The sequence below is a fragment of the Pleuronectes platessa genome, chromosome 17, assembly GCF_947347685.1.
Source record: "Pleuronectes platessa chromosome 17, fPlePla1.1, whole genome shotgun sequence".
NCBI lineage: Eukaryota > Metazoa > Chordata > Actinopteri > Pleuronectiformes > Pleuronectidae > Pleuronectes > Pleuronectes platessa.
Window position 1 is genome coordinate 13,132,526 of NC_070642.1, and position 71,832 is coordinate 13,204,357.

At 41.8% G+C, this 71,832-nt stretch overlaps 3 protein-coding genes and 1 long non-coding RNA gene across 11 annotated transcripts in view; 3 read left to right on the top strand and 1 right to left on the bottom strand.

Annotated features, from left to right (window-relative positions):
• Nucleotides 1-229: 229 nt before the first annotated feature.
• LOC128460170 (cAMP-specific 3',5'-cyclic phosphodiesterase 7B) lies at nt 230-22,536 on the top strand. 4 transcript variants are annotated; one of them, XM_053445234.1, is made up of 15 exons: nt 230-377; nt 3,900-3,960; nt 5,356-5,439; nt 9,212-9,543; nt 14,171-14,260; nt 15,510-15,673; nt 15,795-15,858; nt 15,967-16,062; nt 16,227-16,327; nt 16,691-16,822; nt 16,966-17,057; nt 17,713-17,857; nt 18,067-18,163; nt 18,710-18,790; nt 18,937-22,536. In XM_053445234.1, exons 4-15 carry the CDS (start codon nt 9,213-9,215, stop codon nt 19,140-19,142), a joined length of 1,599 nt encoding a protein of 532 aa, XP_053301209.1. In that variant the 5' UTR covers nt 230-377; nt 3,900-3,960; nt 5,356-5,439; nt 9,212; the 3' UTR covers nt 19,143-22,536. The 4 variants fall into 4 exon arrangements, with proteins under 4 accessions (XP_053301209.1, XP_053301212.1, XP_053301211.1 ...); XM_053445233.1 differs by having other exon boundaries at nt 232-377; nt 8,582-9,543; XM_053445237.1 differs by lacking the exon at nt 9,212-9,543 and having other exon boundaries at nt 231-377.
• An 8,587-nt stretch (nt 22,537-31,123) lies between these two features.
• Nucleotides 31,124-41,353, top strand: LOC128460551 (uncharacterized). 3 transcript variants are annotated; one of them, XR_008342224.1, is made up of 3 exons: nt 31,124-34,275; nt 37,208-39,944; nt 40,262-41,353. It is a non-coding gene; the product is annotated as an uncharacterized LOC128460551 (long non-coding RNA). The 3 variants fall into 3 exon arrangements; XR_008342225.1 differs by having other exon boundaries at nt 31,124-33,654; nt 34,123-39,944; XR_008342223.1 differs by having other exon boundaries at nt 31,124-39,944.
• Nucleotides 41,354-50,586: 9,233 nt separating this feature from the next.
• Nucleotides 50,587-59,276, bottom strand: myb (v-myb avian myeloblastosis viral oncogene homolog). 2 transcript variants are annotated; one of them, XM_053444960.1, is made up of 15 exons: nt 59,123-59,276; nt 57,042-57,159; nt 56,742-56,813; nt 56,387-56,479; nt 55,227-55,447; nt 54,695-54,923; nt 54,527-54,595; nt 54,315-54,419; nt 53,659-53,925; nt 52,922-53,028; nt 52,715-52,829; nt 52,529-52,624; nt 52,285-52,383; nt 52,015-52,098; nt 50,587-51,916 (listed from the first exon to the last, which is right to left on the bottom strand). In XM_053444960.1, the coding sequence occupies exons 1-15, from the start codon at nt 59,230-59,232 to the stop codon at nt 51,806-51,808; spliced, it is 1,896 nt and encodes a 631-aa protein (XP_053300935.1). In that variant the 5' UTR covers nt 59,233-59,276; the 3' UTR covers nt 50,587-51,805. The 2 variants fall into 2 exon arrangements, with proteins under 2 accessions (XP_053300935.1, XP_053300934.1); XM_053444959.1 differs by having other exon boundaries at nt 50,587-51,919.
• A 5,598-nt stretch (nt 59,277-64,874) lies between these two features.
• The window catches only part of hbs1l (HBS1-like translational GTPase), a 21,042-nt gene continuing 14,084 nt past the window's right edge, over nt 64,875-71,832 (top strand). The window contains exons 1-5 of one of the 2 annotated variants that reach the window (XM_053444717.1): nt 64,875-65,039; nt 65,665-65,733; nt 66,206-66,331; nt 66,478-66,717; nt 67,061-69,628. In XM_053444717.1, the coding sequence (XP_053300692.1) occupies nt 64,997-65,039; nt 65,665-65,733; nt 66,206-66,331; nt 66,478-66,717; nt 67,061-68,598 (2,016 nt within the window). In that variant the 5' untranslated portion in view covers nt 64,875-64,996 and the 3' untranslated portion in view covers nt 68,599-69,628. Of the gene's footprint in view, nt 65,040-65,664; nt 65,734-66,205; nt 66,332-66,477; nt 66,718-67,060; nt 69,629-71,832 lie in introns of those variants that run through there. The other variant, XM_053444716.1, reaches the window with a different exon arrangement.

The following is a 71,832-nucleotide window of genomic DNA, read 5'->3' on the forward strand; positions in this document are numbered from 1 at the left end:
CTTAAAAACACATTTAATTATAAAAGTAATTTGTATACAGCGCTGATTGGTCCAGCCCGCTGCAGGTCCCGCCCCTGTGATGGTACAATCAGCCCCTCCCCTCTCCTCTCGCTGCGGCTCACACAGCAGCGCAAGCGCACACACACACGCGCGCGCACACAGGACAGGTAAGGTCAGACACAACCGGAGCAGGAAACAGTTTTATTTCTTTTTTAATAATATTAATACTCATTTTCAAATAAACAGGTGTCAGACACGGTCACCTTTACATCCCGCTCCACGAGCTCCGGTCCCGCGTCACCGTGACGTGACAGCACGCCGCACGCGCCTCCTTCCGCCGCAGCCACGATGGTTAAATGTCCTGTTTGACGGTCGAGGTATGTAAACAGACACAAACACACACGCATACACACACACACACACAAACACACACACACACACACTCACACACACACACACACACACACACACACACACACACACACACACACACACACACACACACACACTCTCTCCTCTTGAAATATTACATTCCCTAACCTTAACCATCCAAACTAAATGCCTAACCCTAGTTTTAACCCTAAAACCAAGTCTTAACTCTCAAATAGCCCATTGGAAAAGTGAGGACCGGTAAAAATGTCCTCACTTACCAAAAATGTCCCAACTCTGTTGGGTCTGTGCTTTAAGTGGTCCTCACAAAGATATAAGTACAGTAACACACACACACATTAATTAAGAGTACATTACATTTCCATGAGACCTTAACCTACTTCCCTAAACCTAACCTCGACCTAAACCTAAACCCTAATTCTAACCCAACGTTAATGTAACCCTTAAACCTGAACCTCAGCCTGACCTTAACCTTAAGACATGTCTGCATCACCTCAGAATTGAAAGATTTATGTAATGGGGACTTGTCTTTTGTCCCCATAAGGAAGACAAGTCCACATAATGTGACTGAATACAGATTTAGGTCCCCACAACATGAGTAATCCAGACTTCACACACACATTTCATTAAACTCCAATGATAATCCTGGATTGTCTTTAGTATATAAGAGTTTATTGTGTATATCAAAGAATATAGAAATATATGTCGTCCTCCCATAAGGGTTAAATGTTTTGATTCTGGGTCGTGATTCATTGTGACCTTGGGGTCAAATGGTTACGATCTAGTTTTTGTGTGTACTTGTTCATACAATGTTTTCCACAAGCAGCTGTGTTAGGCACAGTATAGGCCTTGCTATTGTGTGCATTATTGCAACGTGTCATGTCAGGGTATTGTCGGATTTAGAGCAGTAGACCTATAGCCTGGACACTGTAGACCTAAAAAAACTAAGGTCAGGTGTGTGTGTGCGTGCGTGCGTGCGTGCATGTGAGTATGTGGTAGTGTGTTATGGTGTGTGTGTGTGTGTGTGTGTATGTTGAGTTAGCTATGGTTTAAAAGTACAGTAGCAGTCCTACATAGAGACTGATGAGCATATTGGAGCATGACAGTCCAAGTCCTGAGTTTAGAAGTAGTAGTCTGTAAAAAAAAGAGTTTATTCCTCCACTTGGAAACAGTTTGACCAAAACAATCAACCAACTAACATTTTCCGGAGCTTTCTAAGACGCCTCATGGACTTCAGCGGATAGAGTTTTTTGGTTGTCATGGAGATCATACAATTGTCATCGCTTATATATTGATATATAATATGCAGTTTTTGCTATTTTTTACAATTTATATTTATACATTTTAAATAAGGACCTATTATGTAATTGTATACAACTGTTTATCACTCACTTTTTATGTTCCATAGATGTTTATGAGGCTGGAACCAACAGATCAAATGTTTGCTTGAAAAACAACTTAATTGATTAAAGGATCATGAAAAAAGCTGCTGATTGATTTTCTGAAGATCAACTTAAAGATTCTCTGCCAAATTCTTTCTCCTCTGAATAGAAATGTTAAAGACTCTATTTGTGACTCCTGGCTGATCAGGACTTCTGCAGCCTCACCCCGACCCCCCGCACAGTAACATGAGCGGTGACAGACAGATATTTTCCATCGACAGCTTCTTCTGAGTCAGCAGCAGTAATACCTCGCCCATCTCCGTCTGATGACTTCAAACTGATAGAGCTGCCTCTGTGCCCTGATCTGAGCTCAGTTCTGAAGCCAATTACGATCCACAGCGGCACTGCGCAGTTCAGGCAGACTCAGCTCGCTACATTTTCCAATTGGGGTCATCTATTTATAATGGCTAGTAATGGCTATAATAGTTATGATGGCTCACTGTCTGTGTGCGGAGAGGACAACGGTAGGGGTTGACTGAGTGCACCAGGCAGTGTTGGTTTAAGGGAACATGAGACACACACGTACACATTTGACAGAAGGCAGGTACCTCAGCTGACCTGATGTTATCTGGTTTTACAAAGTATTCATCGTTTCCTCTCTGGAGGAACATGGTCCTTAACATGCACCTTGAGTAGGAGGATTTCCATCTGAATTGGCTCAGTGCTGTTTACTGGCGGGCAGGAAACAGGCGGATGGAGACAAACCAGAGGCCAGGATGACTGATCGCTCATCCAGCCCACATGGATCTCGCATGTTTACAGGACGCCCTCGGCATTTTGTCTTTCCATGATCCGCAGCTCCGAGCTTGCATCGTTATTCTCCTCATCTGTTTACTTCTGGCTAACTGCTGTTAACACTGTTTAGATTGAGCAGGTCTATTCACCCTCTCCAGGAGGTTCAGTAGAGATGGGGACACTATGTTTACTTTTTACCTGAACTGATTTAAAAAGGTTTAACTGTGCTCTTAGCAACACAGAACATGTCCCCATGGTTGGACTAATAAAGGATTATGTGATCTTATCTTAAAGACAGACACATAAAAAAAAAAAAAAATAATAATAATAATAATAAGAAGCTTTGTTCGGACACTAATATGCTTAAATGTTACAAGTGCACACACATCCTTTTCAAAGCAACGTCTCAAGAACATATGAGCGATGTGTGTCTCTCCAGCCAGTAAAGACTGGTCATTGAGAGCATTGGCTGTGTGCAGTTACACCGGCCAATCATTTCATTAGGTCAAAATGAAATAATTGGTTGTGTTTATTATCGTCCTGCGTTGGCAACAGAGTTTATTTAACATTATCTACTGATGGTTTGTGAAGAGGGTATCAACTGATAAGATTAAACATGTTTGAGAAATAACTTGTCAAACCTACCTTTAAGTTTCATAGGATCAGGTTATTATGTTTTGAACAATTCTGAGAATGTGTCTCTTTTATTGACAAAAACACCAAACAGATTTCAACGTGACACAAACACCTTCGATAGAAAATGATGACAAAAAAGGCCACTGACCATGAGGACCAGCCATGTGTAATAACGTGCAAATTGTCGCTATTTTGTGCCAGTTTTGCTGCCTGACCCACTTTTTCAGTGTTGTTGTCAGCCAACGCACAAACAAGGCGCTGAATCCACCTACTCGCTAATTCACTAGGACGAAGAACAGTCTTGAAACAGATTTCTGTCATACTGTTCCAAATCCATGATTCAGTTTGGGATATTGGTATTAATTACACCCAGTGAGTATGTGACACAATAAATTACACTCACCCAGTCTCAGTATTCATGTCTTTATTAGCTTTATACCCACAATCAATAATCTGAATGAATATCTCATATTTTAAATGTTAACTTAAAGTCTGAGGGCATGTTGGAAAACGGTGCAGGCTGTCACATCGGTGCAAAGAGTTCACGAAGAGGGTCACTATGACTTTTGGCACAGTTTCCATTTATTGGCCAGGTTCATTAATGCTCTTTCATAGCTGTGTGTGCCTGTGGGTGTATTTTTGGGCGTCGTAATATTAATCTCTTTCTCTCTCTCTCCCTCTTTCTCGCTGCCACAGAGGTGTGAAGCTGTCACTTTTAAAAGGTCGGAGGAGAATGCCATTCAAGTTCGCATGCTGGGTAAGAAGAACACTTACTGACCTGAATAGCTCGCTGCAGAGGGTTGTTCATATATGAAGTCAGCTTGTGGAGAAGCTTTCCAAAAATTCGGTAACTCAGCTTCGAGCTTTCTCTGACCTTTGACCGGGAATACGTATTCTGGCCGTCTCTACACACTGTCCAGTTGAATGACTTAAGATTTACAAAAGTGCAACTGGTTGAGAAGCCTGGAAGAGTCGCTTTTGTTCCCAGTCATGTTTTTGGAAGCAGTGTTTGGACTGTCAGTAAAATGTAACGGTTTATCATAGCTACAGTTTCAGAGCTTCATGGTTCAGACCTTGAAATGTAGCGAAAGCCAGGGACGCTGGAAGTCAGTCAGAGCTGGAGGTGAGACACTCGTTATCGATGTCACATTTGTGCATCAGGAAAATACACTGAATGTTAGGGCTGGAGCCTGGTCTAAAAAACGATATATAAGAATACTCCCTCCCAGCACATGTCACATGTAGGATGAACACTTGTCATTGCTCTGCTTGTTTGTTTTGCCTCGTCGGCTGCCTTGCTCTGAGGGAAAGCTTACATGTGAGCCCACAGATTGAATGGTACAAAGATAACAAGCAGCCTAATGAGGGTTACTTTGCTGCCTACAAGGGGCAGAACCCAAAGGACTTCCACGAAGAGCTTCTCAGATGCTTTGTTGTCGTGGTTGTCTCCTGAGGACGGCTTTGCTTGCTAGCTTCCTCCCTTTTCGTGGCAAAAACAGTATAATTCCAGTGTAATAGGTCAAGCTGACAGTGAACTTCCTCTGCTGCATCATGAGGTCTAATGTGCATTACAATCCATATTTTGAAATCAAACAGGTCAATCCAGGTCAAATATGAATTCTTCAAATTTCGGATAAAAAACAATGTCCCTACTGAATATTTATAAATTAAATCAATCATTTAAACTTCCAAATCCAAAAAATAGAACTACTGCTATGTTGCTCTCAAAATATAAATTCTTGAAAACATTTTTTTTTCATTTATTGATAATAATAACTTTATTTGTACTAATTAAACAAGGTAACAAAGGGCTTCACAAAAATCCATGGCAAAAAATGACCTAAATTAGGTATTCAATTAAATTTTTAGCACCAAATCACAACATAATGATGTCAAGACCTAAAAATGTATAGAGAAACCCAACAGTTCCCACCATATGATTTGTTAAGTCCTTGGCCGAACCCGTTTTTCTTTTCTCATTTTAAGGCCAAACTTGGTTTGAAATGTGAGGCGTATAAATCATCAGTGTGGAAAAAGGAAATTAAGAATAATTCTACAGGCGTGTTCACATCCTGCACAAACACAAACGAGCAGAAATGTGGACACTAACTCAAACAACACAAACACTTGCCAATTTTCTTTCTTTGGACAGACCGCTTCATTCAGTGGCTGACCCACTTCTCCACTGCAACCTGCCAGAAAACGTGACCAGTGGCATCGATAATGAGAATCAGAAGTAAGAGTGTCTCCACTCACACACACTTAGACGCACACGCACGCAACACAAAGCAGACAAAGCAGACAAAATTCACACCTGCCTGCCAATTTGGGGACACTGCTGGTGTCGCAAGTTGAAGGAAAAGCTGATTTATAAGTGCTTGCGGTTGACAAAAGTGTTTGTTAATTCTACATTTGATTGAGCTCTGAATATTAAGGTCTCTTCTTTTTTTAGCTTTTCATTGTTCTCATTGAGCGTCTAAGGATTGGTTGGGTGGCGTTTACATTCAATGTGGTTGCTACAATCCTCAGTCCCAAAAAAGAACCACGCAAATCATCACATGTATTATTGTGATGATTTAAATCATAAACTAGTAAAACAAATGTGTAAAAACAATGGAAACAAATGTGGAGCCAGAAATCTACTGGCTGACCTCCAAGTGCACTTGTCAAGAGGCCCACTGACCTCATGGACTCTCGAATTTCTTTCTTTCTCTTTCTCTTTCTCTTTCTCTCTCTCTCTCTCTCTCTCTCTCTCTCTCTCTCTCTCTCTCTCTCTCTCTCTCTCTCTCTCTCTCTCTTTCATTCTGGGACATAATCACGGTTTCCACGGGTCTCATGCTTCCTTTTCACTTCCTTGTTTTCTGCTCTTAGTCTCTTTGCAGCTTCATTCCCATGTTCTCGTTAAATAAAGTCACTATTTCAGTCCTGGGAGAACTCAATCACCCCCAATCCCCACTGACTTAATCAGTTATTATTAGGCGCCAACAATTCCCAATTATACAGTCATACTTATTGATTGGGCTGAAAAAAGGAATTCAAAAAACATTATTGTTGGGCTGATTAGAATCAGGATTTAGCACCAGGACTGAATATATGAAGTAACAGTCCAGGAGATACAAATCATAGAATTTTGGGAGGGATGGGGCTCTCCCATGCTCCAAGGGTAGTGTGGGCCCCCCCCGCTGATGGAGGCTTGAGTCCTCCTGCAGTGGCCCCAGGTTTGGTTCCAACCTGGCTATTTCCATTTTCCATTCTTGTGAAAATAGCGAGGGAATTTCTACAAATTTGGTAAAAACCTTCAAACTTGGTCTAATTGAATACCTGATTGGATTTGTGTGGTTTTAGGTGATTTTGGCCTTTTAATCAGTTTTCAGTTGGAGTCAAAGATTACTGTTCTCTACTGAGTGCAAAGCGCATTAATCAGCAATAGAAATGTTTTTTAATGTCCTGTATATAATGTGAATGAACATATATCTGTGTATGTTGGTGAACGTCATCATAAGACTCTTACAACTGTCTCTGGTCAGCAAGTCTGAAATCACCATGTTCTTGCTGTTGATTTATCAAGAGTTGTTTGTGTCTTATGATTTCGACACGACACCCGACAGGAAAATATCATATTTTACACTAAATACCAGCTGCTGATCACAGCCACAACAAAGCAGCTGTACATTTCCCCACTGTCTGCCTCCCACAGTTTCCCACAGCTTCTATCTTTTATCTAAACGCTCTTTGTCTTGTGATTCCTCACCGTCGTCTTCTTGTGTCTGATATGTGACATTCAAGGCTATGTGTGAGTGTGATTGTGTTTGTGTGTGTGTGTGTGTGTGTGTGTACATGAAAACTGCATTATGTGTGTGTGGGTACTTTTGTCAGCATGTGACTGTTCCTCTGGGGAAATAAGTTGATGGTTACATCCTCTTTGATTACACACAGATCTGCTTCTCCCTGCTGAATTGTATTACAATAATTAATGTCTGGTTTTCAGCAGCCACAGGAAAGCCTTTGAGTCCCCGGCATTTTGAGGACGAAAGAAAAAGTGGTTTCACTCCCAAAAGAATGTTGAGTCCTGTGTGTCTCCGGATGGAGGTTATTTCATTTCCAGATAACCTTCCCGATACCGATCCCATTAATTTATTTGCCGATATCGAGTATCGATCCGATATAACTTGTATAATGTATTTTAACAGCTGCATACGAACCCTGTGTAGAAGTGATTTCTACCATTGTTGTACGGCTTTGCTCTGGTTAAACCCTTTGAAAAACAAATGCATAATGAATTTCATAGAATGAATGTCACAGAGCTAAATGTCCAGCATAGGGCACATGTCACTGTTTTACTTGTGGGACTTTCCAGTGTGATAAGTTGCAGAACTGCTTTGAAAACAGTACTTGCCAGCGGCAGTTCAATGCAATTACTGTTTTGGCTTGGCAAAGCAGAAGGGTTGTTTCTGAATGGATGCAACAGCGGCACTTTCCATGTTGTGAGCCGCGCAGGCAGCTTGGTGAGCTCACGACGGGCCACGATGTGCACTGTGAAGACCACTAATGTGACCAGTAGAAATTAAGCTGCCAGCCAGACACAAAATGAGCAATGGAGCAAAAGCACATGTTGTGTGAGTCTGGATCCCCCGAGAAATATTTAATAGGTAATAGTACAATTAGTTCCTACAAAATGTTGTGCTGAACCGTCAAACGTAGCACACATCGTGTTCCATGTGAAACAGCCTGAAGAAGTGATATCTGAGAAAAGAAAATTCCAGCTCTTATCTTGGTGAAACCTATTTCTTTTAAAGACGTGGCATCAGATTGGTAATTAGATTTGTGTACTCGTCGTTAACCTGACCTGGCGTTTTCAGCAACATAAAAGACTGTACCTGGTACGGGAACACCTCTACAGAAAACCACACACATCTTTACTTGATTTCAACACTCTTGGTGTTTTCTTTGATATTTCTTCTTCAAATCCCTTTGTTCTGCTTGTATCCTCGGAAATACGCATCGTGTTTAAGCCCAAGGCTGCTTAGTTAGTCACCTGAACAAATACATCAAAACAATCTGCTTCTATTCCAGTGAGGCTTTAATGAAGACTGACTCAAACAGAGCACCTCGTTTTACCTTCAAGCACAACAACATCATTATTGTGTTCTCTCAGATTCGGCTTGTTTTTATCATAGGTCAAATAAACAATGCACGTGAATAATACAATTGGCATTTATGGTTTAAAAGACAAATTACGTCATATGACGACCTCAACTTGGACTATGTTTCATTCTGATTGACATCTTTCTCTATTTTGAACAGAAATTCATGGTGTGTGTGTGTGTGTGTGTGTGTGTGTGTGTGTGTGTGTGTGTGCGTGTGTTCACCTCACACAGCCCCGTTCCCGCTGACCTGACCGTGAGACAGAGGATGCGTCTGTGAACCCAAAGCCCCGTAAACACTTGCTCAAATGCTCTCGGTCTGTTGTTGGTTGGGGTAGCAAGCGACACATTAAAAGAGAGAGAGAGAGAGTGTGAGTTGGTGAGCTCAGAGCGGGGATGGGGGGAGGAGGGGCTCTCAGACTCCACAACAACGAGAGAGAGACTGGTGAGGGGAGAGAGAATGCGGCAGAAGGAGCGAGCAGACTGTCAGTGTACAACTCTGGGAGACGAGGATACAGACGGATTCACTCCTCTTCTTTTCTGGCTCTTCCCCTCTCCGTGTGTTTGGTTCCATCGCTTCTATCACTCTGAACACCTTTGCTCTCGATCTCTCTCTGCCTCTCTCCCTCCAGCTGCTGATCCCCTCTCTCCCTGCAGTCTTCATTCCTCTGTCCTACATCCAGACTTGCTGCTCTCTCCTCTCCCTCCTCTTTCTAACCTCTGACTGCCTGACAGTGAGCTTCCACCTCTGTCCTCTCTCTTCCTCTTCCTGTTTACATTTCCCTCCATTCTCCTTTTTTCTCTCTTTTATTTTTCAATTCATTTGCACTTGTCCGTGATCCATCTGACTTTGTGTGCTGTGAGGATGCCAGTGTTAGAGGGGCTCTGGGGCCCGGATCTCAGGATGCGCGACTCCGGTCTCGGCGTTGGGGTCGATGTCGGGGTCTGTCCGGACGAAGATTCCGGCTCGCCAGTGTGGGGTCCTCTCAGGACTCCTCCGGTCACCTGCGGGGGCCTGTCGCTGGCCCTGGAACTTCCCGCTCTCATACGGCAGCTCAGGGCGGCCTGGAGGGCACGCAGGGGAGGCCCCCGGGGGTCAGAGAGAAGCGAGGCCAGCTCTTGGGTGGAGGCAGATAAGGAGGAGGAGACCGAGGAGTTGAAGCAGGATGTAGAAGACAGGAGCGCAAATCTGAAAGGTAACTGACACATCATTCATGTTGAGTACACAAACATGTAGAGTGAACCTTATGAGAGTAATTTAATTCAATGTGTCGTGTCGTTTGATGTTTATTTCACTTTGACTTAACAGCTTTGTTTTCTGCATGAAAACCCATTTATGGCAGGAAGCAGAGCGAGTGTGTGTTTGTGTGTGTATGCGTGCGCAGTTTTACGCTGTGTTTTTGGGAACATTTTGTGCCGAATTTGTTGTTCAGTTGTCTCTTGAAAGATTGGGAAAAGTGTGTCTGACCTTGCTTTGCTGTGTTCTCGTTCCTTGTCGTGTTCTTTGATTTTGCCTTTGAATATGTGACCTTTTTTCAGGAGTCAGAAATGACAAACTTGTGTGTTTGTGACAGATTATCTTTGACCAGTGCACCTCCGGTCGTACGCGCAGGTGTTTGTTTTAAGCGATGGGGGTCGAGACGACACAGCCCTGAGGAGATCAGACGGCTGGGTCAGGGTAGATGGTGAGATGAGGGATTTGGGCCTTGAAGCCAGAGAGTGTCCATTAAAATAAAGCTGTGTAACCATCTGCTGAGCCGCAGCTGCACTCTTGACACTGACGGGACGCCATCAGTCGACCCCCTGTCCGTCTGTGGACTAGGGATGCTTTGTCTCATATCATTATCACTGTTAATATCAGAATGACTGACTGTCAACCGGTTTAGGATCATCTCATTTAGTGATTTGAGTATTGACTTTCATAAACAGGTAACCAGCTGATCCCCTCCCACAAAAAAAGTGAAACAAGGTACAAGGAAATTCTTTGATGTTCCGTTGAAGAGATGATTCTTACTGTCGGGGATTACCTTTGTGCATGTACTGAGTCATCAGGTGGAAAATGGACATCGTATGCTGATGTCACTGCCTGTGACCTTCTCCTTGAATCATGATGATCTCATTCCTTTGACGACTCTTCACAGAAGGTGAAAGTCTGTCTGCTTCACCCTTAAGATCAGAGAGACACTTTGTCTGTGGTGATAGTGACTCATTCTGACATGTTACAAAGACTGAAAAGATCTAAATTATTATCATATATTTTTTTATACAAAAGGGGGGTTTATCGATCATAACAAAGCAATGGAGTAGGGCTCTTTAGGGCCGGCAATTAATTTGTTACTATTTTCTGGTAATTTTATCAACCAAACTAGAAGGATACTCAGGAGCGTGTAGAGCTACTACCTAGCCCCAAGGCCGAACAGTACCCTAATGAAATAATATTTTTGTTTATTTTACATTATTATATTTTCCCCTTAACAGATCCAAAACGTGGACTTTTAGAAAGTCTGTGAACAAAGTATTGAAGACCAGACCAACATACATGGAGGCCGATGTTTTCAGGCATCTGACCGTCCATCACTCGGATAACAGCGGATTTTAATGCAAACACACGGAGAGTGAGTTAACTGTGTCTGGAGGCTCCTGACAGCTGGATGCACTGTATGTTTTCATATATCCAGATAAATCAGCAGCTGCAGGCAGCAGAAAAAATGGAGTGTTAGAGCTACATATGGCGGCGGCGTGTCCGACCGTCTCTTTCTGAGAAGGAAAACTGCTGCAAAGCCCGATTTGTGCCGTAAACACCCAAAGATTCAGTGAAGCTGTGTGTGTGTGTGTGGTGGTGGGGGGGCTGTGTGCCAAGTGTGCGATCGTGTTTGCGCATTTGGAATCAGGGATTATGGCTCATTTGCAAGTGTCTGTGTGGGTGTGTGTCTGTGTGTGAGTGCAAGTACACGGAGTGGTGTGTGTGCATCCCCGCTTCTTTAAACACCCTTTAACTGATTCATGTCTTCATCCTAAACGACCCAGTTCTGCTCAGCGTGGAGACAATGACCTATTTACCGCACCGAGAGTTAAAAGCAGAGGAAGGGAAAGAGGAGGAGAAGAGAGGGAGAGGAGGGGAAGAGGAGGAGAAGAGAGGGAGAGGAGGGGAAGAGGAAAAGATGGATCAGATGGGGAGAGGGATTGTTGTTGTTGAACAGGAAGGAACAAAGGATGAAGGGGGATCGTAAGAGAGAGAGAGAGAGAGCGCGGAGGATGTAGAGACAGGATCCAGTTCGGGAGGAATGAGGGATGGAGTGACACATAAAAGAGAAATATGGAGAGATAGCTGGAGTGAGGGAAGTGAACCAGAGGGTGGAGAGGGAGATAGAGAGATGTGTGTTACTGCAGTGTTTTTTCCAGATGATGTATTTCCTCCTCTCCTTCCTCGCCAGCTCACGGGATAAATTAAAAAAAAAAGTAACAAGGCCTTTTCTCCTTGTTATTTGCTCGAACTAGGCCGGCAGGGGTGTTCTGCTGCCTCGCTCCCACAGCCTGAGTCACTCGCCCCGAACGCTTTATATTTGTTTGTCAGACTATGAAATGCATAAATAGGGAATGATGCCACTTCTCCACCGTATCTTTTATGTATAGCCTCGGTGTCCCAACACAGCACACGGGCACATGCATTAACCAGAACCACGGCACCTGCCTGTAAAACCCACACTTGTACAGCAAGGTCTGGCAACCCCTGGTGGAGTTACTGCCGCGACTCCAGCCCCATTAACAGGTAGTTTAGCCGGGCTTGTTCCCGGCAGTCCTGATGTGATGTGGCAACCTCCGGGACATAATATGCTCCAGTTCCTCACATCTGATCTGTAAATTATTTAGTATTCCCATAGTTTTTATTTTATTCAAGCGTAAAATGTAATGCTGTTTGCTGTGACTTGGGGGGGCCTACACTGTAAAAACAAAAGTTACTTAAAGTGACTTGTTAAATTTGTCTAAATCAATTTAAAAATACAGTAAAAACATCTTATTAAATATATAAAATGAAAATGATAGATTTACAGGGTTATTTAACTGCTCAAAGATCGTGATTGTTAAATTTCATTGAATTCTATGTAAAAATACGAAAAGTCACACTTCTCATTGCTGTATACATGTGTTTGTATATGTATCTGTGTTTAAGAAAAAGCTGTAGAATAATATTTTTGGGTTGTAATTTGTCTGTAAGCATAAACGTCTCTCACAAGGAGAATATTTTTAGTCCAGATTTGTTATAAAAATATATACCACCTCACGTTGTGTCAATCACGTTTAAGCACTTATTTCGAAACTTTCCCCAGTGACATTAAAGATTTTGGAACAGGTTAGGTTGGTTATGTTTTTTCGCAGGAGTCAAAGGCGCTCCTGTGAGTTGTTTGAGCCTGTGTGTGTCTGTCCTTACCTTAGACACACTGCTAGCTGCTGTTCAGGATCAATTGGTTCACAGAAATGTGTTTTCCCAGTGTTGCCAGTAGCCCCACAAACTGGAACACTTCCATCCTGAAATAGACTTGGGAGTGATCGGGATAATATTCCCAGATCCTTGATCAGACGAAAAAATTCTCCTCGTTCCTGATAGCTTCTCGGGATTGGATGTACCCAATGTTTTCTTTCTCTTTTTTCAAAAAGTGAAAGGGCCGCAAAGTTATCCTCACTGCTCGACTTTATCCTCCACAGTGAATTTACCGAACAAATAGAATAAGAAAACACTTCTGACTCAGTCCCTAAGGTTTCTGTGCATGAAGATGACGGATAAAAAAAAAAAAAAAAAAAATAGGGACTTGGTGTACTTTTCTTTACAGTGTAGATTTTGTTTTGTCTCGCTGCTGGCTGGCCTCACGGTGTGTGGAGGGTGCATTTTGAATAGAGGCTCAAGGATCTGTTGTTTCTGTTGTGCTCCCCCTTTCCATCTGATCGCTGCTCACAAAGCGAGGATTAGAACCCACAAGGTCACCTCAGGGACTCGAGACGTTTCCCGTGGAAAGAATTCGTGTACTAGACACAAATACTTAATATCCTTTTAGGAGAAAATGCGTTGTCAGCATGTCAGGACTACAGAACATTGGCATCACGAGCGTGTGTACGAGTGACACACATTTCCTCTTATATTCTTAGAAAACATTCGTCAGCGGTTTAAATTGTGGATTTCACGTCGTACAATCAAACTCTTTAAACAGGAAAAGCCTTGTTTTGTTGCAGAAAACTACTTTTAGAGGGCACACAGATAATCTTTGTTTGACATGAAGCAAATCCAACGATCACGCTGCTGTGTGACACCGCAGCTAGAAACAAGAATAATCACAGCAGGAACAGAACGTACGCAGGACATCGCCGCAGCGATTCGATAAATAATAAAATGTCCAGACACGCAGCACAACAGCTGCAGCGTGGCGTGAAATCTATTCTCCCTGGTCAAACTCGCACCAGATGCGTGAATCTCCGGGTGATTCCGAGAAGTCAAAGATCCTCTTGTTTCGCAGCAGCTGATTTAGAAGACGACCCTCAGTCAAGCTTTATGAGTGTGATGATGCTGAAAATCAGGGAACACTCTGCTCTGTTTTCCTCGGGTCACCCCGCAGGCCGCAGCCATCACCCCCTTCCTTTGCACTTTTCCCCCTCCTTTTCTTCCGCTCTGGTCAGTGCCTTCACTCACCTCCTCTAAAGTCACTCCCCCTTGATTGTTTGATTAATGGATCGCGGTGGCATCTCTGCCAAAAATGGGCAAAACAAAAACATCCCAAAAAACATCAAATATTGATATTTCTTGCCCCATCTTTGTCTCTTTCCTCTCTTTAGCTGATGGCAGACTGAGCACTGGTCATGCTGGTGTGTTGCTGGCTGAGAGACGAGGCTCCTACCCTCTGATCGACTTTCGCTGCCTGAAAAGTAAGCCCCCCCCCCCCCCCCCCCCCCCCCCCACACACACACACAGACTATCAAATAAAAAAAAGCTCTGCAAAAATTTGTTGACCATATCAGTGCTGGTCAGTCCACTCACACAAAACGTGGTTAAAGTAGACTGTTTAATTTTCTAGTATTTCCAAAGTGTTTATAGAAATGTTTATTTGTATCTGCTTATACAGGGACACAAAAAGCTAAATTATTTATCGTGAAAGCAAATAACACTATAATATGTGCTTGTGTAAATGTGATACCTGCATGTAAGTACAGACAGTGTGAAACACCTTGTAACATGGATTTTAAAAAGTTCTGCAGAAATAAAGATTTTTCCTCTTCTTATCATTATCATTTATCTCATTATTTCTTCTCTTTATTTATCCTCTTATGCTTTTTATTTTCTTAATATTTATTTCCTCAATCCCCTTATTATTTTTCTTCTGATTTATCTTCTTTTCCTTATCATTTATCTTATTATTATTCTTTTTTGTAATTTATCTTACTCTGTTTTTTATTTATTTTCTTTATCTTCCCATTATTTTTATTTTCCTTCTTGTTATTGTTTCTAATAAATGAATACTCCTTTCCTTCTTTGTTCACTCTCCATTCGTCAGACAGGACTGTGACGCACGTGTGGAAAATGTGACGTCAAACACTCAGATTGTGAATGTGGAGGATTTTCAGAGAACACGGGCAAACACGTAGTTAATGAGGTCACACAAACAGGAGGATATGAGTCGCACCAGCTCTGATGCTTTCTCACATAAACAACAAAAGTTTAAAGAGACTCGAAAAGATATTCAGTGTTATCATTGTCAAAATAAAAGCATAAAACTTAAATAATAAGATACAGTCTTTATTTCTACAACAGATATACTTACAATATTTATTTATGACACATTTATCCAGCTCTTGTCATTCAGCATTTGATTATATTAAAGCAGAACCCTTTGTGTTATTTATTACTGAGGGTTGACTGTGATGAGTTTGTGTCTGAATAAAGCTCATAAACAGAATCAGTGTTGTTGTGCATTAAATGTAGGTTACGTGTAGTGAGTGTTTTTCATAAGTGGGTCACACAGTTGTTTACTTACCTGATGGAGACTTTAAGAAAAATGATAAATGCAAAAATCCGACTTGTATCTGTCACCACTGCACCACTCACCCACGTGTGTCCAACATTTATCAGGTGCCATGTGAGATCTGCTCAAAACAAACCGCGTCTGTGTAATTCCAGTCAGTCTCCAGCGGGGGGAGGTGGAGTCCGGCACCAGGAAGAAAGTCACGCGTCAGCTGAGCTTCCAGAGATACTGCCACGCCTCCCGGCTGCTCAGGGGGTTGGTGCCCCCCACCCCCGGGTCCCTACACCTGCTGGACGACGACTACCTGGGACAGGCTGAGGTAAGACGGACGCACGCTCACATGCACACGCAGTGGTGCAGGGATCCAGGAGTCCCCAGCTCATGCGCACCACGTGGTGAATCACACATCAGCTCTAACAACTGTCTTTGTTTGGTTACAGCACATGTTGTCAAAGGTGGGCACATGGACCTTTGACATTTTCCTCTTCGATCGTCTAACGAATGGTAAAATGACCTTGCTAGTGACTTTATGTCATTTTCTAAACCATGTTGTAACTCCTGTGTTTTAAATATCTGAGTATTTGTGTGTGTGTGTGTGTGTGTGTTGTGTAGGAAACAGCCTGGTGACTCTGATGTGCCATCTCTTCAATGTCTACGGACTCGTTCATCACTTCCAGCTGGACATGGTCAAGCTGCACAGGTTTCTGGGTAAGCTGCGAGAAACGTGGCCATGACGGAGCTCAAATATCTCCGACACGGATTTCGCGGTCTTGCGATTTTGACACGATGTTTACCTTCACTTTTAGAGGAACTGTCCTGCCATCCATCTTTATCAACCGTCCTTGTTTTGACCTCATCTCCTGTTTTGCCAGGTATGGTGCAGGAAGACTACCACTCCCAGAATCCCTATCATAACGCCGTTCATGCTGCTGACGTCACTCAAGCCATGTACTGCTACCTGAAGGAGCCCAGGGTAATGAACACTACTGTATTCACCCACACACACACACACCCTGTGCCACCCCCAGGCCCGAGCTTCTTCTTCGGACATATTCTATTGGCTTCTCTCCCTGGGTGTAATTCCCGCTCACTTTAACCAGCAACATGCATCCTCAGTCTGGATGTAAGGAGACACTCGTTGAGGCTGAGGACTCAAGAACCTTATTTTTTATTTTCATCTTTATTCTGAGGATGTTAGATTAAAAATCCCGTGTGTTGAGCCGCAGCCAAAACAACGAAAACATAAAAACATAATCTCCATTCTATGCTCTCCAGAATCTTAGATTAGCAGATTATCATGTTTCATTTGAAATGATGGCGCGTGTCTGTGTTGCAGCTGGCAGAGCAGCTGAGCCTCCAGGACGTGTTCCTGGGTCTGGTGGCAGCAGCCGCCCACGATGTCGACCATCCCGGAGTCAACCAGCCCTTCCTCATCAAGACCAGACACCACCTGGCATCTCTCTACCAGGTACCCACCACAGGGGGGTGCTGTGCATCAGAGTGTTTAACTAAACATCAGCCAATCAAATCACGTTCAAGTAATAAGGGCGCTTGCAAGCAAATCAAATTCTGTTTGAAAACGCTTTTTTTAATCGTACTCGTCCTGAACAGAACACGTCTGTGCTGGAGAGTCACCACTGGAGGTCGACGGTGGGCATGCTGCGAGAGTCTGGACTGCTGTCTCACCTGCCTGCTGACATGTCGTAAGAACACACACACACACACACACACACACACACACACTCACACTGTGCAGCATAATAAGCACAATATAAACAAAGCTTTTACAACATTGTATATCTTACTCCTGGATTAAAGAATTGGGACATGATGCAAATGGAGCTGCACATTTTTTGCCGCTTGCTGTGCACTGTTTTTTACTCCATGCAACCTATAAACTGGACATAAAACTGGACATAGACTTGGGTTCCAGAAAGTGAATCTAATGTACAAGTGCTTGAAACCTTAATTCTATCAAATGACCAGCAGAGGGCGACTCCACTAGATGCATTAAGAAGTCAGTTTCGATTTAAATCCTAAGAGAAGATGATTATTATGACACATATTTTGTAATGCTGTACTGCAAATACTCAAAAACGTATTTGCCAACATATAAAATTATACATCCAGTAATGTATTATCTCTGTACGAATGTCAGGGTCAGTTACAGACACCGACACAGGAGCTCTTCATTTACCATATCCCTGCAGGAAGCAGTAGAAAGTGTAGAGTTTACACCAGGACATGAAAAATTACAACTATACTTCGCTTATCTGTATATTTTCATTTTTTTTTGCTGTTGTACAATTAGAGTTGAACTTTAGCACAGGCCTCAGCGTGACCCCTTCTGCTCTGCAGGCTGGACATGGAGCAGCAGCTGGGCTCTCTCATTCTGGCGACAGACATCAGCCGGCAGAATGAGTTCCTGTCGACCTTCAGAGAACATCTGGACAACCAGGACCTGGACCTTCAGCTGGCGTCACACAGGCATTTTATGCTGCAGGTATACTGCACACCCACCTCACAATGCCCCCATGTTCACCGCAGGAGGAATCTGAAAGTGAATCAGATATTCAGCCGTCATTTATTTTTTTATTTACAATTTTGAAAACATGCTAAAACTAAATATTCTACAGAGTTTACCCAACCACTTACCAAACAATTTCTAATTATTATAGGAAGTTATCTCTCTGTCTATCTCTCTGCCCTCAGATTGCTCTGAAGTGTGCAGACATCTGTAACCCGTGTCGGGTTTGGGACCTCAGCAGACAGTGGAGTGAGAGAGTGTGTGAGGAGTTCTACAGACAGGGTGAGTAAAGCGTCTTCTTCCAAATCAAGATAAAAAAGAAAAAATTAGAACTATTAATTGTGATACCTTTTAAGACACTTGAAGCTACAAATGAGAAACTGAATGCTTTTGTTTCGTAAAGTATAAAGCCAATATTGGGATCTTTGGCATTTCTATCTCAATCGTCAATCACCTTGCCTGGCCTCATCAGACCAATTCATACATCTGTGTATATGGAACCTCTGAGTTCTTTTTCAATTTTGAATGGTTGTTATGAATAGTCACAGAACAGTTCTTCAACCAATCAAAGCAACAGGATGTGTGACGTAGCAAAACGTCACATAGCAATGTAAACGGACAGGGTGCAGTTATTTGTTCTTCTTTTAAAGAAATAATATGTCTAGTCCATTTAATACTATTATACAGAGGGAAAACTTTATGTTCACTATGTTCACCTGGTAGTTGCCCTTTTGGTGCTGCTCAGGTATAGTTCAATTTTACTTTCTTTGTCTTTTCTCTTGCACATTTCCGTGGTTAATCATAATTTCTTATTGTATTTATTAACAGGTGACCTGGAGAGAAAGTTTGACTTGGAAATCAGTCCTCTGTGTAACCAGCAGGTGGACTCTGTCTCAGCCATACAGACAGGTGAGTACAACAGACACACACACACACACACCAAGGTCATTATGTGAATGCATGTCTCTGATGTTTAGGACTCACAGAGAGTTGGCTGCAGGTGAGCTCACATTCAGCACATAGGTCTCACCCTCCCTGCCTTTGCTGTGTCCTAGGTTTTATCTCCTACATCGTGGAGCCTCTGTTTGAGGAGTGGCAGCGTTTCACTGAGCCCAGCCTGCTCAGCCAGACCATGATGGCTCACCTGCAGAAGAACAAAGCTCACTGGAGCCGCCTGCGACACGCACAGACAACATCAGACACACAGACGCACCCTTCTGACGACGAGCCCGAAGGAGGAGGTGGAGAGAACATCCCTTAATCTTCTTCCTGTTTCTCGGGGTGTTTTCCTCTTCCTTTGTCAGTGGAGCAGAGGAGTGTTTGGCAAACCTCCTTGTTTGTCCTCCAGCGTATTTCCTCCCACTCCTGGGTGTTCAGAGTGGGAGCACAGGATGGGAGTCTGGCCGGGATTAGTGAGATATGGCTCCCTCTGCTGGTGCAGAGGATTATGGCACTGCAGGGGGGAAAAGACTGGGACGAATCCACGATTGAGGAAAAAAGGACGGATTATTTCGGTGAATAAATGCCAATTGACAATTTAACGTCACGCTCTGAAACCGTGTGAAATCTGCTTCACATTTTCCGAGACGTGGTCGTAGAAGTGAAAGGTTACGGCCGATGACAGAAGAGGGATCAGCAGAGACAAATTTGCACATTGCTGCCAGAACAATAAAGAAAAGCCAAAAGTATATATGATTCTAACAAGTCAGCTGGACTGCTCTATCACACGTGACATGAAATATATGGATATATCGACTTTAATGTGCTTTTTAATCTTTAAGATGACACATATTCACCTCTTTTCACTTCTCTCTTTTTGTACAGCTCACACTTCGGTTGGATGCTCCACGTTTCACTGAAGTGCGTTTTAACTCTGAGCACTGAATTGGTATGTCAAGGTATTGTAAAGTTGTATTCTGTTTTATCCTCACTGACACAAAGAGGCTTCAGCCGAGCCTCTCAAACTAATCGTCACCAGGATGTCGTCGGCCTCCGGCTGACTCACAGCTGTGGACAACACAGGCCTTTTTTTCTTTGTTATCCAAGTGAGAGCCATCTGTACCTACCGTGAAGTACGACCACAGCTCTTCACATGCCAAAATATTCAGCCCCGTATAAACCTTTTTACTGGGTATGGATATCGTGAAACAAAACTCTCTCCTACCTTTCTAACGACTCGATGGGTGCACTTATTAATCCAATAACCTCACTTTTACGAGCCTTAACTCTTGGTCTCTCTGTGAAAATACTGTTTTTTGAAATCCAGGCAAAGCTTTTCTTACACGGTTAAGTCGTGATTGCCTGTTTTTTCTTCAGCCATACCAGCAGATTGAAACACTGTTTGTTTCTCGTCTGATCTCTCAGCCAGTGCTTGGGTCCGACTGGGTCTCACACTCAGTACCAAGGTGCCAACGTACTATTCTAATACACTCACCCACTGCTCTGTTACCTCTCTAAGGCTTTTCTACATCACTGTCTTTTTACACTGGCAGCAGGCACTGTATGCACTGTATCTTGCACCAATTGTTAACTAATGATACTTTTAATTCTAACATCTAATTCATTATTAAGTATCGAGTCAATAATACAGATAAGTGTGTACTGTCGTTTATTGTTCAAATATGTAAGAGTCAGTGCCTAAAATGGCACTTAAATGTATAATCTGAGTGATGAGACTGGTCCACGTGGAGCTGATGCAACTTGAAACAGAGTATTTGTAAATATTTGTTGCTCCACTTGTAAGACGTACTGATATAAAACAGTAGTGTTTTGCCTCTCGGCTTGAAATGTGTAAACGCTAGGTTTTTTCCTTGGTGGAGGCTGAGTGCACGGTGCCAGCAGAGGCCATCACGTCTTCCCTCAGCTACGACAGAAGAATAACCCTGAGCTTTATGGTTCTAACCTCCCAGTTCAACACACAGTCTATTCTACAGTCCGCTCAAATATTCAGAAGTGGAGAAACCAATGATATAATAATGAATATATGTGAGGTTTTTTTTTTTAAAGAGAAAAAAACATTACACTAACTTATATTCACCTTTTCTGTGAGGTGTGGTGCAATAAGGTTCAGTCACTGGCCAAGTTGTAAGAAAGAGGCCATGTTCATATCTATGTATGGCTCTGGTTGTTTGAGTGATGCTTACATTCTGACTTTAGCACTCACTGAAACTCCCAGTATATGTAAAGCGACAGTATACGTAAAGCCACATGAAGTGCTGTCACTGTTTCTGATGACTCTGCTGTAACCAGGTCACAGACACTCTCTGAGAACATTTACTGTAAGATACACACTCACTATAGTTACCTACTGACCTATTCAGCTTTCAGGGTCGAGAGCAAACCTGTGAACGGCGTGAAACGTCACTAAATGCTACCTAAAACTGCAGTATTTGTACTCTACGCCACTTTTACACGTCTCTGCTGTAGTGTAGACCTCTAGATAAGCATGGGCTGCCTTGTATTTGAATACCTCTCAGATTCTGCGATGATACAGGGTGTCTAAGCCATACTGGTTTTAATATCAAGAACAAATATGTACTGAAACTCTTTATTGAGTGTTTTTATAACAGAGGGATTATTATTAATTCTATATCAGATAAGTAGCGTCTTATTAATAAGAAGTCTGACTGTGATTGTCAAAAAGAGATTCAACTGGTATATATATATATATATATATATATAATAGTGCCATAATGAGATCAGACACAAATAACTCAGCAGAAATATCAACTATGAACATTTTTATGCATGTGCACTGAGATCTTTTCCTTTTTTATGACCTGAGTAAAGCGCCATCAATGTTCAGAAGTAACCACTGAGCTCAATCAACCAATCCTGAGGTGCTGCTCCACCCCAGGTTTAACTGTGTCATCCACTAATCAACGTTTAACCACAGCTCCCAGTAGGAAGTGGAAAATATCTTGTTTGACCTAAATGGTTTGTCACTGTGAGACAAAGCAGCCCCTGTAGTGGCTCTCTATCATATCAGTTCCTATGTCTATCTTCTCTGAATGGGTTTAATATTCTGTTTTGTCCATGTTGGCTTTAAGTTGCAGTTTGTGACTTTCCATGCACATGTTAACTACCTGATGGACTTAAAGCAACGCTAGGCAACTTTTACTGAGCAACAGCGCCCTCTGCTGCCACACGAGAGGATTCATTCGGTTGGGCTCCAACCGCACAGTCCCACTCACTGCACTGAAACAAAACTTATTGGTGGATTTTACCCAGATCCCCAGCTTCCTGACACAAATACACCAAACTTTGTTTAGAATTCTAGATGTTTTAAAAGTTGAAAAGATAAACTCTGGTTCGAGTATTTTCAACTGATCTACAGTTAAGGCAAACTTGCTGGTTAACGATTCTGGGGAATGTAACCGACAACCTGTTAGTTACAGATCATAACCCCTCACCAAAGTTACACAGATTAAGATTAAGACTTTTAAAGCTGCTATTTTAAAGTAAAAAAGTTACATAGTGTTGCTTTAAAGTCTTTGAAGGAAAAAAAATCTGCCTAAAAATTACTATGGAACTTTTGAATGAAACCTTTCAAATTAAGCTCTGACGTCTTGACTGTATGCGTCTGTTCTGATAACCAACCTCTGAGCACTGTGAACTATACAATAAATGTTTTCCAATTAATCTCACACACATAATACTGTGTTTTGAGAGCGATTGCCCACTAGATGGCGACATATTCACATGCGCTCCCACTCTCTCTGTGTGTGTGTGTGTGTGTGTGTGTGTGTGTGTGTGTGTGTGTGTGTGTGTGTGTGTGTGTGTGTGTGTGTACGTGTGTCTGTGTGTGGCCATGGGCTCGCATGTAAACAAAAAATAATATAGAGCAAGAGGAATCGCAGGCTGACATCACATCACACGGCGTAAAGTTGTGTAAAGTTTGCTGAACAAACAAAGAGAATTGGAGAAGCTGAATGAGTCACAGTTGAATCATCAAACTCTACACTGAGGTGTTTTTCTTTTCTTTGAGGCGCCTGGAAGTAGTTTCTACTGAACACAAAAAAGTTTATAAAGCGGAATTTGATGTGCGATGGACAAAAGTGGGGTAAAGATAAAGGGAACGTCAAGAGGAGTTATGGGGGATTTAGTATTCAAAAGAGACGAATAAAGAAATGTGAAACGGCCGTAAATACAATAGATATCACTTACACTACTGATACAGAGACTGCAGACACACACACTGTGTCTCCGTCATTTGCATATCTCCGATTTGCATTGTAAATGAGGCTTGTAGATTGTGACAGAGTGCATTTGTGATTGGTCACCTATTAAATCAAGTTACACAGAACTCATTGACTTTTAAAAACTTTATCTTGACAGGGGCCTGTTTAAAAAGCCACAACTCAGTTTTTTCAACCACTTATATACACACACACACCTACTCTCACACATACACACACTCACAAGTAGCCACTTTAGCCAACACACATATGCAGACACTCACACATATAAACACACACACGTACACAGCTACACACTCACACACACATGAATACAAATATATATACACACATTTGCATTTACACATATACACACTCACATGTACACACTCTTGCTTGCACACATAAACACACACTCACATTTACACACATATATAAATGCATACACACAAACTCATATAAACATACTCATACACATATACACACACAGATATACACATGAGTCACTCTAGACAAGATAGGAGTTAAGTTTTTAAGACCCTGCTCATCAGAGCATGACATCTGACATCCATTCATACAGATAACACTTTCTCTCTGCCTCTCTCACACACACACACACACACACACACACACACACACACACTCAGCTCATCCCATGTCGGTGACTACTCATCCAGCATGTGTCACTGTAAATATTGACACTGCAAACAAAGCCCCCTCTCTTTCCCCTGAAATGACAGTCAACCAATTCAACCACACCCCCTGTGAAAACACTCACTCCACCAGCCCTTTGTGCTGATAACCATCTCCCTCCAAATGCAAAACCATGGAAGAGGCCGCTCTTATTTTCATGTAGCATTTCTCATGGCTGTGCCGTGAGTGTGTGAGAGAACGCCAGGAATAATTTGCTGCATTACACAGAACTCACCTTCATTGACTTATTGATTTTGTTTTTCAGAATTCGAGCCGCAAAAAGTCCAGTGAACTCTGACGCCTCCCCAGCCTCGCTGCTGAAGGATGAAGAGTGATGAGTGTTTGTTTTTGAAAGTGAAAAATGAAACTCATGTTCTGTCTCACTCTGTCTGTCTGGCTGAACCCTGGTCTGTACTGACAGGGTTAACATCTTGTCGTTAGTCTGTGAGCCTGATATATTCTCTCCATCCTTCTGTCTTTGAAAAATGATAATTCATGTCAAAATACAGCAACCCACTGTCCATGCAACTGCAAAAAAAACTGTGAAAAAAACTCACTATTTTTCTAAGGAATGTTTCTCATTTCTTCTTAAGGAGGAACTCACAGTACATACTGCACACTGTCTGTCACCATATAGAGCAGCTATTCTATTTTCAACTTCATGAAATGAGGAACTGTTACAGACCCCCACCGCCTCCAAGTCGTGCCAGAGGGGCAGAGGCAGTTGAAATGTCAAAGATCCCCTACAGGATGATCTGTTCGGACCTCTTGTGAAAAAAAAGAGCTGTAACTTAAGTGCAGCACTCATCCTGTATGTGTGTGTGTGTGTGTGCGTGTGTGTGTGTATTTTACAGTTGGTGCCCCTAAGAGTCGCTGTACGACCATCCTCCCCCAGTACTCAATTTTCCAAGTCAGATTCAGCTCAAGATCACTGTTCAGATCACTCGAGCAGTTAAATCCTGTCTTTGACAATGTGTTGCGTCTCATCACCAATGGTATATTTTGTCCTCGTGATTTATTTGAGCATGACAGGACTGGATAGCCTTTAAATGTTTCAATTCAAGAACTTCTTCACCTACAAACCAAACCAAATGATTTCATACTCTTTTGGAGATTTGGAGACTCATCATTTGATATGTTCTGTGGCTCTCATGTTAGAAATCTTTTCTACACATTTAAAATTACTTACGGTTTGACGTATATTTAAGTGGTGAGAAATACAATAAAAAATGTGACATCATACTTACAGACTTTGATCATCAGAGGAAAATTGCAATTAATAATATTATGTTGAGGTTGAATCGCGTACAAACTAGTTTGTTGTGATAAAACCTACAATTCCCTGACAACATTTCACTGGATTTGAGAGGGTTTACACTCCACTACATTCCTGTGATTGTCTCTCTGGCTGTCTCGGCAGGTGGTTTCCATGCTGCTATGCAGTGGAATGACTAAATTGTTGATGTAGGGGGAAATAAAAGGTTTAATTAGTCATGCAGTATGTAACATGTAACAACCAGACATTCACGAACACTCTGCAAACAAATAGGCACACTATCAATATCCAGGAGCAGAACCTGTTTGCAGTCCTTTCACTGTGTGTGTGAGTGTGTGTGTGTGTGTGTGTTTGTGTAAAGATCGCTTATCTTACTATCTAAACCCCTATCCTTCTGCTGTCTGACCCTAAAGATACACAACCCCAAGCACACCTGTCACATTTCACCTGCTCAGTGTGTGTGTGTGTGTGTGTGTGTGTGTGTGTGTGTGTGTGTGTGTGTGTGCGTGTGTGTGTGTTTGTGTGTGTGCTTGTTCTTGCAGTGGTTAACATTTCCCGTCAAACCCTAAATATCTTTTTAGGCTCTGATCATTTAGCACAGTTATTGGTCATTTGTTACATTTACTGCAAATCTTTCCAAATACCTATACACAGCTATTTGTGGTGTGACTGTTGTGTCCACGACGAACAGACGAGGAGATAAATATGATTCTCTCTGGCTTGTTGAAAGACTTCCAGCATCTGAAGAGGACCAAGATTCCCCTCTGAGGCAACATACAGCTGCCCACAAGGTTCTATACTCATCTCTATATATATGGAGCTCTATCAATCTCCATATATAGAAGCTGGGTGTATGAGATCTAGCCTCACACCCTGCTCTTCCTACTCCTCTCTAGGGTCAAACATAGTCTTTTGAATAAAGTAATTACTCCGAAACTACATTTAGAATAAAGGTGAATGCAAAACAAACAATGGAAGGTAATTATACATGTTTTGCTTTGGCATTTCAAAAATTACTCATCATTGTTCAATTTCCCAGGTAATATTATTATTATAGACACTGATATTCACTTTTGATTTTTACAGTTCAACTCACAAATTTGAGCTTGAACCCCTTTAATGGTTGAGCAGGGCCATAAATATTATTTTTGATCAATAAAAAGTGAAATGAAGGATAACCTTGGTGATGTATTCTTGGACTTTCATAAAGTTGGGCTACTCAAAACTGTCAAAATCAAAACTTCGAAGGCCTAGATTCTCCAGGTCTTATTCCCGAGTTTGGGAAAAGATCTTAGAAATGGGCAGATTGAAGATACCTTAAATTGTTTTCTATATATTTAAGAAACTTTGACTCTTCTAGTCTGTCAACACACATCCAAAGGTTACATCTTTAAAACAATGATGCAAAACAATCATTGTAAAGAGGATATTTTAGTGTTTGTTTGCACATGTTCACCACTTACTGTACATGAAGCCAAATGTGCAGTTCCTCTTCAGGCCTGTTGAGGGAATAGTGTGCCTACAGCTTCCTATAAGTCACACTACCGCTTGTTATTACAAGTTCAGTCCAACCTGCTTGTCCTGTTCCTCCAGTTCTGTATCATCACTCAAATCATATTGCCATCAAAGCCTACAATTATACAGGCTTAGTTATATTGTTGCTGCTGTAAACATAGCGCTTAGTTTCGGATTCATCCGTGAGCGCCTCTGTTTATTTTGTTTAGATTCCTGGGGATTTGGGGATGTGTAATGTTTATTTGTGGTTTGTAGGGCCAAGTTTTATTTGTGGTTGGGTTTGTAGTTTTAATCCCGGGGACAAACCCTCAATTCCATCATTTATTGTAATTTTTAATCAACAGCAATTCACTCTGTACAGGTAATAAAGTCAAATGCACGTTTATGGCTTGGTCAAGGACAGAAATAGCAGAACCACTTGGTGTGAATCATGTGTTTCCATTAAACTCGAAGGGATCGTCTTTGAAATGAACAGGCGGCAGCTGCGGCACAAACACTTTCAACATCAGACTGATATGGATCCAATAAAATCATAAAATGTCTACAATGATTATGTTATACAATGATGATGAGGTCCTCCTGTGACATGTGGGTGTGTGGATAGATGATGTGGTTTTATAATTTCCTATTTTGCAGTATTGTAATTGTTACCCATTTGATTATATACATATCTGAGTCAATAAAAGGTGGGGCGCATCATTAGACTACTGCCGTGATTCACAAACAAGGGTATTTAGTTGTTGCAGGTTCATCTGGAAAGATTGTGGAGAAGCTCAGCTTATTATAAAACAAAGTTAAAGTCAAAATGGATAAACGAGGACGAAATGTCTAAATGTTCAAATTTGGATCAAACTCAATTGTAAACTAAACTAGTTCATTAAATTCAGTATAGTCTGTTAATTTTATTAAAGCCTGATCAATATGATAGTATTAACTTTTGAACATGTATCATCGTATAACATCCACTTTCAAAGGAATGCAATAAAAACCCAGTATTCAATTTGATCACCATAAACCAGAGTGAGTTTTAAAACGATGATCACAGTCACTGACAAAACATAACATAAAAGTCTGGTCATGTCAGTCTACTATTAACACCACAGAATATATATATATATATATATATATATATATTTTGCACATTTAGTTTATGTACAAACAGGTTTTTCTTATGTACAAACCTTACGTACAATCATCCAGGGTCACTGCACTTTACTTATAACATTTCATACAAAACAACTACAGTGAAAAGATGTATATAATGTACATACTCAGCATTTTTTATTTACTTTATTTATATTTTTGTTCTATTGCCTTTTTTATTTTTTATTTTAAACAACTGTTCCCCAGTGTGTGGCTGTGAAATTAAAGCCAGTGAATGACCCCCACTAGGATCAATTAGCAGGAAACAAAGAGGTTGACGCTTCCATCTCCATATCAATACATTCAATGCATTCAGTGAATCATTCTGCACTGATTCTGAACAAACATGTGCAGCTTGCAATGCAATGTTGATCTTTCCAACTCCTGCATGCACGGGTGCAGGTGCCATGCATGTTTTAATGCAATGCATTAGACCAGTCCCGACAGTTATAAACTTGTACCATCGCTGTTCTTAATTATTTAAAATTGAATGAGCTCATGCATTTTTATAAACCTGCGGCAAAGAGGTGATGGACCTCATGGACACAGTTTTTCTTCCCGTCCCCACTGATGGTGAGCAGCTGGCAGACTGACAGACAGACAGGGGAGGTTGTCTTATGTGATGTCTTCATTTAGGACTTTAGCAAACATTCTGTTGCGGCTAGCAGCTAGTTAGCATTGCTAGCGTCGTTAGCGTAGGTGTCCCACTTCCTCTTCAGGCCCAATTTGCGGCTAGCAGCTAGTTAGCATTGTTAGCACAGCGGTCCCATACTATGTGGAGTTCATAGGCCGATACATTTTCAAAGAAAAATCTAGTTTAGTAGCACACACGCTGCAGGCCCATGCTGCGGCTAGCAGTTGGTTAGCATGGCTAGCGTCGTTAGCATAGGTGTGTAGCCGGTTAAAGAAGGTGTGTCGTTGCGGTGTTAATAGATTAACGTCACCACGGTGCGCAGGTGACATGCGTGTTGGAGACATTGCGGAAGAAGTTTGATAATTAGCGGCAACTTAATACCCGTCCACAGGCTTGTTCGTGAGGAAGAGGTGAGTCATCCATTTTGAGTGAAAACAATGAATAAATGTATAATGTGATATGAGAAGAAACCCTGATGGCTCAGGTCAATCCAGGCCAAAGAAAAATGTAAACAACACAAGCACATGACTAGAATATAGAAGAACCAATCCCATTGATTGTTGATCATCACATTTAGGCTAGGTAGATTGTGCAGGAATTTGATCAACCATCAATCAAATTTTATCTTGATCTTTGATCCATGATACGTGATCTGCTATCATTAACCACGATGTGACCGCAGCAGTGTTCCTGGATTTATTAAGGTTATTATTGATGACTATGAGTACTATTACTCGAGTATTATGAATAAAAGTTCAGATAATGTCAAGACTGTTTGTGTTATTCAGGCAGAGATTTATAGTCATGGGAAATATAAATGTATGTACAACATGTTTATGGTCTTTATACAGAGCAGTATTGCAAAAGTAGAGGTGCTACTTCGGAAAACATTGTAAATTTAATTTCAGAATTTGACAAAAGATACAAACCAATATATTTGACACTTATGTTGTCGTGAGTTGCAGTAATGGAGTAGCAATTTAAATACAAGATATCATATTTATTGAATGAGTATGATTGCCTCTCCCTCTGTTTGCTTGGAGCTCTGTTTTACAAGGTTACACGTACAAGTCTTGAACAGCCAAACCAGTCCAATGATCTATACACATACCTGCTGCTCTTTATTGTTTGTCTCTTTACTGACAGAGAAACTCTTGTATCCCTGACAGGATCCTGTAGATTGATGACTCTGGTTTTCCAGTGATCTGATTGGTCAATATTTTATATATATATATAGCATCAGGGCATGTTAACAGATACAGGAAAGCAAGTGAGGTCAAAGATCACCAAACTTGAACTCCACTCGAGGACATGCTGCATGTTTGGATTGCCGCAGGAAGCAGATGTTTTGTTTGCCCCCTCGCTCTCGCTGAGTGGAGGGTTCGCCACTGAAGCATTTGCATATGGGTGACCATGTCCTACGTTATTGTGGAGATTGACACTATTAAGAAATGGAACAGCTGAAAACTTTAAAAAAGATTTAAACCTGAAGTTTCCTTGATAATTGTAATTCCTGCTTAATTTCCCATGGGTCGTCATGTTTACTTCACTGCAGGTCAAAGCTGGAGCTGATAAATACCAGTGACTATAGTGCAGTCTTGCTGGTTCTGCCCTCTCACAATGGAGGCAAAAGCCAGATGTTAGTGGGTGTCAGTGGTTTTTTTTTGTTTGTAAAGAAATGGCCTCTGGATGAGGGGAATTCTCTGGGAGTTTTCTCCACAAAGCTACACTCCTCCTTTTCCAGGAATCTCATTTCACTTGCAAATTTCTATGCAAATCTGCCTTGCCCGTGAGGTGGACACAGACAGAGATGTGTGACTTGAGTGCACACACAGTGGGGTGGGTCAGCTCAAACGAGGGTGTGTGTTTGTGTGTGGAGAGATTCCTACTTGCATGCTCCATCATGCCTCCCCAGATTCCTCGTTGTCCCTGGGCTAACAAGGGCGTTTTGTCATGAAAGTGTACCCAGGGGATCCATTAAATTTTGCATATGAGATTGGATAAGAGACGGAGATAATGTGTGGCTGTGTGTTGGTGGTGTGTGTGCGTTCATTGAGTTGTGCATGTTGCATCACAAAAGAATGACACATGGACCTTCCTCTTTCCAATTGCAAAACAACTCTTCTCGTTCTTTCTCCCGCTGCATATGTGTGTGAGTGTGCGTGCGTCTTTCTTCATTCATATCCAGCTTGTAGTAGTACGGGTAGTGAAAACTGGGGAAGTTGACACAAAGAGGGGAAGTGTGTAGTAAAAGTATGTCAAGATATGTCAAGTATTGTTCACCTCATTGAAAGTGAATTTCCTCTTTTTCTTTTGTGCATGTGCCACAGGGCGGGTGAACTTGTGTGTGTATTGTTATTGCGTGCGTATTGCATTAAGATGGATACACCCAGTACTCTGTTGCTAATGTGAAACATATTAAAAAAAAGCTGGATGTCTAGTTTTTCTTCCCCCCTGTATCAAACTTCCTCTTATAAGAGTTTCTCCACAAGCTGATTAAACAATAAAATCAAAATGGTTCCCCCTTTTTAATCAAACTGCCTCCAGATAAAACCTTAATTGAGTTTTATTTTGTATTTCCCAACAGCTCCCGAGCTCTTCACGTGACCTTTCCTGTGACCTTCCCCTCGATGGGCTCTGGTCTACACGTGAAATATGTAAGGGTACGACAAATATTTAAAATGTGTGAAATCATATCAGAAGAAGAAAACGCCTCCTATCATATGTAAGTTGGATGTGTAACTGCGGTTATGTCACCATGGCGTCGCTTGCATCATCGGCCGTGTTAGTCTACAAAACGTGCATGTATGCCCACGCGTGTGTTTGTGTGAGTGACCTAGGAAGCACTGCTCCGTCATACTCTTCCCCCAGCGGATTTCAATCACTTCCTGCTGTCTACTCTGGTCCACTCTCTACTCGTCCGTTCATCCGCAGCTCTACTCAAGGCCAGGGAGTGATTTTTCGGTTTCCTGCAGTTTTTCCATCTCGGCACTACGAAGCGACGTCGGCTGCTGTTGTGTCATCTCAGTGTGAGTCTGTGTCGCGTTCGCTTCTTTCATTCCTCTCATCCTCGTCCTCACTTTTGGCTCCTTTCTTCGTTTTCCTTTTGAGTTTTCAGTGTCCCACTTTCCACATGAGTTAACTCATGTGGCTGTTCAGCTTGCTCGCCGCTCTACCGGTCTCTGTCTCTGTGTTTAGCTCTCTGATTGGTTGTTTATCTCCTTGCTATCATGGCTAATATAATTTTGATGCTAAACAGAAACTAATAGTATATCTGCGTACACACAACTGAAAGTATTATGGGGATGTGAACCGGCTCTGCTTCTTAAAAATAAATTTCGATTGAACGTATTTCATAATACATCAGTGGCTAATGTCTGCGGTCTCCTTTCAGTTGTGTTAAACTTAAAGTGACCTTTTGTGATAAATATCATTAAAAAAATCCAGAACAATTACAAAGTTTATAGTCAACCTTGGTATTCAACCTTCGTATTCAAGGTTGATTATAAATAAATGCACAAACAAATCTGTATAAAAAAGAGAGCGAGACACACACACACACACACACACACACACACACACACACACAAGGGATCCTCCTCTATCCTTTATCCTCGTTTCTGTTTGACTTTCTTGGAAACGAGAGGAGACGAGGAATGAGGAAGTTAGTTGGAAAGACTATCATCCTTTTTTCCATTTAGTTGATATCATGATGTGTCTTGTTAAATACAAATCTTAATCTTTTCATACACTGACATGTCTGATTTAATCAACTATCAGAAAGTTCCCATTTGTAGGATCAGGCACTTTTAAATGATTGTTTAAATCTAATCATCTAATCCAGATTTTTCAATCAATCAACTGTTGCATCCACATTTAACACATGTGAAGTCTGAATGCAGACAGGAATTCAAATGGTAAAAGTACATTTCAGTGCAATCTGCCCTGAAGATTTTGAAAGTGGAATTAGCGGATGTAGAAGAAAAGGTTGTTTGAACATTGCAAGTGTGCATGTCATAATTCTGCACAAGGTGTAAAACGTTCCCCCCTACACCTCCCTCAGGAAGTTACTGTAGGAGTCGCATCTCAACGGTATTAGTAACTTTTGAAAAATCGACAATCAGCAGAGCACAACCATTTGACGCAGTGATTGGCCTGGTGTACAAAGGTTTCATTGACACACTGACTTTCTTCAGTGTTAGTAAGTACGCACACCAAGAAACTTTGAGCAAAAATTCAATTATCTTCTTCTGACTGGCCATTTCTTTTGATCAACAATAAACGTGGTATAGATTCAGATTTGTTCATCCGACAATTATTCTTTTCAATTCTGCCACAACCTGTCTTATCGGCTGACACCATGTTGTCATGAACCAAGACCCAAGTCTCAGGGGAAAGCCGATTTGACACATTTAGGATTAATGGAGAAAATCTTCATTCTCTCCTTATTCTTTCATTCCCACACAGTGACATCTTATTTCTCACTGAAGAAGATGCATCTATTCTCCCTTCATGGATGAATTATTGTACTTTTCATACATTGTACATCTTCCTTTTTTTTTTTTACCCTTTTGACAATATCCCTTGAAAAACATCATTACATGGACATTATGTGACCTTAACCGTCTTTTCTACATTTGAAACAAATTCATATCTAAAAACCTACAGTGCAGAAGAGTTGTTTGTTCTCCTTAGTAATAAACCTCCTTACTGGAAACCATGTGACTTCTGGAAAAGTCCTTGTTTGACTTGAATGGGGAGTTTGATAGGTGGGTCTGACAACAGAGGGAAGGATCTCAGTTATTAATAAATTATTCTTATTGTCTGTTAAAAGTACAGCTTAAGTTATTCAATATTCATCAATACAAACTTTTAGATTTCTTCAAAATCCTTGTAAACTGCTGCCCAGACAGTAAAACCTTTGCATGAATTAAACATATCGGATAGTTGGAATGTTTAAATGACAATATGTTCCTTCCATGTGCAGATCAGAATTTCTGCTGTATTATGGAGAAGAAAAACATAAAGGGATTTAGAAGTCGATCAGAGTTGAGTGAAATAGTGCTTAGGTTACCGTGTGCAACCAAAACCACGAGATCCGGCTGAGCGAGAACAGGGCGAGAGTTTCCTAACACCGCGGCGAGTCCTGACACGATGCTGGTTGTGACACCGAGCCTGGGATGGGATCACGGAACAGGGAGTGATGAGTTTAAACCTAGAAAAACGGGATTCCACTCTCACTCCCTGCTCACGGAGCAACATACCTCCCGAGAGTTTCCCACGAGAAAAACCTCAGGCGTTTTTCGGTCCAGGAAAAAAAAAAAGAACGGCACAGGTGAGGGAGACGGGGAGATGGATATATAGATAGATACTGTGTGGAGCGCCATGGGAACACTAGGGGCATGTTTCGATGAATTGCAGGTGGGTAGGGTGGGTGTTTGGCAGCCTTACATCTAGAGACTGATAGTCAGAGGGATTAAGATTGGGATTCATGAGAAAAAAGGCCAGATAGGCATCGGCTGGCCACCTCTTTCCATAACTGTCTACTGAGTGTGTTCAGCTTGGAGACAGGACCTTAATGCCAAGAAAACAACTGACTCAGCACGAAAGCATAATGCACCCTCGCTTTATGTGGACACGCATATTTGTACAAAATGCCAAGGTGTGGTTCGCCGGCTGAATCTCATGTGACCCACTAAAGTACATGGACTTGCCAGACAAGTGATTTTCTTTTTTCTTTTTCTCATCTCCCTGTCTTCCTACCAACGCCTCCATCCATCCATGCCTGTCTGCGGGGATAAAGTCATAGCTGCCAAACCTGTTCTTTGTCACCATTTATCAGCTGGATCTGAAGGGATGTATTTCCTCCATCGCCTCTTCCTCCTCTTTTGAGGAACGCACAGTGGAGTCATGAGCTGAGTGGGAGCACAACTAGTTGATAAGATCTTTAATCCCTGTGAGTACTATAATTCATGTGCACCCTTCAAGGGGTTGAGCTGATGAAACGCATACATGCACAGCCGACATGTCCTACAACGAGGTTCCTAACTGTGACTAACCCTGACCTTTGACCTCTTTCTGGAGGGTACAACTAAAACAAAAACCCTGGAGTAGGAATCGAGTGAAACTATGTGTAAGAGATGCACAAAACTACTCCTGATGTGTGATTAACTCTCAGGGGTCACAGATTAGGCCTTTGTGAACAAATGACTGGTTCAGGACATCAGAAATGGGTTTGATTATACCTGCTTCGTTATTTTGAATAGTAAATAGTTTACTTAATCAGTTTTACAATTATATTTTCCAATTTAAAACGTTCATAAAACTTTAACTTTCAAAATGTTTTGTTGTTTTTACAAAGAAAAAAGCCACATAATCTAAAAAAAATTGATATTAGGTTTTTGGGTGCAATGTGTTGATACACTTCATCAAAGTGAAAAAAATAATTGTTTGTCATATAGTCAACGTTGTGCTGAAAAATAAGATAACAATCCAAATGACCCCCAGGATAAACAATGTTAATAAATTTGAGGATAACTGGAGGGTTAAGATATAAAAAGTTTTTCATAAAAAGTGCCCCTAGGACTGATAGTGATGTGTGAATATTTAAGAAGTATCTCCCAACATAAGGGTCAGGGTTCACATGCTGTCTAAATTCATGTGGTGGCATGTAGTGGAGTAGAGTATTGTACAAAAGCAAGTACACTGCATGAAAACATTACTGAAACATCATTTGAGTAAAGTTACTTAGTTATTGTCATAACATTCATCCTAATCATAATGGAAACATTAAGATCAGTCACATTTAGAATGATTTCTAAGTATCATGTCAATGTGTCTCTGGGCCAAAAAGAAATTTTCCATCTTCAGCAGTGACTCACCCTTTGCATCTTATTTGCATAGTTTTGCATTCTGCTTCATTTGCTTGCCAACTTATCCATTAAGTTTTATGTTTGTAAAATTATTGAACCCTTCTTTAAAGTGTGCCTGGAGGTTTATCTTATGATAAGTTAAATCCCAAACTCAGATTTGTATCTCCAGGTTCTCAGACTGACAGGTTGTGGTAAAGTCCCCCTCATGGGTACACTGTGGACCTGAGGCTCACAGTGAAGGATCTGCTGTTTTTGCTGCTTCATCTCTTGTGCAAACACAAGCAAAAGAGTCATTTAGGTGTTTGCACAGCTACATCCTGTTCCAAAGAACCCCCCCCCCCCCCCCCCACACACACACACATACACACCAGACACATATTCATGGATCCATACCACAGCATACTGTAAGACAAAACCCTAAATTTGCATATAGTGTTTCTCTTAAGTAACAGTGGCCATATCAATACTGTTGCGAGTTCCAGCTTATGAAGTTATTCTTTTTTATACTTTGCAGCTGATTTAAAAGCAGCAGCAATTTTCTGCAATAACTCAAATTAACCTCTCCCTAACCCACTGCCTTTCACCAGACACAAGCCAGTTTACAGATATCTTTCTGACAATATATACACAGCATGTGGTTTTTGATAAAATACTTAACTAGAATGGCACTCCATAGAGGTCATACCTCTGCCAAGACACAATAGTCCCGTTATAAAACCACGTTTGCATTCTCTAGATCCAGAATTTTGTTTGGATCTCCACCAATGGAACATCCTCATAAATATCATTAGACATTTCTAAATTATTGCATGAGTAGACCACACCTTTGTTCAAACTCCTGACTTCATTTTGATCTCAGCTTCACACCTGTAAAGTTTTATTACTATATCTTGCACGACTATAACTTCATCTCTGTAACTAAATCTGTTGACAGACAAACAGACATGTGCACGTGCCAATGTACTTTAAACCCTCCTTTGTAGCAGCTACAGCTACAGTCAGTGTCTCCAGGACCACATTTGGCCATGATGAGTCACAAGTTGAAAGCAGTACCAGCCTGACTGTTTTGGCTGTACATTTTCACACCTAATTTCAACCCTGAGAGAAAAAAGAAATCATTCTTCATCACAGCTGTTTTCCAGCAGTGACACCACTCCCTAAAAAAACATTTGCCAAACATCACATGAGCGCTGTGGCTTTTTCTGGAATCGGTATTGTCGTGTCTGGATGAAGTCATAACAAACAATTATACAGCAGATAGCAATGTCTGAAGGACAAAATGCCATTTCTTTTACTGTTGTGTGATTTTTTTTATGTCTAAGGGTGTTTGACTGTGAAGCAGCTGCAGCACGTAATGAGTTATCTGCTGAGGTCTTTATCTGACTTAAGTTTATAATGAATCCAAGTTTGGGGTTACCTTTTTATTTTCATCACAACTACTCCCAGCACTTGAATAGGGACCAGATTTTAAGCTAAAAGCTCAACTGAAATACAGCAGGAGAAGCAGATCAGAAAGTCTGCTGCATGTTAGACGAACAATAACAAATGTGCAAAATACATTTCCAACAAACAATAATTCCTATGAGATGAAAGAAATGAGCCAGGAAAATGCCATAAGAAAGAGGAAACCTCCAAAATAGGATTGAGTTATGTACAATAATTTAGTTTTTATGCTAACATGGAACATGGATTTAGGATCTTTTGTCACAGCAAACAACAATAATTCGCTCATGACACAACCATATCATGTTTCTGATGAAGTGTTACACGGCTCTAAGTGCTGCCTGACCGGTTCAGCATCTGTGTGTACTGTGTCATCACGGGCCGACGGCTGCCTGTTCAAACTTGTCCACGATTCAGAGAAAAGACAAGGTCCTGTCAAATGTGCATGTTCATGTGTATAACTCCAAAGAGACGAAGAGGAGGTACTCATCCATCTTAATGAGAACTTACTCATATTACTTTCTTTCGGTTTTCTGATGTTTGTCCTTCATGTTTTTCTGTTTTAACCCACAGGCCTCCCTCCTTTGGTACCTGTTCGTCCTGCAGGACGGGTGATCATCTTGGCACCGACCGTAGGCCCTAAACACATCTCAAACACACACACACACACACACACACACACACACACACACACACACACACACACACACACACACACACACACTATACTTACTGAGGTGTGTAGAGTGGAGTGTCAGATAGGGCCCCCCTGTGACACATATACACACTTTTTTCACTCTCCTTCCAAATGCCCTATGCAACATCCCCACACACTTTTTGTATGTGCCCTCAATGTGTGTGTGTTATCAAGGCCCTGTGTTTCCTGTTTTGCAATCCTCACCATGTCCTTCCAGAAAACGTCTGCCTCTAGCTGCTTCAGGAACAGAGTGTTTTTCTGCCCCCCTCAGAGGGGACATTTAGCACTATGATACATGAACTGTATTTATGCAGCTTCCTTAAACGTCCATCTTTTAACAAAAGGTTTCATATGATAACGTTTTAATAAAATGCTTCGAGGCCACAATACATTTTCTCTGGTGACAGACCGGTATTATCATCCAAATCAGTTTGTTTTATCAAGAATAGTTAGGCTTCAATAAAAACAAATTTGAAGGTAATGTGCTAAAAATGACATGACTCTGCATAAATGTCTCCAGTTTACAATAACCTCATCACGAAATGAGAATGCCCTTTAGAGGAAGAGGTCTCAATTGTGGACTTGACGTTGGAGGAGAAGCGAGCATTTTTCTTTTTATTGCTGTAAAGAATGGGGAGGAAAGTAGTTTCATACACTGGCAGGTGAGAAACTGTAACGTCCCAGATGATAAAATTGCCAGGCACTGTGTTATCTACCTGGAAGCACCTGTGCATGACAATGAGCGCATGTGTGTTTGCATATGAAAAACTCCTCCGTGCCCTAAAGGTATCTGTCCAGAAGGCTGTGGATCAGAACTTTATAACTCACATGACTAACGCATCAAACAATAACACTTGTGACAACTGAGTCAGATCAAATACCTCTACGCGGGGCCCACTGTTGGATGTAGCGGGGGGGGGGGGTCCTGTCCATGTTTATTGGAGCCATTTTGTGTATTACAATGAGTAGTCAATTTATCTAAGGCGACGCACGTTGAGGTGGTTTCCCCTGGAGGCAGGTGGGCGCCTGTTTGCATATGTGTGTGAGACTGACTCATGAGTTCCCCAGAGGTAAGTAGTTTACAACTCTCACTTATCAATAGTCCACATTTATGAATGACTAAATGACTATGTAACACACAGAATGTCCATGCAGCTAAACATCAAGTCAGGGATTCCCATTGTAACAACAAAACATGTACCCTCATTCGAATGAAGTATCAATTCTAAATAGGCATTGCCTTTGTCTTGCATAAGAGCAGGGACGGGGGGGTTCCATGTGTGGCCATGGTGGGGTAGGTTTGATTGTGGTCAATTGTGGCCAAGATATGTACCTACTGTAGTCAGATAGTGTGTGTTCGTGTGTTTGTGTGTGTGTGTGTGCGTGTGTGGTTTGTGCTCAGGATGGGTGTGGCAGGGCAGGGCTTCTTGCTCCTATCATACCCACAAAAGACTGGGGCTTCTTTACTGAGAAATCAAAAGTGAAAGGTCAAAGCAGCAACGTGATGTCGCAAAAAGAAAGTGCACAGGGTCTGTGGCGTGTACTTTGTCTGAACTTTGCACCTCCTCAGTATGTGTCAGGAGGTGCATGTGTGAACGCAAAGGTCCGAGTGAAACACGACTTTCTCTGCCTGGCCTCCTAGTGAAATGTCTCTGGAAGTCTGGGAAAAGTCAGGGCAGGGGATTAACCTCCAGCAAGTGGGGGGGGGCTTCAGTGCAGATGTAGGCTACTCATGTTTAAGCTACAGTCTAATTTGGTTAATTAGCATCCCCGGGTTCGCCCTCCCTCACTTCAACCCAGCAAGATTGAGCTCGACCAGAGGAGGGGTGAGGTCGAAACAGGAGCAGAATGGAACTTCTGCATTAAAACCGTTTAAAGGTTGTTGTTTTTTCATTTCTCATCCCAATCACGATTTGGAAAACAACCTAAATTGCTGTGGATCATGTGCCTCAACAACAGGATGTTGTCCCACACATTTTGGTCCTCTGCCTGTCGCCAGGAGTTGTGCACGGTTGCCGTGCTGCGCAGTGCTGGGTTTGTTGTTATGGTGCAGAGGGGATCCATCTCTCAGTGAGCAGCTGTCACTCCCTGCACCTCTGCTGTTGTTGTTGTCTTGAAGAGGTACTTTCCCTCCGTCGCACTTCCTCCCACAGGACTATTTGTTTATGACAGATTCTGTGTGTGTGTGTTTGTGTGTACAGTGTGTGTGTGTGTATACTGTAAATCTCTATATTACATTTGGCACATGTATCTCATAAGCTTGTACATTTTCAGAATATGATTTGACTTCTTGTGCTGGACACAAAATGAAATGTGTGTCAGTATACTTTTTGGGACAAATGCACATTCATAGTAAACACGCACCTAAAATCACAATCCAAAAAGTACTGTTTGCCAATTTAGCTCATTCAAATAGTGGCATGCTGATTGTGTGACGAATTTGTGCCGCGTGCCTGGTTTTGCATAACTCCTGCTTCTCTTTTCCTCACACATGCTCTCGTCTCGCTCCTCGTGGCGTCCGCTGCCCGAGTGTCCACTGCGTGTGCGACAGTGTGGACCATCCTTCAGGGGTAAACTCAGCTTTTGTATCTTCCGGAGGACAGAAAATGAAAGGTACTCTGTGTGTGTGTGTGTGTGTGTGTCAGTGTGTGTGTGCTGTGGGGTGTGAGGAGGCTGTCAGCAAAGACAAAAAGTGCTTACATCAGCTGAGCTGTGCTGCGGGTCTCGGTTTGGTGAGAAAGACGTGTGAACGCACGTCACTGTTTCTGCTGTGTTGTTCATCACATTTTGGTTTTACAGCATCACTGTACATGAACACGATCAGCAGGTGTGAGACTGTTCGCCTGTTGCGTGTGCGAGTGCGTGTGCGAATACACATGCCGTGTTCTGCGTGAGCTTCCCCACACCAATGTGTGTCCATGTATTTGTAGAAACAGTGCGAACACGCATGCGCTACCTGGACCATAAGCCTCACCGCTCATTTGGATATCAGCGTCATGTGGAGCTGCAATCAGGCTCTGCTTCCCGCTCTCTAACACCGTCTCTTCCACGAGGAATACTCGGCCACGCCAACCACCACCTCCACCATCTTTAACCACCATCAAGCTTTACTGGACTTCTCCTCCTTAAATTCACGGGACTAAGACTCTGGCAGGAATTGGGAACCCCCTGCTAACGGCTTTTGTGATAAAGGAAAGGTAGAGGGCTGCACCCACTCAGCAGATGGTACGTGGTGAGGCTGACAGTTGTACATTATTAACTCGTGCTCTGCAGAATAAAAGGCTTGAAACATTTATTGGAGTGGCATGTTGATCTTCTTTTTTCCTTTTATTTTCATCGATGTGCAAAACCCCCTCTGTATACGCAACAAAAATCATTTCTGAGCTTCGTGCTGACTGTAAACAATGATTTTCTGTTTATAAAAGCAACACCGGAATCATTAAAGGATCTTTAGTGTAACTGTGTCCAACAATAACAATTTTTTTTTTATAACAGGAATAAGTTGGTTATTATACCTGAGTGCTCAAAATGTGACCTCGAAGTTGTGGTATGGATTCTCTCTCTCTCTCTCTCTCTCTCTCTCTCTCGCACACGCATCCATTTGACACACACATTTCTTCATCCATCTGTTGTCTTTTTTTTCTCTCCTCCTCGACTTTACAATCCCACAACTTCTTATCTCACTACACGGCTGTGCTCCTGCCCCCCACCCCCCTGCCCTCACACACTCCACGCACGCACACACACACACACACACACACACACACACACACACACACGTGCACTTGTACACCTCAAACCCCTCTTATTCTGCTGATGAGCTAAGATGCCTCTGCTTGGTCACATTACCCCAATGTTGCTTCCAGATAACTACACTGTGAAGCCTGTGGTTTTCTCTCTATGTGTGTGTATGTGTGTGTGTTTGTGTGTTTGTGGGTGTGAGTTCGAGAGAAAGAGAGAGAGAGAACCAATTTGCTGATGCTGTTAATTTACGACCTTAATAAACGGATTTGAATATAAAACTTTGTTGAGATTTTTATTTTACTTCTCTTCATCTTTTTCATCAGTCTGACGAATGAATGCTGATGAAGCTCATCTGTCTCAGAGCGTTTTGATACGGGACATTTTCACACATCAAATCCATAAATACAGCTCTCAATGATAGTCAAGTTATCGGCTATTGAGCACTGATGTATTGGTATTATCTGTAGAAAATAATAGTAGTCATATTTAAAGTGTCAAGGATATGTAGGGGTTTATATAAACAGCCCTAAACAGTTTTCTCAGTCTACACTAACCTCACCATAAGCCAGTGTGAATTATATACATTGAGCATTTTATTAGGAACACCATGCAATTGTGGATGGCTCCTTCCTCTCCTCTCAGAACAGCCTTGGGTTGTTGTCTCATGGTGTCTGCAACACGTCTAAAACCTTTCCACCATTGGTCAGCTTCTCATTCATAGATGGATAGGTAGATCCCCATGTTGCATAATCCTTTGTGCGTTGCGTGTGTACAAATATGTGTCAGCACTATCCCTACACGGGCAGAGATAAGACCTCTGAAACACACCTCTCTAATATCTGACGCTCTTATCTTAAGGGGGACAGGTGCCGCAAAAAAACCTGCCGTCTGCATCACTCAGTATATTTATCATAAACGCATACACACATACACACAATCACATGCAGAATTGTTTGCTCAGAAGTTCCCGCCATTGATAACATAATTTCTGTGCGGGAGTGGTACTGATAAGACGCTCAGGGAACAATGCTTGAGATACAGTAATTTAGATAATTTTCCATATGCATGTTGTTGTTCGTTCCTGTTCCCTAAATTTTAACAAACATGCGGCTAAAAAGATGAAATGTATTTGATTACATTCCGAAGCTTCTTTCAGGCACAATTTTTGACATGGAAAATAGGTTTATTGCAATAAGCTTCTTTATTTACTTCAATTTACTCTTCCTCCTTTCTTCTTATGTTACACATGGACAACAACATCATTGGCATGTACCACTTGTACCCACTGACACACTCACACTATTGCCAGTTTGTACTTTGTCAGCATTTGCTCTTCTTCCTCCTAGTTTCCATAGAATTGGCGTGATCGAAATTAAATTACATCAGCATACATGGTGAGAGGTGATTAATTGGGTGTGCGTGGTCCATCCATCCGTTCAATATACACTTTGAGGGTTGCCATTGACTAACATGGCCACTGTACGACAACTCAACGTCTACCATCCTAAAGCTGTAAAAACTTACTATGGCACAATATGGTTAAAGTTTTGTGCTCATCACGGTTGTAGCCTCTTCTGTCAGCTTCAACCAGTCTCCCACCTCTCTCATCAACATTCTAAAGAGACTGTTAACTATGGAAATCAGTGGAGATCAGCAGTGTCAGAAATAAAAGACCACTCATCACGCCTCAATCCAGATCACTGAGATCCTATCCTTGTCCCACATTCTCATCATTAAGCGTGTGTATTAAACAATGAAAGAAGCCACTGACCGATACAATCAAGTGATTCTTAGCTTTCATAGATTTACATCTTCAGTAGGCAGAATGGATTTGGCACCGTTAGCCACAGACAGAAAGGGGAAGTCACAACGTTTTGAGAGAAGGACCAAGAAATTGTTGGTTTTTCTTCATGTGTGATTATTTGACAGTGACATAAATATTGAATATCAGCAACAAAACTACAACAGATTGTAGAAATATGTTTAGGTTGACATGAATAAAATTGGCTGTCAAAAATATTCATCATTACAGTTTATTCTCGATGGAAGGATGAGTCATTATTGCCATATTCAATGCTTCAGGATCTGCCATAGTTTGTATCAAGCATCATATGAATATATATATACAACTTTTTATATATACATATAAAAAATTGTGTGATATACAGTATGTTGCTTTATGCATGTGTAACAAAGTGTGTATTCATAATGACCCTTGAACAATGACATTGAATACTCCCGTACTGTCCCATAAAGCTGCGTGCTGCATTCACTGCCAGCTGTACTGTGTTTTTGTGTTTTGTTTTTGTTTGCCTCCTGGTGCACTGTCCTCCCATATGTCCTCTCCAACAGAGGAAAAAGGGGAACGTGGCCGCACAGAGGAGCACTTGTCTGCCTCAGCTGTCCAACTTGGAACCACGATGATGCCTGAACGGGACGGTCACGGCTCCGCTCCCCCGTTTATTTCACAACAGGTGTCATACATACAAAGAGCAAGTGTCTGCGCCTATCGGTGTGTGAATGTGTGTTTGCCTTTACCAGGCTGTCTGTGTTTTGAACTACTCACCACAAACAAGCCTGAGGTCTGAGTATTGTTATCTTATTGGTGCAATTATATGAACACACACACACACACATGCACACAACTTTCACCCCGTTACCTCCAACCACACCCACCCTCCAATTGAGTTCAAGGGCAGTAGGGGGTGTATCTTAACGGGGTGTGCGGGTGTGTTTTGGAGGGGTGGAGGGCAGATTTATTGACGGCTGGGGGAGCCCGGTGACAAGTGTCCTTAATCGGGGCGGTCAGGCGTGATCGTGCCATGTGAATCGACCTGTCAGCATCACTTAGTGAAAACAATGGAGTGGACGAATGGGAGGAGAGGAGAGGAGAGAGGAAAGGAAAGGAAAGGAGAGAGTTGGTTTAGGAAATTAATGTCTGTGCTATTTAGATGCCAGATTGAGTAAGAACTTAAAGTATTTCAATGTATTTGCAGTGTTGGTAAGTGGTGGAATTAGGGGATATGTTTGTATTTGTGTGTGTAAGTGTATGTGGGTTAGTGTGAATGTGTGTGTGTGTGTGGTGTGTGCTCCGCTGAAAGGCCCTTCCTTTCCTTCTGCTCTATTTACCCAGGTGAATAGGGAAGCTGCACCAAGCCTGAGCGGGAAAAACATTGTGTGTGTGTGTATGTGTGTGTGTGAGAGTGTGCGAGTGTGAGTGTGTGGGAGAATGGTTAAGCACTTGTGACTGTATGTAAGCACAAGTTCTCAAGACAAAAAGCGAGCCATATGACCCCATACCCCCCACTTCCAATGTTGAACCCAGAATCACACACAAACAATTGCATGCACAGGCACACACACACACACACACACACACACACACACACACACACACACATAAACATGAGAATCACAGAAATTCCCAGACATGTTTTGGATCCATGAAACTACATTTCGGTGCCTTTCTTTTTCCTTCTCTTCCTCTCTCTTTGTCTTTCTGTTTTCATGCGCGTAACGAAGAAAACTGAGATGTGAAAGTAGACAGAAAGAGGTCTAGGTTATAGTGTCGGCCATGTGTGTGTTTGGGTGTGTGTGTGTGTGTGGTGTGGTGTTGCAGGGAAAAGGCCCCAGCGAGTCAGGAAACTGGGTGATAAACCTGACCACACATTCAGCACCAGACGGCTGGGGGGGGGGGTACCTGTGTGTGCGCAAAGTTTTCGGTGTATGTGTGTGTTTGTGGTTATTCATACTAATCCTGTTGAGCTCACGACACCTGCCTCCATGAATTCGATTTACTTTTCTATTCATGAAGAGAAAGATGTAGAAGAAGCGTCATGTTTCTAAAGTCTCTCTGGATTTTCTGTCACATACAAACATTAATCTAACTAGGATTTAAACAGGTGCCAGATAACTCCAGGTGAATTATCATCAGAGGATATGAATATCAATAAAATAATATACCTTCATATCATAGCAGATTTGCATGTAAAAGATTGTGGAATCAGTTTTACTTTGTGTCCTGGTGATGACTATTCCAATAACAAGATATTATGCTGTAATCCAGCTAAATTATATAAAGGAATGGGAATAAATGAGAGCCCTAAATACATTTCCACAATATGATAATATCTTGAATCACTAGTGTAGTTGGCGTTTTTGCTTCATATATAATTACTTATGTCAATAGATATTTCTTAGTATACGTGTATATATTGCAAACTTTCCACTTTAGTTTAGACGTATAATCAAAGCACAAAATCTGAACATTGGCTGATTTTTATTTGTCTCTGAAACTCGTTGATTGAATATCTTTAGGGTTCGGACTGAATTTCAAGAATTTATATACATTTTTTTAGACCAAAGGGTTAAACTATGATTACAAAAGGATTAAATGATGATTATTAGACTTTTATTTTATTTTATTCTTCATCCAAAACCTGTTACTTCCAAAAAATTACTTTGGAAATCTTTCCAGGAAACTTGAGGTAGAAGTCTGTCTAGGCTCTACTCAGCAATTACATACGTCATCACCATGTGCACAACCATGAGTAGGAATCTGATTGTGTTGTGTTGTAGGTAATCAAACAATCCAAGTATTTCTCTTGTTTTCTCCTCCTCACTTATTCGTTGGTAATTACCCTCCTGGTCAGCCTCTTGTCACATGTCCAAACGTTTGTTGTTGTTTTTCTTTTTCTTTGCTCTTTGACACCGTTGGCACTACTTCAGCAGCCCTGACCCATTTTTTTTCAAATGTGTACAGTTATTGTTATGGGCTATCTGCGGCAGGCACATTGCTCTATACATTTCGGTGCCGAAGAACAACAAACAAACGGCCAAACGATTGGCAGCCAAATCTGGGGACACAGTAACTGTTAGCGACGAGTCTAATCACCTCAGCAGCAGCAGCTCTAACAGTCCCCATCTCTCTGTAGCTCTCTCTCTCTCCCTCTCTCTCCCTCTCTCGATGTGCTCACCACTTATCTCTCCACCCTCAGTCTCTCTTTCCACATGGCAGGGGTCTATCTGCTCAATCTGTGTGTGTTCTGGTTGTGTGCGAGTCGATGCATGTATATGTATGTGCGTTTTGTGATTGCGAGTCAATAGCCGCGTGCCGCTCCTATTGCACCCCGTCCGTGTGTTATGGTCGTCACGTGGCTGCAGACAAACTTGGACGTTTTGTGCGGGGGGGTCCTGCACCTTCACCTCTATCTGCAAACGGACAACTGACAACAGAAAACACTGTTCTTAACCCCTTTGTTTGTTACTCTGGATGAACAACACACACACACACAAACACACAAACACACACACACTCATCTACATATAGAATCAAAATTGATCTCATTGGACAAATAACCTTTGACTCCGGTTATAAGGTGTGTCTGATTGAGCCCTCTGAAAGCAGCCTTGCACATTATTGTTTATCTACAGCCCGTTTCATTTATTTATTTTTAACATTATGCATTTCTGCAATCAAGATCAAGCTCATATCGTATTTACAACATGTTGCGTATGGAGCCAGAGACAACTGTCCATTGTCCACCCACTTTTTTTTGTTTCTCACTTATTTCCATCCAAAAACTTTAGAAGGTTCATCTTCTTGATCTTTAATCAAACCATATCAGCTACTGTGGGAGCTACTTCTTGTTTATCTGGTATAGTCTTATTCTATTTACCTAGACTTCAATGGAACCAATTCACTCCATATGCACATGATCTTTCAAAAAACACATTCCCACAGTGCATCTCTCTGTCACACATCACTCTCACACACTGCCGGTCAATCTGTCAGGAGCAATTTCTGGTTAATTGTTTGGCCCAAGGACACTCAGGCACACAGAACGGACTGGGATCGAAGCGCCAACCTTCTGGTTACTGCAGGACTTAACTCCTGAGCCATAGCTGCCCCAGTTGGCGCCCGTCCAGATGTGCCAGCTGACATCTGGCCTATACTTGGTCACTTCAATAGAACAGTCATAACTAACAAGAGGAATTATCTTCAATGAATACACTCATTTACTCAAGTTGTGTAGCTATTGAGATGGTATTTGGAATAATAATGTGTGTTAGCCTCCAGGGTTTACAATTAGCAGGTCTTCATTTGTTCTTCCTTTTCATATTGTTAGCTTTTCTCATACTTTACATACACTGGGAATTTGGCTGATTTGCTTTCATGCCAAGAGTTAGGTGAGACGTTTGAAACCACTGCCATGAGAATAAAGCTGTAGAGCTGGAATGGAACCTTAGTCTGGTTATCTTCAAAGTAAAAAAAAAAAATTCTAAATCTCTCTACTAACCATGATTCATGTCTTTTGTTTAATTCGTACACAGACAGAGCCATAAAAATGTCAATTTTTAATTTTAGAGCGATCTATCCTCGCAGAGTCAACAAGACTCCAGAAGGTTTGGCACCTGTTGTTTACTGAGAATTACTCAGGTCAACTTCAAATAAATGGTTGTGTTCAACGTGAGCTTTGGTGGTGAAATTTGCCAAATCTTTTAACTTTGGACTGAGACTCCCTGTATCTGGGTATGGGGTCATATTTTTGGATTATTAACATTAGTATTATTAGCTTTTTTGTATTCCTTTAAATAAAATTGTATATTTGAATGTAAACCATATTTTGTAATGGCATGTTGGATATAATCTGAGAATATTAAGAATACATTTGATTTATAGAGTGTTTGGAAAAATGCTCCCATAGATAAAAAATAAGATAAAGATAGCAAATGACAAAAAATATATAATATGCATAATTGAGCATTAAATATGTTATATGTTAGAGTATGTAATTCTCAAATCTGTTATTCAACAGTCACATAAGTGGAATAAATCTTCTTTGTGCATAGTTGTATTTCTCAAAATATCCTCAATCTACACCATTAAAACACGCTGTATTATTTGCTGTGTTACATCAAAAGCACCCTTTTGACCCACAACCTTATATTTCTACTCTTATTTTGAATGCATAACTTCTGGTCCAGTTTCTGTTGGTGCAGAATACCCTGTGGAAGGGACACCAGGCGGCTCTGGGTTTGCCGAAGTTTACCCCGTGTCAAACCCAGTGAACCCCTTTGTTTTTCTCTTTGTCTCTCTGTCTCTCTGTCTCTTCACCACTTGTCTTCTCCTTTGCCCCCGGCTCCTCTCATCATGGATGGGTAGGGTAGTTATCAGGCCCGGACAGCCCAGCCCAGCCCTCCTACCTGACCGCTGCCAGCAGGGAGCGGCTGCTCTTGCCCGAGTATCTCCAACCACAACATCACCCAGGGAATGGGGAAATCAGGCAAGAGTAATCTATGCGGGCCCAGAGAACGCTGGCCACCATGTGAGTGCATGGAGCGTGCTCGCGCGTGTGTGTGTGTTTTTGTGAGAATGCACGCGCATGTTCAGAAGCCCGCCACTTCTGCAACATCCGGCTATAAATCTATTGTGACACGTCAAACTGAATTTATGAGCCAATCTGCTTGCGACAGACATGTTTGATTTGAAATGGGAAAACAAATTGAAGTGAGAGTGACATTTTGAGCTGAATGTTTCTCAAAAGATCCCTTTGAAAGACACCATTCCTGCAGCTGACATAAAGGATTGCATTAAAAAACTTACATCATTATAAAGTGTATACCTTTTTGATGCCATGGCAGCCTGCACCAAAAGCTAAACCAGAATCTGAGTGAATCCGGGGATTCAAGTGGCGGCATCTCACCAGCACTAAGGAAAACACTACAGAGCCCAAAACAAATGTTTACTGCACTGCTGTTAATAACATGAACACGTTCCTTGTAAACTTTGCTCCATTTGTCTCTCGATAGAAAAGCGGCGAATAGTGAAGATCTGTGAATTTAATGGTTCAGTCAATCAGGTAATGTGATGTGTTCGGTTTAAATCCTGCAATACCCTGACACACATCCATCACTTTTTAACACTACAGCATGTTGTGTCTTAAAATATTCATCTGGCTCTATATTGTTTTTTTCCAATAAAAAAAACACACACACAAACACACACATACACACACACACACACACATACACACACACACACACACTCAGGCAGCTGCCTTCACACTCAGTGGAAGCAGGTGTCTGTGAATCTCATGGGGTTTGGGGTTTTCTCTTTTTTCTCTTTGGGTGTAGTAGAAGATGATGAAATTCCCAATGTGAAAGTCTGCTGCTTGTTCTGGCTTCTGTCCACAAGACGACCCCAATGACTCCCACACACACACATAAACACACACACACACACATAGAATCTTCATTATCATCTATCAACTATCAGTTTACACTATTAAGGTTGCAATATATGAATAGGATTTTATACTGTATGAGTTTCACTTGACGCAATAAGCATAACTGCAAACCCTCAGGAAACTATTTCTGTCCCAATGACCATCATTTCTGTGTATGTGTCCCCCTGAGACCCCCACTTCAGATAGGGATCTATGTTTGAGGGCACTGTGGTGGATATATGTGAGGTGGGGGTGCAGGCTGGAGAGGAGGGGGGTTTAAATATAACTCAAAGTCTGGGCCCCTTGGCTTTCACAGCCTCACAGGAAAACAAGTGTCCCTCAAGAGACTGAACATGGAGCTCATACACGTGTGTGTTTTTGGAGAACAATGACTTCTAGAACTGTGCACGGCTCTGAAGTTAAGTGTCAAGCTCGGTGTGAAAGGATACATGTTAACATAAAGTGAAAGAAGCAAACTTAGAAGCTTATTCATACATCTGATCTCACTCCCATGAAGGTGCATACAATTTCCAAAGATCATTCACCAAACTGTCAAAGATCAGAAACAGGAGAAAGAACATTTTGGCCTTTGGTTTTTTGAAGTCTATTACTTCTCTCACTAAATCCATATTGGTTGAAGTTATGGCTTCTAGAATTTTCTTGCTTGGAGAACTTTTTCAAAGATGATCAAGTAAAGGAATTGAGACCATTTTTGGCCTTGAGCCTTTATAAATTGAAGTATACCATCGAGGACATTATGCCTTTTGCAACAGCCACAGTTTTCGTTGTTGTTGATTTTATGTATTACGCAAATTGTACATGTATAAAAGAAGAATAAAAAAAGGCACACCAGTAGCCCCCTTTATCCACATAAGAAATGGGGAACAGTTGAAAACATTTGCCTAAAACCTTCACTGGCTGATAAAATGCCACAGATCAGGAAGAAAGTTTTACAATTTACTCTGCACAATACACACAATCCTTTGTGTGCATGTGTTGTAGAGGAGTGTGTGTATGAGGGCGGGAGCGGGGGGTACAACTTTATTACACACCAGAGAGCAAACAACTTCATTCACTTCAAACAGTAAATGTTTCCAGCCAATAGTGCAGCTTCTGTGTGCTATTTACACTGCAACTCAAACCACTGCGGGATATTTGTGCAAGTTTTGACTAATTAAAAGGTTAAAGATATGTGACCGTGTTTGTCTTAGAGGGACCACTTTTGAATTACAGCTTCAACCTGGATTGTGTTCTTGAAAATGATATGACACTGAAAACGAGGCTGTATTAAAACAACACACTTTATTTAATAGGCAGGATAGAAAAGTATAAAAAAAAACATATATAAACTTGGCATGCTTTTTTATAAAATCACTTTTGCTCAAAAGCTAGTATAAAAACAAGGCATCAAAAACATGTAGAAAAAAAAGGATTGTCTGCTAAGTGTCTGAAATGGGCTACTGCAGTCTTAGTATGAAAACACAATGCGGATTGAATAGGCATTATATAAAAAAAAAGTACAAAACTATTCAAGACACGACAACAGCACATTGGTTTCAATCGGGCTTTTGTTTGTAGCATCATATAAAACATCAGTGTTTAGTAGTCTTGGCTTGTTTATATGGAGAACATAAAACTCAAGTGCAGGTTGGTCTTACTTTTACTGGGTAAAAGCTCATGATTTCAAACAGTAGTTCATTTAACATAGTTTGAATTCATAATTATACTATGTATTTATATATATGTATATATATATATATATAGAAATAAAGGTGCCATCGTGGTAATCTGGTAATACTAATAAGTCTGGCCCCTTTTATTGCGACTCATTATAATTCATAATTTAATAATGACGTAACAACAGACGTAGCTTCTCTCGCTCAGTAGTTCGGGTTAAAAAAGAGGTGGCACAGAGCAAACACTTGAAATTTTCAGTAGACCCATTATATCCTATTTAACGACAAAGATAAAAAAGCAACAGAGAAGTTTCAGAGGTCAGTTTTATGCCTTTAGATATACGATAATGCTAATAGGGCTTTAAATACTTAACTTACAACACTGCTCTGTCGGCCAATTGGAAAAGAAAAAAAACATTAGAAAGTCATCATAAAAACAAAAGAAATAAATTAATTAACTTGTTCTTTATATTAATATAAAAATTCGGAATTATTAATACAGCCCAACGCAAATTATATAGTCACCATATCCCATTTATGATACATAACATCCATAATGATACAATGACAAGACCAAAAGAGATAGGTTGAACATTTATATATATAAAAAAAAGAAAAAAAAGAAACCCAAATCAAATTCTATGTAAAAGACATAAAAAAAGAGTTAAAGTCTTTGGTTGGTTGAGATCCAACAAGTGTGAGTGTAAAAACACCAGTGGCATAGAGCCTTTCCCAACTGTTGTACCACAACAAATACGAAACCCTGCCACGCTGCGTCCAGCGCGCTGAGTGTTGATGTTTCCGGATCAACACGTGTCACATGTGTCTACATGACCAGTGTCCTTGTAGGATAAGTGTTAATGTACTTGTGGCTCTGCTCTGACGCCAGAACGTGCTCCTCTGTTTTCCCGCAGGTCGCGTGCTCCCAGGTACTGAGCTGCTGTTGGCAAAGGATGAAAGACAAACATGAGTTTTTCTGGCAAATGTGCAATCACATGAATGCGTAGTTATAAATGCCAAAAAAAATACACATACCTGTAGTGGGCTGCCCAGGGTTCTGCGAGGGATGGCGTAGGTTTTGTGTCCTTCCTCACTCAATATTGAGCTGGAAAGTAGGTCCTGAATAAAAATGCAAAACACATGTCAGCAACAAGTCAAACTTGCAAAGGGGGATGTATTTAATGTAATTTTAAGCCGTTAAGTGTTAATCTAGGCAAATATCAAGTTTTGAGGAAATGTGTGACCAGGGATGGTTTCACATTAGCAAACATGCACTGTGGTGTTAAAGGTCAGATTTAAACTTACAGGTACTTCCTGTGCGGGGCCGTTGGGGGAGAAGAGCTGCGTGTGAAGGTCTTGTGCTTCCCACTGCATACACGGGCTCCTCTCACACGGGGACTCCACCTAGAAGCCAAAACACATCATGGTTACGTACATAATTTAAACTGAAGTATACTGTACTTATTTATTTTGCTTTCGCGACATGAAAAAGTCAAACTTCCTACGTCAAATATCTTCCATGGCACGTGCATGTGTCATGGATAATTACCTCTTGTTTTATCTTCTTCAGAGGAGGCTGCTCGATGGCACACTCCATCGGCTCCTGCTTGATGGAGTTTACCATCTGATGTTCCAAATGGGTATTCTGGAAAAGAGACAAACCCCCAGTAAGTCTCAGCCAAACTACATCAAGGACAACAGTGGTTTAGAAGTCTACTTTATAGGTTTCTCTTACCAGTAGTTTGAGGGGTCCGTACTTGGCTTCATGCAGGGCCAGAGCCGACCTGAACGGCGTGGGTGTGCGAGGTGACGACTCCATGATAGAACGGCAAATGTTTGGCGTTCTGAACCTGAGAGAAGAGAGAGAGAGAGCTGTTAAAACCCTTAGAGAGGAAAAGTCTGAATCATGTAATTTCAAAAGGTTAGAGACAGAGCCGCTTACATTTCATTCTCTTTCTGTGGCCTGAGCGAGGGGTCGATCTGAGGCTTGGACTCCATCGGTAAGCTGTCGTTGTCCGAGTGTCCTGGGCTCATCGACTGGCTGAGAAACTGTGAAAAGAAAGGACGGGAGATGATCAGTCAACGAGGTCAGACAGGTTGAGTTTTAGAGAATAATGATAATCTGGCGGATCCCACAAGGACTCTCAAGTCGAACACGAAAGTGATGGAGAGGGAGAAAAGAGTGGTCCATCAAAAGATGATTTATGGATGGAATGATTGAAGTTAGGAGCAGGAACACTAATTCTGAATGATTGGTTGTTGTCATTGGATGGCAGTTTGGTGATTGGATGGATTCTAACCACATTCGGCTACGTTAACTACCTGCGAGGGCGAAAAGGGAAGATGTCTGACTGGCGAAGGCTTGGGAGTGGAGCAGATGAAACCAGCCCATGTATCGTGACCAGTTCTGGAGCCCTGATTGGGCGAGACCCTGTCTGTTCTGAGAGTGCTCCTATCCATGAGCTCACTGGCAGTGGCCTCACCCAATGAGGAGAGGCTCTGGGGGAAAGGGCGTGGAAAATAGGGGTCAAGGCCGACCGCTGGGAACGATTTTTGTTACTAACTGCTGGGCTGTCTTTTTTTATTCATTTGGATACATGTTACACAAATATGAAAAGAATTAACTTAAAGCCTGAGGACAGATTAAAACTCACTTTAAAATATAGTGCAGATACTTACTGAATCAATGACAGATTCCATGAACTCTGGAAGAGTATTCGAGAACGTTGGGCTGCTGTGATGACTGTTGCTGTTGTTGTTGTTATTGTTGCTGCTGCTGCTGTTGGTATGGGCACGTGCTGCCGAGGCACTCTCCTCCGGCAGACAGCTCTGGTCGAGGGGCAGGGCGGGGGCAGCAGCCTGGTGATGAGGTAGCAACAAAGCCACTCCGTCCGGGCTGTTGGTCAGGCAGCTCTGGCCTGCCCAGCTAGGATAGGGCAAAGTCATCTGGAGGAGAAAAATGAAGAGAAAGATTGAGGAGCCGGAAATAACTGACGAGCAATAATCTTCTGAGAATATGAGCAGCATAGGAGGACAAGTGAGCAAATGCAAGTCGAATCGTACAGGAAGGAGAACTTTAATGTCAGGGGTGGGTGACAGAAATGTAAAGTGGAAGGTTCCAGAAAGGGTCACAGACACACACAAACACACACACACACCAAAGTGGTGATAAGGTCCTATTTCATCACTTCAGCAGAAACAGACCCCCCAGATGTTTCCTCCTCCTTATTCACACATACACATCTAACCACTGTCCTTAAAGCCAGGGTCACACACACACACACACACACACACACACGCAGACACACACACAAACGCACGCACACATGACTCACTGGTAGTGATGGCTGGCCTCTCAGCTCATTTTCTGTTGACATGAGCAGCAGTTCGATCTCTTTCACCCTCTGCTCCTTCTCAGGATCCTCCTCACCATAGTGTCTCTACGAGTAGAAGCCAGATTTTAGCGCCTATTCAGTCATCGTCAGTCAATCTTCGCTTGTCCCCTCATAGGGATCCATTACATTGCGTTCACTTGCTTGTCTTTTACCTGTATAGCAGCGGTCCCGTGCGGGGGAATGTTCATGATGTTCAGATGCAAGGCCATGGGGAAAGGCACCTGTTAAACCCAATCAGAAACAAACACACATTAATGAATCTCCTGCCGCTACGTCGTTCAGTTTTCCTGCCGCCATTCCGACTTTAATAGCCCACTCACCCTGTGTGTGTTGGAGATGTAGGGGTAGTTGTGTGATGACAGGGGAGGCAGCTGCGCTTGACTGGACGAGTGATTAGGGAAACCCATGATGTGATTCCCGGCCTTGATGTAGCCGTGACCGAGGGAGAGGGCAGAGATGCCGTTCTTGGCCGCGCTCTGGAGGTAGCCCTCCTGCTCCACCTTTCGCCTCATAGTGGAGTTCCAGTGGTTCTTTATGGCATTGTCAGTCCTGCATGGCACATAACAACTTACAGGTTATTGATTATACAATTGAACAGGACTGAGTTATTACAATCGTAACGACAGCAACTGTTTGCCAGGTTTGATTCTAGGTTTTCCTCTAAATAAAAACCCCATCCAGTTCTGATATTTTTACTTCCTTCATTCTGTAATCCTATTCAGTCCTATCTTTCAAAATAAGGGTAATACTTCCTGTATTAATCCATCTTGTTTCATGTTCAGTGCTTTTGGCGCTTTTCTTGTGTCCTCGCCTAGCTAGCTTCTAATCTTTCAATCTTTTTCTCGGCCTCACCTGCCAGGGAGCAGCTTTGCGATCTCAGCCCAGCGATTGCCCAGCTTCTCGTGCGCCTGGTAGATGATTCTGTCCTCCTCCTCAGTCCACGACGTCTTCTTCACCTCTGGGTTCAGGTGGTTGTGCCAGCGCTCGCGGCACTGCTTGCCTATCCGCCCCTTCAGGTGCTTGGCGATCACCGACCAGCGCTTGGCTCCGTACTTCTGGACCAACTCGATCACCTGGGGTGGAAATGTTTGTGTGTGTGTTCGGAGGGGGGGGGGACAAAAGAGGAAAGGCACGAGGGGAGGAGGAAGAGTGTTGAAAGGGAAGAGAAGTGAATGATGGCAGAGAGGCATGAGCAAAGAGGAAGGAAGGAGCAATAACAGTGAGGAGAGGGAGAAGTACAAAGAAAGAAAGATAATAAGGTAGAGAAGTGCAAGGTAAATGTGAGGTAGAATAGATGGGATAGGGAGAAAACCAAAGTAAGACTCGTTAGTTTCTCCATACATTGTAACACCGGACACATCCCCTCTCCTTCTTGTCTTTCCTCTTCTCCCTCCTTCCCTCTTTCTTTATCTCTCCCCTTTGAGGAGGTGATTGAGAACACCTGCTTGGTGAGCACTGAGGGAGTTTCCAGTGGAACGTTAGCCGCTCTGCTAATCATTACAGCGGCATCTGGGTGGAAATACAACTCCTTCAGACTAGTTCAATAAATACATTGCACAGCTTGCAGGAGACTCAACACATTTCTCGTTGGGTGAGGGCAACTTTTCAGGAAACCAAAAAATGTGAAACAGCGGCAAAGCACTTGCTTCAGAATAGTTGCCTTAATCACCAAGGAACATATAGAAATGTGGACTTGATTGTTTCCTGTGTTTGTCTTCAACTCTGTTACACTTAAAGTTAACTAACCCTGGTTTTAAAGGTCACCACTGGTGGCACTCCAGAGAGAAGCACCTTCAACTAAACACTTTTATTCTTTCACTTTCTTTAACAATACTTTTTTTTCCCCTCCTGCTACAAGAACCAGCAGATCATGAATCGATTGCTCGGCCTCGATGGAGGAACGCGCTGACTGTGCTCCCTAACCCTAACATATACTTTTTGCATGGAGGTTCACAGTTTCATGTGTCTACTACAGTACAGTGTGGCCTGTTTCTAAAAGAAGGTTTTCTTACCCTCTGGTCCTCCTCTTTAGTCCATGGCCCCTTGATGAGTTCTGGGTTCAGCACCTTCTGCCACCGATGCTGACACTGCACATCTGTTCGATTCTGGTATGTCAGAGAACAAGGGAATTAATTATCATTCGTATCCTTTGGGAGGTCAAAACGCATATGTATGTGTGAATATATAAATACTATAAAATCAGCAGAAGCTTGGTGCTCACAGAGAACTGACCGAAATGAAGCTAAACATCCCAGTTCGTCACCGCAAGACTGTTTTGTTTACATCTGTGTTAACTTCCCCTTGTCTGTGAGCCTGTGTGTCTGTAGTATGTGCATGCCCGTGTGTACCCACAGATCTGTTACTTACAGTTAACAAGCTTGCGATGAGCTTCCAGTCTTCTGATCCGTGAAGCTCAACAAGTTTCTTCAACTTCTCATCCTGAAAAAAAGCAGATGTTGCACTTTGTTAAATATAAAATATGTTGCTGCAAAGAAATACATCGTCCGCAGCACTTTTAAAAGGAGTATAACAGTCAGCAAATGTGGTTTGACCAGACATTAATAAAAAAAAGGTGGTTGCCAAGTTGGTGGGGACTGATCTCTCCTGTGACGTCATCTGTGTTTAACAAGTGAGGCGTGTTGTGTGACATATTGAATGTGTGTGTACCTCTTCTCGTGTCCAGCGCGTTTTGCCGAGGTGGCGTTTCCCTGCCTTGGCCATTGATCCATCGTAATCATGTTCATACATCTCGGTCTCCTCCTCATCCTCCTCACTGCTGTAAACACTGCACGCACACACAGAGAGAGAGAGCAATTTTAAAACGAGGTGGTGGCTGTGTAAAAAAGAACAGTGAAAGGCAAATAAAAGCACAATAACTACTCCCTAATCATCTCTTTGCAGAGTGCATAAAGAACTCTGCCTACTCTTTAACTCATCAGGTGTCAACACAGACAGAACCAGTCATTCTTGAAGGTTTGGGTGCAGGCGGGCTGTTCGCCAAGACACCCACAAGGGGAGAGAGAGAGAGAAGGAGCGAATGAGCGAGAGAACAGCTAGTGGGAGGGAGGGGGGGGGTACGGATGAACAGGTTCCAATGTTTTTAGTTTCCACAGATACTGGGATTGGCACATGCAATCATAATTTCATGACCCTTGCGTGTTCAGACCTGCAGTGGCATTGTACAGCACAGTCAGGCACATGCACAGTCGCGCACACACACTCACACACACACACACACACACAGTTGTTTTAACCAAAGGTAATGTAGAGTGTGCGCAAGGTGGAAGTTAGGTAGGGTTCAGTGCAACAGGTGAACAGGAACCCCACTGAGGTGTATACGTGTGAGTGTGTGTCTGTGTGTGTGTGTGTGTGTGTGTGTGTGTGTGTGTGTGTGTGTGTGTGTGTGTGTGTGTGTGTGTTCAAGATGATATTTAATGTGGATTATCTTCCTTATTTTTTGTAAATTAACTCAGCAACACCAATGCCATGACCATAAGGAGAATAAAAGCAGCAAAGAAGATTCAAATGTAAAAATAAATGTTAAATCACCAAACCACCCTTGTGTATTTCCGAATTAAAAAAGATATAATATAAACACTTATATATATATATACATATTTATTTTATAATAACTATGACAAACCCCAAAATAGTTACTTACAGAATAAGCCATTGTAGTGTGTACATATGAGGAAATAAAACACGTTGAATACAACAAACTCAACTCTAAAGTATGATCCATCAAATGAAATCATCACACATTTCACTCAAACTCTCCTCAGGTTTCCTGCGTCAAAGCATAAGGATAAACCAAAAACCCAACTGGTGCTACACCTACAGTCCAACCTGATGCGTCCTTTAGAGACTTTAAGATACTTTTTCAGGGTGAGGACGTACAAACGAACCGATTCCCCTCCAGTAAGGTCCACGAAGAGGAGGACGCCCGTGCAGCCTCCCCTCGAGTCAAGTGCACACTGAGGACGCGGAGAGAGCGCAGTTTCCCAAATAAGTGCGAGCGTCCATCTGGGACAACATTCAGCCCCGATACCATCTAGATGAGCCATTTACATTCTTGTATTTGAGATCAAATCTCACTTTAAAAAGTCAAAATTAAAACTGTTTCAGTGTGGACCACTGAGGATGTGGTTCCTCCAGAGGACATAATGAAATACTGATATTTTTCTAAACCTTAACAAACCTGAATTCTACGATGTGAGATCCCTTGTCGCAAAAAGTGCACGAGTGTGTTCTTGCTTTTAGTTTGTGTTTATTATAGGCTCCTATTAAAACCAGGGTCCACGCGCCTGGGAAGCGCACAAACGCGGCACGCGCCTGTCCACCCGCCTAATGATAGTAATGCGTGTGCATGTAAGTATATGCATGTGTGTGTATATGCATGTGTCTGTGTGTGTGCATGCGTGTGTGTGAGGCTCCTTTCTCTCTGTGCACTGACAGCAGCGAGCGGCGCACATGCCAGATGACCACCACCTGTCATGAGCGCGCGAGCGAGGACACCCGCTCCGCCGCTCCGCTTTAACGGGACCAAGCAACACCACTTCGCAAACACAAAAACAACCACAACCACAACAACAACAACACGAAACAAATAATAAACGCGACCAATGAAACACACACTGTCAACAACATGCGGCTTTAACGCGTCCACCCCGCGTCTCCAGGAGCAACGAGAGGAACAAAGTAGATCCACAGCGGATGAGACAGATAAAGTTGCGTGTGTCGGAACGTACCTGTTTCTCGGCCGCCGGGCCATGTTGTAGAAGTGTGTGTGTGTGTGTGTGTGTATGTGTGTGCAGGTTAGAGCTCTGAGTGACTTGTCCCGGCAGCAGCAGGTTGACATTCATTTAAACTGCGGAGCCAGCGCCGCTGCTCCGCCCTCCTCCAGCATCCCGGTCAATTTGGCGCTCCTCGTGTGCGCCTGCGCGAGGTTTGAGCGGTTCAAAAGCGTCGGATGCCAGCGTTTTAGTTCATGGCTGAGAAAAGTTGTATTTCTCACATGAAAGTAATTGACAAGTGTTGGACGAGGAGAACAGATCATTTCAGCAGTGCGACTAGAGCAATGACTACATCTATATGATAAAAAATAACTTTATAAAAAGAAAGTCAGATACAAACTTTAATGCAAGTGTGAAACCAAACCCTTGATGTATATCCCAAGAAAAAAAGTACTGTATCCACCAAAATCCACAGAAACATCAAATGCATCATGAAAACATTTAACAAAATACAAGAAAAATAATTTTAAAAAGAGATTTTTAAGAGTCACATAGAGAATTGTGTTTAAATGTGTAAATGTCCAGCATTTTGTATGTGGCCGAGCACGTTGTAGACGTCGTTTTTTTTAAACTTCTGTATAAATGAAGTTTATTATTATTATATTAAAGACTTAAAAAAGTAAATACAGAAAAGAGGGAAAGTAACAGTGCAGTGTAAGTAATTAGTAATATTCTATATAATAAAAGGCTAAGGAATTTACTTGAAAGACCTAAGAGATGCAATGGTGTTATATATGGTACATGGCTATGAATCAGTTAAAAGTGGTTAGATTATTTTAGTTGCTTAAAGTATTGCACTGTAAAGAGCTGATGCTTTCAAAGTGCATGCATCGAAAATTGAACGAGGCGTCCGTGAACGCAGCATACACACTCCACAGTGTCCTCCACGCTGAAGGCGCGTATTGACCGTCCGTCCGCGCTAAACACTTTTCGTGAGTTACTTCTTTTGCGGTAAAAAGCAGAAGGAAACGCAGCCTGTGTCTGGACAATCTATCAATTGCGGAATTTTTCTCTTTTTTTTTTTTTTTACACGTGAGGGTGAAAGCGAAGCTGTGCTGAGCGTGGAGTCCCTGCTGGTGTTCCAGATAACATACAGATGTGTCCAAGTGATAATAAAAGCACACACAACAAGACTTTGCCTTATCGTTTCCTTATCGTCCAAGAGAGCCTTTGTGCTCGTCCAGACAAAGACAGTTAAAGAAATGCGCACGGGCACTCCAGCTCTTTCTGTGTGAGTGGATTTATTGCACTAATAATAAAGGGAAAGTTGAGTACATCCAACTTGTTCCTCAAGTTTCATTTTGTCTTTCTTTAATCGCCCCTGATGAATTCATTCTTAACACGCCACATAGAAATCAGGAACAAGTTCAACCTGCTTTTTCCCAGCAACTCTCTTCTAAAGATGAGAAGTTAAAACTGCTCTCCTGTCTTGTATTTAGGGAACTGTGCAGCATGTTACCATTATTATTTTGTTTTGGCTGAGTTCTCCATCCTCCCTGTGCCGAGACTGTAGTCGATGAACCATTCATTGCAGGAAGGAGGAGGAGGGGGGGCTAATACTTTATAAATGTGTCTTCTTATTGTATTAGTTCCTCCATACGCGACCGTATTGTCCTGGTCACTTGTAATTACTATCGCCCTAGACCAGCCTATTGTCCCAGGGCAGTCATCATAATAGTGGCCTGATAAAGACACACACACACACACACACACACACAAACACACACATCCTCATACACACACTGCACATTTCCCTATTTTATGCCACAGCGTGGACAGGGTGATCTCTGGGGTGAAGCACTTAGAAAGGAAAAGGAAGATTTTTAGGACTGGACATGGCATAAAAAGATGGATACTTAGATCTGTCTAACTAAATGAATAGCAGTTTTAAGAATATAGTTGTACAATGGATCATTTCGATATTAGTTTTCTAAGGCTGCTCATTTTTTAAACAATTTTTGCCTGCAAACCTGTGCCTACAAATCCTATACAAACCTATGCACGCAAACGTTGTTGCAGTCATTTTTGCCTGAAAGACGCAGCACTAATTTGTATTTTATTAAATGTTCATTATATGACAGCATTGCAATAAAAGTGGACCCATGTAGAGAGACAAATAGGTCCATGTAATAGAACATACTTCATATGTGATCAGTATTTTCATATTGGTCTTTAGTTTTCTCCACAGGCCCTACATGTGTGTTTTCCATCGAGGAGAGCATTAAAACACCAGGTTATCTGAAACCAAATAAAAGGTAGGGAGTCAGCGTATGCAAATACCCTCATACTAGGCTGTAGTAGGAAGCCTGAGACCCATTGACTCCAGAGGGGAGACATTTGCATGGGCGCGATTGGACAGGTTAAGGGCAGGCACTGGGAAGGCTGCCCCCTTTGTAGAGCTTTGTGTGCACAGGTTGGTTCATTTGAATGATTCTTAATGACGGCCCCTGGGTTTTTGAGATATGTCGTCCCACCTTCAGGCTTTCAAATCCAGGGAAGGCCCTCAGTGCGTGTGCTGTGCGTATTTGCTCGTCTCGTGAGTGTGTATGTAAAGGCCTGCACGTAGAAAAACCTGATATGAATAGTAAACAAAGTAAATGTGATCCTGTCTGGTTATGTGCATGCAAATACATTACTTCACAAAAAAAGAATCCTAATTTTTCAGGATATTTTTTTGAATGTTCAGTTATTCTTAAGTAAACATGTGAAATGACTTCAAACAAATCACTACTGATATAAATCTAGTTTGAATATTTGGTTTTAATTACATTTAATTTAACAACATGTTACTTTAAGGACCTCACATGAGTTTCTTTATTGGCTCCAGTTGTGTGAACCACCTGTCCAAGACTGCCCAGGGTGTAGGTTTTGCATTTTCCCCCCGGAGGTGAGTTCCTCTTCCCATGATGCCTTGTGCCTTTGGAAAATTATGTAAAGCATTACCTCATACCCATTGCCAACTTTTGGGATGGAGCTCATCCCTCACCCCCTTTTGTACTCCAGGCTTTGTCTCCTACAATTACACCAGGATTAATCTGTTTTTTTCAGATTTACATGCTGTTGTTGACGGATTTACAATCCTTTGCTTTCACTTGTTTCCATAGATACCATCACCATCCAACTGCTGGCAACCATGTTTTGACATCTCCTTGAACTGCATAGACTTCAGTTACAAAGAAAATGTGATTGTTAAAAACTAGCAGGTTTATTAATCATACATTCATATTATACACTTATTGTTTTTAAAGTGTCTATCCACTGATCCGGTCATTCTTCTACCAATCTGTCCATCCATCTGTTTAATCCACCTAATCAGTCCGACATTAATTCTCTCTTAAATCCTTTTTGCCTGCCACCAATTCCGCTCTAGAACAGACTTTTAGCAACCTCTGCGGCCGCAGCACAGATTTGACCAGAGTGCGCTTCAAAGATGTTCAGAGGAAACAAATGTTCAGATCCTGAGTAGAGGTGTGAAAAATCACACTTCAGCCCCCCGCCTGCACAAACACAATTTCAATTCATCTCGACAATTGACAGCATAAAGAAAGCAGAGAGACTTCATCAATATACAAAACAAACAAAAAAAAACAGAAAAAAAAGTTATTTTGGTCACTTGAGACTAAAGAGAACAGTGAAAGGGAAAATTGACTAACCCTGTAACAATTTATATTGGCAAGACTGTTTCTACTTTCAGCAAAATGTTCCATTTCCATTACAGATCAGATGCCGTTTGAGGCCTTTGGTTTTAAAATGTCCCAGAAACATTTAAGTGATGCAGAGAAAGAGTTCCCTCTCTGTCACCTGTGTGACCCTGTAACTTGAGCATCTTTATGTGTGTGTGTGTGTGTGTGTGTGTGTGTGTGTGTGTGTGTGTGTGTGTGTGTGTGTGTGTGTGTGTGTGTGTTGTGTGTTTCAGTGTGTTTCAGTGTGTGTGTGTGTTCCATGTGTACATGTGCAGTTGTTTGTTTTGAAATGTAGATGTGCAACATAGACTTCAAAACGCAGGAAGTGGAATTTTGGAGGGGAAACCTCCACCCACTCAGTATGTGCACGCGCAGACACACAGGCACGCACACGCTTACCCAAAAGTCAAACTTAAGGCACAATAAATAAAGAAGCTCCTCAATTAACGTCCCTCCTTCCTGATATGAATGATATACCCTTCTGTTTTCAATTCAGGTTGCTCCCCATCAAACTGCCACCTGCAATATGAGCCATTCATCATGAAAAGGTCTTTACAATTACCTAAGCACTTGCTTTTCTTTATACTGCTCTATTTTTAGCTCGGGGAGACACACCAAACCTCATATTTCATTTCCCCGTGAAGATACGTAAGTCTGCTTCACCTGTGTCCCTGGTATCAGATTAATGTTTGACATTTTCATCTTCTTCTGTTTCACTGGCACATGAGCCACTGTAGATGAGCTCAGTATGACACAATGGATCCAAAATCCTACTTTTGTACATCTGCACTCTTATGTGTGACTAAAAGGTGCATGTTTGTGCAAAGAGTTAAAAACATGTGTACACAAACATTTGTGTCAATGCACAAGCACACACATCTTGTATATTTCCTCTTTCTGGTAGATGGGCTATAGTTTTCTTGTGGTACAAAGATAGGAGGAAAACATGATGTCACTCATTGTGTGTGTGTGTGTGTGTGTGCGCGCGTGTGTGTGTGTGTGAGGTGTAGAGTGTGGGCTCAGATGGGCTGTTCTCTAACCATAGGGCATAACCTTTAACAAAAAATGGTTGAGACATTCACACTCCAAGATCACAGGCAGGATTTTAACCTGTAAGTGTCTTTCAGTCCTGATTGTGAACAATTTAACTGAAATCAGATTTGTGCAGAGTCCTGATTGTGAACAATTTAACTGAAATCAGATTTGTGCAGAGGGGACACGTTTCAGTGTTCACCTGTGATATTGTGCTTCCTCTAACACATTGATAACACATGGTCACAAATATGAAATTCAACTGTCTCCTCATAAGAAGGACCAGTGTTTGTTTCTATGTATGCAGGTCATTTGCAACCGTACTCAGCACAGAGTTTTTTATTCTATCTAAAGCGTGGTCTCTCAGTTTGAGAGCAGGAGTTATTGATTTCAATTTCAGGTTTTGTAATGCTCTCACTCAAAACCTCAGATTGACTCTGCTTGTGCTCAGACTGTGCGCTTGCACTCAGATATTTAGTTGGTCGGAAGGATTCGCTGCACTCCTCGCGCTCACCCTGCTTCTGCACGGATTTAACCCAAGAGTAACACACAAATGTATCAAAATATACAAACTTTATTCATCAGAAGTCAACTGACGCTCTACACGTCACATTTGATTACATCGCCTTGTCTTTAAGGAGTCTTTGTATGTACTATTGAAATCAAATTTAGTTACAAACTATTTCTAACAATGTACAAACAATGGGAATAGGCGATAGATAGATAGATAAATAGATAGATAGATAGATAGAAGGATAGATATATAGATGGATAGATGGATGGATGGAGATAAAGTCCCAGGCCACATTGGTGGAACTTCAACCGGAAGTGATGTAATCGAAGAAAAAAAAAAGTTTTAAAAATTGCATTAATAATTATACTGTCCACAAAGCACAAAGATACAAATCAAAAAGGAATCAATTTAAAATATTCATGTATTTAATGCACTGTTGTCCAAGGCTGCGGTGTTTAACCCTTTCCTGGCTGCTGTCGTCAACCAAACAGCAGCAGCCGCCGCTGTAGCTCAGACAGGCAGCCGGGCAGCGAGACACATGTCCCCACAGTCTGTGAGCCCCACACTGTAACTGGAGCCCAGCGAGGACGCACAGCCAACATGTCTCGGCATAGAAATGTCCGAGGTTACAACTACGATGAAGGTAGACGACCTGAGCGAGCTGTTGGTGACGTGCTGAGCGCCACGGCTAGGCCTCCAAGTGCTTAGCCCGTTAGCCGCTAAGCTACATTACGCTGTTCGGCAATTGTAGCATTAGTGGCTAACGCTAGCTGGTTTACATAATGTTGCTGTCGCGTCCCTTCTGGCACCTGGCACGAGATAATGTTCTCTGTTATCCTAGTATAAATTGAAATATCTAAGCTGTGAGGCTAACGTGTTTATGTAAGCACTCAAAATAGCATAATAAGCTAGTCATTATTGTAGCTAATGTATTTGTTTACTAACGTAAATGAGAGCTAGCCAGCTAACTAGATAACTTTCCAGTGTTGTGGTAGGTTCTGATTCATTGCAGGATAATATATATAGACACTCCCTCTTTTCAATAACTTATAAAGCCTCCTATTTTGTACAATTATTGAATATAGATAATCACCTAGCTCCCCCTTTACTCTATGTTGTGCATTCTGTAAAACTGCTGACAAGGCAAAGTTACAGCTGGCACAAAGGAGTCTTTCTCTTTACCACTAATACATTTGTACACGTTGATATTTGTGTCAGACACAGGAGAAGAAGCACATTTGATGCTCAGGTTCATTTATTTTTTCCAGACCTAGATGATGACGATGTGTACGGACAGTCTGTGGACGATGACTACTGCTGCATATCCCCAGCAACAGGTTGGTGTCAGTGAATTCAGAGCTCTTGAAGAAGATTTAGTAATTAATAAAGGATGAATTATGTTACAGGGCACTTCGAAACACTTTACATATTATAGACACATCATTAACTAAAGTAAAACCAATCTTTTTAGAATCGGATTATATTTCTGCTAGCTCAATTGCAGTGTGTGATAATCAAAATTTAAATCAACATGTTTGAATGTTCTCTGATGAACTGGCAACATTCATACACAAGAGGATGTTTTTTTCCCTCCCAGTAAAAGGAACTGCTAATATTATAAACTTGAATATGAGCATGTACATTTCTTCACTGATAAACAACCAATATTAAAATGTCAGTATAATTGTCGAAGTTAGAAACAACTACAATACTTATTAATGTAAATAATGCAATCTTGTCTGACTGTGTTAATCTGACTTCACATCCCTTAGTTTGTCAAATAAGTAAGAATGTTTTTGGTTTATTCAGCAAATCAGTTCATCTACTCACGTCAAGAGAAGCAAGGGCCAAAGGAGGAGCCTCTAGAAGAGGAAGAAGATGAAGAGGTTCTTATCTCCCCTACTGTCATCCACAACCTTGACCCTCTTGATCAAGGTAATGTTATTGAGTTCATGCCAGGATTTGAAAAATGACATCAGTTAATTCGATCTTTTTATTAGTCTTGGTTTAATAATTCAATAATGCTTGTTACCCCTGTAATGCATTTCTTGATATCAAATATTATGTCTGTGACTTTGTAGCCAAGTTATATTCGTGTCTGGACCATATGCGGACAGTGCTGGGAGAAGCAGTACCAGATTCAGTCCTGAGCCAAGCCGCCATAAGACATGGATTTGACCCACAGAAGGCTCTGGATGCTGTCCTGTCTGAAGACGCTAAAACAGCCCCAGTTAATGATGAGACGGATGTGGTAGCAAGAGTTGGCCAGGAGAAAGCTCCACTTCCACAAAGAACCAAACAAGCGGCCACGGCTGAGAAAGGTACACCTGGAGTTTATTGGTCCCTGACTTGTCTGAAATACTTTTACATTAGAGAATGGTTGTTAAGATATTGGTCAGAGAATTTCCAAACTCGGCACAGGTATTACAGAGCATTTCATCATATCTTAAAAATGATTGAGATATTGCACAGCTAGTTAGCTCATATAAATGATAACTGATCTCTACTCACAAATGTGTGGGATGATGAGTTAAAGTCACTCAAATGCAATTAATTAACAAAGTGCCTTCTTTCTGTTTTTTTCCCTTTTCCCTTTTATAATGTGATTCATTTGGCCTCCTGTCTCTCCTCTACGACACCTGGAATTGGCTTTTGTAAGGTAAGGAGCCTTCTTGTCTGCTTCTCACACTGACATTACACCCAAGGAACACAAATCTCAGTTTGATGGGTGCAAACGTACAACACCAAGCGTACCAGCAAGTTTATCAAGCTTGCATGACCTCTTATCTCAACATAAGCCTGACCTAGTGTTGAGCAGCTCTGAAAATCAAAATGTCACCCGTCAAAATGTTGCTTTAGGTGTTAGCAGTCTGGCACGCCTCATGTCTGAGTATGAGCAGAAGAGTAAGGGAACAGCAGTAGTTGACACAAAGCAAAATTTGGGTGTCCCCTCATTAAGTGCTCTCGGCATGGGACCTAATTCCCCTCCATCCAGCATGTTAAATCCCAGTGGTCTTTCACTGGGAACTTTGGCGTCTTTAAATACGTCTTCAGCGTCTAACAGCTCAGCTCCCTCGCTCCTTTCAGGTTCACTTAGTAGTCTGTCACTAAACTTTCCTAAACTAACAACGTCCAGCTCTTCTATGGCTGTTCCTCATGGGTTTGGGACTCTCAGTTCTGTCCTCCAGAACAATCAGCTCATAGGGGCATCGGGGACTGGAGGCAAAGTCACGAGGGCTGATCCTAAGGGAAGCCCTTCATTGGCGGATTTAATCCAGGAGCACTCAAATCACAGCCCAAGAATCGGTGACTCTTTCCCTACTCCACACAGTAGTATTGTTTCTGGAAACTGTGCGGGTACCTCACTGTCTGAGCTAGCTTCTCAGCACCAAAACATGAGTACACACATTCACTGTCCATCTAAGAATACTGAACGACTTGCATACACACTTAGCTTTTCTAAACCAACCAACAATACTCCAACATTCCTCGGTGGGACAGTCTCTCGGTCGCAGCTAGCTTCTCCGCATCAAACTAAGAGTTCCTCAGCCTCCCCTCAACCCATCAGTTCTGAATCTCCTGCAAATGCACTGAAACAACCACCTGGCCTCTCCGAGCTGCTCTCTTTCTCATGTTTGGCGTCTGAACACCAAGACAAAACCTCAACCACCTCATATGGGTCACAGTACTCCCTCAGCTCCCTCCTTTCACCAGCAAAACCAGAGAGGGCGGATGTGTCGCCAGAAAGTACTTTAGAAGGTGGCGTCAAGTGTACGCTCGACCACAAACCATACCACCAGAACTCCAGGCCGCATAAACCGGGCGAGTCCATTGATTTAAGCACACTCATGGCTCAATCACATGAAGTGGGCCCTAGTCTCTTCGACAACAATCTCCCTTCACCGTCCTCATCATCTCCAGTTGCCTTGGGTTTAGATTCGTCTGTTTTTGCAACACCTTCAGTGTTTGCGATCACAATGTCAACTCAGAGACGCAGACAACAGAAGAGGACGAGGAACGTATTAAAGGGAAAAATAGGATGTCATCGGACAGGAAGTGGTTACCAGGCATTCCTCTGTAAACCGCAGGAAGACTCTAAAGAGCATCTCACCCCACTTTCACCAGTTGTACCGTTCCGCTTCGACACGTTGTCTCCCGACGACATCGTCCGTGCCAATCAGCAAAAGGCTTTCACCAGGTAGAGGAGCGGAAATAAAAAACACCTAACTGAGATGTATTAGTGGCTGGTGTTAACTGACGCACTTGGGATGAGAAACTTAAATCTTTCTGGCATCTTTTGCTCCTGAACTGAACTAAACTCAGGGTCATCAGTCTTTGTAACTGTGTCCCTCAATCAGTCCTGTGTTGTGTATAAACTTTTGTGATCAACTGTGAGACACAAATGTAGAAAAAACTGCTAGAAACAGTATTATTTTAAAATATATGCATTTTTCTATAGAGGCGCAGAAACAAATTTTTACTATTGTATTACACACAGAGCAGCAATGTTATGGTTAATCGTGGAACTCCTCCGAACCAGTTTGGCAGCTTCAAATGAATTGCAGCTAATATTTTTTTAAGTGTTTTAACAACTTTTAGAGAGATTTTCTTAATTCACTTTAGTTATCACTTTTTTTCTCTTTATTATATCTTAAACACTGAGTCTTATTTTGTATCCTTAAATGGCCATTGGCTTTTAAATGTTTGTATGATAGTAAAGTAGTTTAATCTTAATCTGCAGAAATGAAAGAAAATGTATGTTTTTTTTCTTAAAGCCTCTTTTTTTCTCGCTCTGAGATGCATGAACCCTCACAAGAGAAAAAGAGGTTGATTTTTGTTTGCAGGTGCACTGCAGCGATTGGAATATGGATCAGTTAACCATTGTACTGGTTTACTGCTGCATGTGTTTGAGATCATGGGGTTGACTTTTTGGTTTAGAGGACACCTGGAGATTTTCCCATGAGAGAGTGAGAACACACACACACGCACACACACACACTTGCACACAGGCATGTTTTCATTGCTTGGAATAGACTGTGTTGAATATGCACTATGAATAAAGAGTGTACAGAATGAGTCAAAATAAATACCTTCAGAGCTGCGGCAATTTTTTTTTGCTCTTCAAAGCTTTTTATATTACAATGTACATATTTGTTTGATTTACACTGGGTTTGTCATCACTTGCTGCCAGAGGTTAATTTGTTAATTTTTAAATAAAGATTACTGAATTTATGTACTCTCTGTCTGGGTGTCCCCCCCATCCCACCCCCGGTTGTGTGTCAGTCTGCATTTGTGTGTCAATAGTGTGAAAGCATATAGTTTTATGTTAAATGGATCCTACAGTCAAATTAGCACTCTCTTTCTTACTTGTTAAACTCGTGCACAGAATATCTATGACAGCTATTATTTTAGGGGTTGAGTTGAGGGTATTTTTTAGATTAAAAACCTGCAATATGTATCTGGTGCAGTGTTTTCACTTTATAGGTGAGGCCAGAGTTTCTTAAGTCATCTCATATTTCTGGTGTGAGTCATTGGTATTGGTTTGAATGTAGAATTTAGCCCCTAAAGAAGTGATTTTATTAATGTATATATATTTTTAATAAGGTGCAATTATATTAGTATGCTGGTGTGTACTGTAGTTACAAGGCAGGAGAAGAAGAATAGAGGAATTCAAATTGTTGTACGGAGAATACTTTTTGAGTGAAGAGGTTGGAGTCAGATGTTTGCAAACCTAATTCAGGTGTAGAAAGGTGAGTGATGGACCCTCAGGGTGTCAAACAAAGTCTGCAGAGCCTAAGGAAATGCTAGTTAACAAAGGGCAGACTGTAGTAATAATGACAAGTCAAATATTAGAAGTCAAACAGGTTTCTCTGTAGTGCTGGGAGCATCATGATATTTGGAAATGCATTAGGGATGCTGTGGTCTATTTTCAGAATGAAGACATCATCCGGAGTTTTTTTGGATCAAGCTTTGGGGAAAATCTAGAAATGATCACATACTCTTATTAACTTGTGGTTTTGCCCAGAAACAGTTTTGTCCCTTTTCTCTTTAGGCGAGCCAGCGTGTGGGTTTGAGCAGGAAGCTGCACTCTTGGAGAAAATGTCACCCCAAGCGCACACACGTCGACTCGACACAGCAGTCGATCATCTTACTCCCCGCGTCTCTTTGACACCACCTACGTAGGAAAAATCTGATCACGTCTCAACTTTCACAGCTTTGTCAGAGGCCTTGACAGATCAAATGGTTTTGTGTCTTTAACAAGCCCTACTTGTTACACCAACTTTTTTTTTTTGTGAAGAGGTGCAGACACTGGAAAATACCATCTTTAGTCACAGCAAGTGGTCAAAAGAAAGCAGGGGCATAAGGACAGTCAATAGTATGAATGCTTTGAGTCTATCGTATGTTTATAGGGAAATAAAGAGATATAGCTCTTTATCTAAATAGTTGCCTTTTGCACATTGTCTTTAGAGATTATTCTCATTGAATTAGTACCTGAGTAACTAGAGGCCCAGTAGTTGTAGCTTTACTTATATTTTTGTGTGCATAGTAATTTTTTTCCGATTTTCAGTCAGATTCAAAGTGACATGCTTCCTTGTTCACTTGTTCACTCTCCCCTACGTCGTAAACACCCGACATGTAGAGTTAGTGTACAGCAACAGATAATAACTTCAGATTTTGGTCACCATCTGATTCATTTGAAGGTCCCAATTAATGCAGGATGTTAATTTCTAGCCAAGATCAAGCAGTGACATGACAGAGCAAAAACCACTAGATTTCAAGTTTTGTGTTGGGGATTTTTCTGTACTATGACATATCTGACCTGAATACAATGAAATGGTGTTGAGTAAGGATGTAGCTCTAGGTTGTTAGATGTTAAAAATCTTATTTTGAAGCCTTTCAGTTGAAGTTTTATCTTGTAAAGTCCCTATTGTAATATTTATCGCAGGCGGAGACGCGGCTCCGTGGAAATGAGATTACACAGAGGTGTGAGCTAAAACTGAGATCTCAGTAGCACTCACCTTGCAGCCGTGCTGTACATGAGAACAGTATATTTCTGCAGAGCTACTAAAAGTAAAATCGCACGGTATGATTGCTGTGCCTTATGGGAAATGTATTTCACTGGTTGATAAATCTGTCTTGAGTTTCCAGAATGCAGTCGGCTTTGTTTGAGAGCACAAGCGTTAAAGATTATTAATGGGTATGGCATTATCATTTGAGTTTATACCAGTCATATTGCTTTTTTTGGAAACTCTGGATGTGTCACTTAAAATCCACCGCCAATCTTAAAGTAAAGCAAAGTGATTGCACCAAAGTGTCACATACAACAGTTGACTTGTTTAATTAGGTTGCTGGACAATAGAAATCCAAATGTGCATTTACATGATAGAAATGTGTGCTTTGGTTGGGTGACCGGAGACTTCAGTATAGCTGTGTTT

Excerpts from the sequence above, each read along its gene's own strand:
- LOC128460170 (XM_053445234.1), top strand. The coding sequence starts at position 9,213 with ATGCCAGTGTTAGAGGGGCTCTGGGGCCCGGATCTCAGGATGCGCGAC. Across the intron at positions 16,823-16,965 it reads ACCTGGCATCTCTCTACCAG|AACACGTCTGTGCTGGAGAG; the intron begins GTACCCACCACA and ends CGTCCTGAACAG. Across the intron at positions 18,791-18,936 it reads TGTCTCAGCCATACAGACAG|GTTTTATCTCCTACATCGTG; the intron begins GTGAGTACAACA and ends GCTGTGTCCTAG.
- myb (XM_053444959.1), bottom strand. The coding sequence starts at position 59,232 with ATGTCAACCTGCTGCTGCCGGGACAAGTCACTCAGAGCTCTAACCTGC. Across the intron at positions 52,384-52,528 it reads TGAAGAAGATAAAACAAGAG|GTGGAGTCCCCGTGTGAGAG; the intron begins GTAATTATCCAT and ends TTTGGCTTCTAG. Across the intron at positions 51,920-52,014 it reads CCCTGGGCAGCCCACTACAG|CAGCTCAGTACCTGGGAGCA; the intron begins GTATGTGTATTT and ends CTTTGCCAACAG.